This window comes from Diceros bicornis, chromosome 7 (genome assembly GCF_020826845.1).
Source record: "Diceros bicornis minor isolate mBicDic1 chromosome 7, mDicBic1.mat.cur, whole genome shotgun sequence".
Taxonomy (NCBI): domain Eukaryota; kingdom Metazoa; phylum Chordata; class Mammalia; order Perissodactyla; family Rhinocerotidae; genus Diceros; species Diceros bicornis.
The window spans coordinates 12,063,849-12,135,937 of NC_080746.1; the positions used below are offsets into that span (position 1 = coordinate 12,063,849).

A 72,089-nucleotide genomic window follows, 5' to 3' on the forward strand; every position below is an offset into this window, starting at 1 on the left:
CCCAGATTTGGGAAGTTCTCAGCTATTATCTCCTTGAATAGGCTCTCTGTTCCTCTTTCCCTTTCTTCTCCCTCAGGAATACCTATAATTCTTATGTTACATTTCCTAATGGAGTCAGATATTTCTTGCAGACTTTCTTCATTTCTTTTTAGTCTTAGTTCTCTCTCCTCTTCCATCTGCAGCATATCTGTATTCCTAACCTCTATAATCCCAATTCTTTCCTCTATATTGTCAGCTCTGTTCTTTAAAGATTCTGGATTCTCCTTTATCTCCTCCATTATGTTCTTCATCTCCATCAGTATTGATTGGTTTTTCTTTATGATTTCAATCTCTTTTGTGAAGAAACTCTTTATCTCATTGAATTGTTTGTCTGTGTTATCTTGTATTTCGTTGAGTTTTTTTATGATAGCTATTTTGAAACCTCTGTCATTTAGGTTATGGATTTCTGTGCCTTCAGGGTTGGTTTCTGGGTCCTTGTCATTTTCCTTCTGGTCTGGTGATTTCATGTACCTTTGCATTGCGGTTCCTGTATTCACTTTGTTTTTCTTCATCCTGGAAATATCTGGTTGCAATTTCCACCCACCACCACCATGTGGGGGATAAGGGCTGTGTAACCTGAGGCCCCTTTGCTCTGCCCTGACTGCTGGCTGTGATCGGCCAGCCGCTTGGTCTGGTCTGGTTGGGTGAGCTTCCATGTTGGGCATGTGGGGAGAGGGGGGGCTCTCTCTTTTGCCCGCTGCGTCCCTGGCATGGGGGCTTCTCACTTGCCCCTCATTATCTGCTCTTCTGGGGTGCTCAGATGTTGATGACACGCCTGCAGCAGTTCTGAGTCCTTTATGTGGGAGTTTCCCACTGTCTGAGAGAGCCCGAAGAGCTATGGTTTCCCCACAGAGGGCCGCCCCTCCCTCCTCTCTGGGAGCTGTGTGGACCAGGATCCCTGATCTGATGGGGAGGGAGAGGATTTCTCCTTACCTCTCCCCACTTCCTCCGGGGCTCCCAGCACGTCCACTCTCAGATGTGCATCAGTGTGGATCTTTCTGATCTTCCTTTTTGCTGTCTAGGAGTCCGTTGTTGGTCTGTGACTGTTCCTTTTGTTGTATCTTATCCGGGGAAGAGTTGACGGGAAAGCTCACTCCACTATGAGGCTGCCATCCTCTTTTTGTTTGATTTTTAAATGTTCTGTATTGCTAAATCCTTGACTTATGGTTTTAAATGGCAACTCATATCTCATCTCTTGACTCCAATATTAATATGCTTGCTTTTCACTTAACTAGTTCTGTTCATACGAAATATTTAATCTTGGTTGGATTTTTCACTTAGCTTTTCTTTTAGTAACTGTGTGTTTTGATGAAATTTTTTTCCATATTGAAAGAAAAGCATTTGTCAATAAGTAAATAATATCTGTGCTATTTGGGAAACTTTGTGGACATTGCAGAGGTTCGTTCATTCTGTTATCTATTTTATTACTATTTGAGGTGGCCCAAAGAGTAGGTTAAAACTGGTCATTAATCTTTCATTTGATGAGACTCAAAATACAAATGAAACTTTTCAATTTCAGAAAAAAAATATTCTTTCTTAAACATTAGGTTCCATTCTTTCAGATTATTTCGGAAAAGTTTCATCAGAAAAACACATATAAAGATAGACTCTAAAAGTTAAGGGTGGCAAACTTTTAATAGAGGCAATTTGGTTCTTTATTAAGTGCATTTAAGTACTATAAGGCTATTTGGACTTATTTCAAACAAGAGGAATATGTCAGAGGAAACAGGTCAGGTGTTTTACATGCACAGCATAGAGTTATTATTTGTAGGTTTTTTTTGTTCTATTTGTCATATGAAATGCGATAAAAGGAGTTTTGAGGGAAAGTAATTCTGTTGAAGTTGTCACAGCTGAGAATCAAACAGGTAAGCCATGGGATTCATCTGTGCCTGTGTACTAGGAAGGGCATTTTTCTAACTCAGTGTGAAAACTTGGTCTTTCTGGACAAAAACAGAAAACGGTCCCCTTAGTTAAACCATAAAGAAAATTTCCTGGTTACATGTTGAATTTATTTAATGTAAACTTTCTCTGAGCGAGTTGCTATTGTTGCTCAGGATCAGATTTGGAAGGAGCATGATCGAGGTGCACTGTGGTTAAGAGCTGAGGAAAACCAGAAGTAAAAGGGGTTTTGAGTTCTATATCCTTTAATTCCTGAACCCCTCAACTTTATTGAACCCCATCCTCCTCTCCTCTTTATGCTGCCTCCCTACATGCACACACACACACACATACACACACACATACACGTACAGTGTCTTCATGTCTTGTATCTTATGAGATCACTGCCTAACATTGACTGCATGGCATGTGACCCACCTTTAATCTTCACAAGCACATTCAGGTAGATAATTCCAACATCCAGCCCCAGAGAGGCAGGGTTGAGCGGGAAATACTTGCTGAATCCAGCAAAAGGAAATGGTTATTGATTCAATTATCCATTTAATTATGTAAAAACAACAAACAAAACACATATTTTATAGCTGCTAAGTGTTTGGCAATGTGTATAAACATTGTATGTCACAAAAGTAAATAAGGCGCACTAAGAGAAAGAAAGAAAGGCCGATTTTCATATTACAACATAGTAGACTTACATGCTACACTTGCATATCATCTAAAGTCAGTTTTTTATACTCAAAACTATTACTGAAAATTGATTATGGTGAGTTGATGTCCATGTTGGGAATAGACATGGTATTTTTTCATGAGCCCAGCACAGTTGGTTTTTCTTTCTCACATTGGGGCATTTCACTAGATAATCAGCTGAGCATCAGATGAAGTAGTTGGTTTATGTGCAGAAGTTTCTTGTAAAAAATATGCAGCTTTAAACATTAAAATCTTATGTAGTGTCAGGAAGTTTCATTCTGAGACAGAGACTCCCGTCTTCCTCAGATGTTTTAAAATCTCTCTCTGGCATAACGTTGAATAGAACCACTTCAAATACTAATATAGAGAATGTACAGGGTGTTATGGTGGTTCTTATAAGTAGTATTGCAGTTTTCTTTGCACTGTCACCTCTGTCCCTCTATGCGCTTCTCTGGGAAGAACTGTGAGATACAAGGGAAAGGGTATCCTTGTTCTCATTTCATAGATGATGAAACTAATGCACAGAGATGTTCATAGTTTGTTCCAAATCACAATTTATATGTGGTAGACCTGAGACTGGGACTTAGGTGTGTTGATTGTAAAGCTATCAGGTTTTCAAAAATTAAACAAAATTCATCGTATTTTTAAAAATCAGTGAAACATGAACAATGGTTTCAGTGAATAAAAATGCCTCTGAACACAAATAAAAGCAAAATACTCAAATAAGAAAAATGTCTATAAAATATCTTTCACATTTTATTGATGTACATTGCCTAATTTAGAAGAGACGGATGTATTAGTGGATATATTCTTATTTTGTACTGCCCTATGCAATGAATGGAAACGCATAAGTGTAGTCTGTAGTAATTATTATTGTTAATAGGTGGTTGCTAAGTGTTGGAGTCAGCAGCAAGTTCTTATATTCAAGATCCTATTGAATCTTCACATTAGTGATATTGGTAGGCACCAATGTGACTAGCCCATTCTGGCAGAGATTGCTAGCTGTTCACCTCTTCTTCCAGAGCACACATTTCCCAATCATTCTTGCAGTAAGATGTAGCAAGTGACTGAGATCTATGGACACCATTCCAAGGCCATAGTGTGCCCTTTCCACATTCTCTTTGTGCTAGATACAGATGACCATGAGGCCCCGCTTGGGTGTAAACCTATAAAGAAAAGCCAGAGGTTGAATGCAACAGAGTTAAGATGGCGAGTGGAAGAATGGATGCAGCTACCATCAATTAGGGGCACATAGAGGGCTCTGGGATGCTGGTAGTAATCTATTTAAATATCTGCATGATGATTATAAGCTGTTCATTTTATAATAGATATTTGAAGTGTATTTTATAGACCTTTATATGTGTATTTATGGTAAATTTAAAAATAAATTGAGATTACAAAACTTTGATTATTCTTCTACTTAACTGAACATTAAACATCCATAAGCAAAGATTGAGAATAACAATCCAAGTATATGGGAAGAGCCCTTCTAGTACAGATTGGCTCACAGAAGAAACCAGTAAAGATTGAGTAACCTATACAAAGTATTCCAGACCAGTCCAGGACAGAGATAATCCCTTTACCACACTCAATTGAGAATTTCCACGTGTCTGTGGAGGAGAAAAGTCAATGTACAAGCTCACTTTATAGGTTTGTAGTAGGTAAATAACATATTTAGTTTAATGACCTAGTAAAGAGGATATAGTTCTAATTCCATACATTATAATTTAATTTTCTCAGCACGGTCTACTGTCTTCATATGAAGTGTCTTTCATTGAAGAACTTCTGCAGGTGCTATTTTGAATAGCTCTGTGATGAAAAGAATTTGGGGAGATAGAAATATAGAAATATTTAGGCATGGAGAAAAGACAGTGCTTCAATCACCAGAGTGTTATAAAATATAATGACTGAATCAGAATGAAGCATCACGATTATAATTCAAGTTTTGGTCCAAGTCCCGGAATACCGCGTTAGAGCAATTTATATTTCACCTGTCTGGATAAGCGTTGTTCATGGATACCAAGATGGGCCTCAATCTGAAGATGGAAGTCAGGTGGTCTCTGTCCAGTCAAGTGGAGAGTGAATAAGTAGTTGGCGCTTGGTCTTTGCATGTTTGTTCTCATAATGCAATCATCATGGTTATTAACCTTCTATAAACTCGTCACTACATGGAACTTGCCATGGAATCAGAATAAGTTATTTAATTTATAAAAGTAATGGCAAAATATGATGGTGATAAAGTGGTGAAAATAAACACTTTGGTAGTTATTGCTAGAATTATAAGGATGAAGGAAACAACAAAGATTAAAACTAGAAAGGGACAATTATGTAAATAAGGGCTAAGTAAAAAAGTTCACTTATCACTGACTGCGGGAATAGGAAATGTGAAATGATTAACATTAACAGAATTCTGACTTGAATCTTTGGATTGGACTTCTCAAACTAGTACAGTCTCCTGAGGTAGAGATTTGATGGTATTTTTAATTTCGTTTTGCATTTCGCAGACAAGAATCTTCTGATACCCTTTCACTGAAAAAAAATTTTTTAAAGTCTTTTAATTGTTTCTTAAATGTCTTTTATTTTTTAAACCACTTTATTGAGGTATGCTTGACGTAAAAAGTTGTACATATTTAATATTATCAATATGATGAATTTGAGAATAAGTATTTACCTGTGAAACTATCATCACTATCAAGGCTATAGACATATACATCACCTCCCAAAATTTCCTCCCACCCCTTAATTAGTATTTTTTTTGTTATAAGAACACTGAAACTCTACTCTCTTAGCAAATTTTAGCTTGCAATATAATATTGTTAGCTGTAGGCATTATGTTGTATCGTAGATTGCCAGAACTTATTTTTGTATAACTAAACATTGCACCCCTTGTCCATCAGTTCTCTGCTTTCCTCTCCCCAAAGCCCCTGGCAACCACTATTCTACTCCCTACATCAAAGAATTTGACTGTTTTAGATTCTTCACATAAGTGAGATCATACAGTATTTGTCTTTCTGTGTGTGGTTTATTTCACTCAGCATAATATCCTCCAGTTCTATCCATGTTATCACAAATCACAGAATTTCTTTCTTTTTTAAGGCTGAAAAATATTCCACTGAATGTGTATACCCCATTTTATTTATCCATTTACCTGTCAAAGAACATTTATGTTGTTTCCATATCTTAGGTATTGTGAATAATGCTTCAGTGTACATGGGAATGCAGACATCTCTTCAAGATAAAATTTTCATTTTCTTTGACTATATGCCAAGCAGTGGGATTGCTGTTTAATTTTTAACTTTGAGGAATCTCAACTATCTTCTATAATGGCTATATCAATTTTACATTCCCATCAACTCTGTATAAGGGTTCCCTTTTCTCCATATCCTCACCAGTACTTACTATCTCTTGTCCTTTTGATGATAATCATTCTAACACGCATGAGGTGATATCCTATTGTGGTTTTAATTTACATTTCCCTGATGATTAGCGATGTTGAGCAATTTTTCATGTACCTGTTGGCCGTTTGTATGTCCTTTTGGAAAAATGTCTATTTAATTCATCTTTCCATTTTTTAATTGAGCCATTTCTTTTTTTGTTATTGAGTTGTATGTGTTCTTTACATATTTTGAATATTAACCCATTATCAGATATATTGTTTGCAAATATTTTTCCAGTTTCATAAGTTACCTTTTCATTTTGTTGATTGTTTCTTTTGCTGTGCAAAGGCTTTTTATTTTATGTAGTCCCACTTGTTGATTTTTGCTTTTTGTTGCTTGTTCTTTCGGTATCATTTCCAAAAAAATCATTGCCAAGACCAATACCAAGGAGCTTATTTTTTATGTTTTCTTCTAGGAGTTTTCCAGTTTCAGGTTTTATGTTTAAATCTTTAATCCATTTTGAGTTGATTTTTGTGTGTGGTGTAATATATGAGTCCAATTTCATTCCTTTGCATGTCAATGCCCAGTTTTCCCAGCACCATTTATTGAAGAGTTTATCGTTTCCTCACTTTGTGTTCTAGGTGACTTTGTTGATTAGTTGACCATATACGCATGGGTATATTTATAGGCTTTTTATTCCATTCCATTGCTCTGTGTGTCTGTTGTTAAGTATCATAACGTTTTGATTAATCTAACTTTTTGTAATATAGTTTGAAATCTGGAAATATGGTGTCTTCAGCTTGGTCTTCTTTCTCAAATTGCTTTGGCTATTTTAGGTCTTTCATGGAGCAATATTAATTATAGGATTTTTTTTTTAATCTCTGTGAAATACCATTAGAATTTTGATAGTGATTGCCAATGATCTGTAGATTGCTTTGGGTAGTGTGGAGATTTTAACAATTTAATTCTTTCTATCCATTTATTTATGTCTTCTTCCAATTCTTTCATCATTGTTTTATAGTTGTCAGTATACAAATATTTCACTTTCTTGGTTAAAACTATTCCTAAGTATTTTATTTTATTTTTTTTTTTATTTTTTTTTTTTTTTTTTGTGAGGAGGACCAGCCCTGAGCTAACATCCAATGCCAATCCTTCTCTTTTTTGCTGAGGAAGACTGGCCCTGGGCTAACATCCATGCCCATCTTCCTCTACTTTATATGGGACGCCGCCACAGCATGGCTTAACAAGCGGTGCATCGGTGCGCACCCGGGATCCGAACCGGCGAACCCCGGGCCGCCGCAGCGGAACGTGCGCACTTAACCACTTGCGCCACCGGGCCGGCCCCAGTATTTTATTTTTTTGATGTGATTTCAAATGGGATAGTATTACAAAAGTTTTCCTAATTTTTTTCAGATAATTTGTTGTTAGTGCAGAGAAATGCAATGAATTTTTGTTTGTTGATTTTGTATCTTGTCACATTACTGAATTCTTTTATTAGTTCTAACATTTTGGGTGGATTTGTTGGGATTTTTTTATATATACAATCACGTCGTCTATAAAAAGAAACAATTTTATTTCTTTATTTATATCTTTATCTTTCCTAATTGCTCTGGCTAGGACTTCCAGTACTGTGTTGAATAGAAGTGGCTAGAACATTTTGTACCAGATGTTAGAGGAAAAGCTTACAATTTTTCATCATAGACTATGATGATAGCTTTGTACTTGTCATATATGGCCTTTATTATGTTGAGGTACCTTCCTTCCATACATAGTTTGTTGCAAGTTTTTATCATAAATGGATATTGAATTTTGTCAAATGCTTTTTCTGCATCTGTTGAGGTGCTCCAGTGATTTTTTTGCACTTTTCAGCTCCAGAATTTGTTTTGGTTTCTTTTAAGATTTTCCATCTCTTTATTGCTATTTCCATTTTGTTCATATATTGTTTTCTAGACTTTTTTCCCATTTCTTCCTTTAGCTTGTTCAACTTCTTTAAGGCAGACATTTTAAAGTCTTTGTCCAGTAGATTTGCCGCCATGTCTTTTTCTGGGACAGTTTCTCTTTATTTACTTTTTATTCTTTGAATGTGCCATACTGTCCTGTTTCTTTGTATGCCTTCTTATTTTTTGTTGAAAACTGGATATTTGAATCTAATTATGTGGTAAATCTGGAAATCAGATTCTCCTCCTTTACCAGAGTTTGCTGGCATGTTGCAGCCAGGTGGTCATAGTGAGTCACAAGAATTTGGTATGTGATGTGAGTTCACAAGAGTGTAAATATGGTGACTTCATGATTTAGTCCTTTCAGATTATCTTTTCTTTGCACATGATAGTTATTTGGAAGTATTAATTGTGGATATTCATCAGATTTAAAACAGCTGTCATCCCCTAAAAACCAGAATATATTAATTGTTCAAATATAAGCATTAGTAAAATCTTTAGAAGCTATGAAATGAAAAGATAAAAAAAATAGGCTTTTGAATTTACTTTTACTTAAACACTAATAAATTTAGCTATATCTATTTTTACCAATTACCTGAGTTTCTACATCTAAGTCATTTTGTAATTTCACCCTTTCACCTTCCACTCAAATTTGACTTTGTCCTCTTGGTAATACTTTAACAGACTGCTGTAAGGCTAGATATGTATGCACATTTAGAATATATATTTTTTAAAATTAACTTCCTGAGTTATACAAGGTTACAAGCAACCTTTATCAAAATGAAGAAGAAATTGAACAGGACATTTCAAGAAAATCAACCATGTTTGTCTTCCTTCTTTTCTCTCTTTCTGCATTAGAGTCTCATGTAAGAGAATATTGAAGTGTCAGATACCAGGAGATGTGTTTTGTTCCTCCATGAAACCAATCAGCTTTATGCCAAATACATTTTCTGTCATTTTAAAATAAAAATACAATATTTATTTATTTAGTAGCTCTTAAGCAAATTGTTCAAATAGGATATTTTAGGGTTAATCTAATTAAATTTGCATTTTTAAGAGACAGCCTCATAGTAGCCACACCTCAGCTTCATGGCAACTAAGAAGGGGAAACTATCCAAAGTTAGGACAAGCTCTGTGTCAAGAAATATGTTAAATACTAGTGATGCAAAGATAAATTGGACATGGATCCTAATTCATTGAGACAGTGACATTTTAAGTAGATATCTGGGAAAATATGCTTTTAGGGAGGAGTAATGGTCACTGCAAAATCCCTAAGGTGACATTTTTGTTATATTTGAAAAATATTAAGGGCTATTATACTGAATGAAAGGAGTGAGGGAGAGAATGAAATGGAGCACAGAAAATTAAAACACAATGACCTATGTTTTAAACAGATGATCTTGTCTGCTGTGTTGGGAAAAGACACTATGAGGCAATGGATGAAGAATGAAATCTAGTTAAGGAGCCTTTTAGTATTGCTAGTATGAGATAATTCTTTCTCAAATCAAGGTGGTAGTATCATAGCTGTGATATATAGGGTAATTATGCATATCTTATATATGTAAATGTAGAAATATTTAACTTTATAAAAATTTTAAACTTTTCTTTTGTAATAGATTCTTAAGCAAATCAGTGGACTGATAGAAGATTAGGAAAAATATAGTTTAAATTCAAGTGACAGATATAGGATTAATATACATTATGTTTATACAATTGGACAAGAAGAGAGATATAACTCTCCAGGAAATGGTGAAAAGATATAAATATGCAACTCACAGGAGAGAAAATTACAAAGGTGTATAGATTTATAAAGAGATGCTCAAGATGATTAATCTTTAGGGGAATACAATTTAGAAATGCTGAGAGAAGGAAAGATTGTTTTATAAATAACCTATGGGAATACTAATTATAATAGCCTTTGGGAAATCCGTCTGAAAATATATATTAAACTGAAAGACAACATTCTGTAAACATTTCACTGAAATAAAAGAAATGTCATATAAAGATGTATGCAGAATGGTTATTATTTTAGCAATACTAAAATTGCTATTGCTTTTGTTGGTAAAAAAGCTGGAGTTCCCTACAACACAATACCAAAATCAACAACAACCACAGCAACAAACTAATAACTCACATAAAAAATGGGCAAAGGACCTGAATAGACATTTCTCCAAAGAAAAAAGGTACTCAACATCACTAATCATCAGGCAAATGACATGAAAACTGCAATGAACTATCACCTCACACCTGTTAGAAGAGTTTTTATTCATAAAGCCAAAAGATAACAAGCATTGGTGAGGATGTGGAGAAAAGTGAACTCTTGTACAGTGTTAGTGGGAATGTAAAATTGGTACATGCCGTATGGAAAAAAGTATAGAGGTTCCCCCCAAAATTAAAAATAGAACTACCTTATGATCCAGCAATCCCACTTCTGGGTATATATCAAAAAGGAAATAAAATCTGTTTCTCAAAGAGATTCTGCACTCTCATGTTCACTGAAAATTTATTTACAATAGCCAAGATATAGAAACAAACTAAATGTCTGTTGATGGATGAATGAAGAAGAAAATGTGGTCATATATACAAAATGGAATATTATTCAGCCTTAAAATTAAAAAGGATATCTTGCCAATGTTGGCAACGTGGATGAAGATGGAGGTCATGATGCTAAGTGAAATAAGCCAGTCACAGGAAGACAAATAATGTATGACCTAAGTTACATGAGTAATCTAAAATCCGCAAACAAATAGAAGCAGAGAGTAGAATGGTGATTGCCAGAGTCTGGAGGGAGGGGGAAAAGATTGGTCAAGTGGTACAAAACTTCATTTATTCAAGATGAATAATTTCTGGAGATGTGATGTACACCAATGTGACTATAGTGAACAATACTCTATTGTATACTTGAAATTTGCTAAGAGGGTGGATCTTAAATGTTTCTACTAAAAAAGAAAAAAGAAGAAGAAAATGGTAACTATGTGAGGTGATGGATATTTTTACTAGTTTGATTGTTGCAATTATTTCACAATGTTTACGAATACCAAAAAATCAAGTCATATACCTTAAATATATACAATTGTTATTTGTCAATTGTAACTTATAAAGTTGTGAATAAAAAGAAAAATAACTTGGACTCAATTTTTTCTTTTGTTTTTACTGAGGCTGAGTTATAGTTTTGATACTCATGCTTTTATTACAAACTTTCAATTGTCCAATGGGTAATGGAGAACCATTGAATGTTTTGAACTAACAAGTGACAGATATGTGTCTTCTGAGCTTATTCTAGAAGTAATGTAGATGGGTAAATAAGAGGAAGTATGTGGTGAAACTAGAAAAATAGGAGTCACTACAATACAGTAGTAGAGTTAAGTTAAAACTTAGATAGTGCCTGGACTTGTTGGTGGGTTAGGCAAAGGGATTGAGATCATTGTGGTTGTAGACTCTACTGCTTAGCATGTGAGAAATGTGGAAAATATTCTGAAGGTTTTCAACCAAAGAGCAATATAATTTTCAGAAATATTGAGTTCCTACTATGTACTCTGTACTGTACTTAGAAAGTAAACAAGACAGAAATGTTTGTTCTTATAGAACTTATAATTTATTAGTAAATAAAGGAATTAAGGGGAAAAAGGTCTAATGAGTATTATGGAGGATCTGTCAGAATTTATGAGAACATAAATAATGACAGCTGACGTTAATTGATTATTTACCATGTGCCAGGCACTGTCCTACCCATTTTACTTATATTTTTTTCATTAAATCATCATAACAACCCAATGAAAGAGATGTCATTTTTACCATATCTATTTTACAAAGATGAACCAGAGGAAGAAAGATTAAGTAATTTGATCAGGGTATTCTAGTTAGTAAGAGTGGAGATAGGACTCATATACACACTCTCTAATTCCACAGCCCCTATTCTTTTTCACAATGAGAAGAAATGAAGACCTCAGTCACTGAAATGTTACTATAACATCCAGGCAGAAGAGTCAGGTAGAAATTTCCAGTAGATATTGAAAAGCTCAATTTTAGAAGGGATATAAGACATTTCAAATTATTTCAGAGATAGCTTAGGAGAGAGAACAATTGAAGTGATGTATTGTAATTCTTGAAAAATTTCAGATAAAGAAATAAAGAATCCTGGAGGTAGAACCCTTACAGAGAATTTTCTATTTAGGACATGAGAAGAAAGAGGAAAAGAAACAGTTCAATAGCTTTTCCTTTAGAGATGAAGTTGACAGGGAGACAGGAATTTACTTTTAGATCTGTTTTGGGAGATGTATAATCCCTAGAGTGACAGGAAAACTTCAGTAAACTATTGAGTCCCTGAGGAACTAAAGAGAGATCATGGTTTAGGGTATAAATACAAATTTCCCTTTTACACAGAGAATCTATTCCCTGGGGAAGAGACTGAGCAAGCTCTACCCTATTCATAACCAACTGCACTATATCATTAAACTCACATTCATTCATCTGCATTTTAACAAGTGGCAAATGCGATACTGTTAAAGACTTATTTTTTTCTCTGTAACTTCAGAGGTCTCAAAGTCATATTCAGAAATTATGCCTTGTAGTTCAGAAATATTTACAGGGCATATTTGAAATCAAGCCTATTGCAGCATCCTCTTAGAATCAAAGTAACCAAATTCTCAGAGCCTGAAACTGCCCTTCCAGGACAGCAGGTGTAAATAAGGATGATAACGAAGCACTGAGATTTTCTGGCCTAAGGATGGTGAGTTTCTGAATTCCATTTATACGAATGCCCCTTTTGTTGTGAGATGGAATTCCATAGATCTAAGATTTGACACTTTCTTTCCCATTTTGTGCAATTCTGAGCCTCAAGTGAAACTGGAGGAAGAATTGTTCCAGGGAAGTGTGGGGAATGTTCAGAGACATTAAGGGGCTCAAAGGGTTCAGTTTCTCAGTTAGTAAGTTCCCTCTCCATGGGTGGAACTCTCACTCTTCTAATTGATGGTTTTACTCCGTGACATGGGGCAGTAACTTAACCTCTCCTAGACTGTGGTCTCTTAGACTTGGATTAGAAACAGTCTTTTGGTTTTCACTCCACCAAGTCTCATCCCCATTAGAAGCCAGCACCAGGTTGCTGGGGTTGCTACCTCCAATTTTATTTGATGAGGAGAGGGTTCAAGTGAATGAAGAAATGGTGAGATGAGATGAAGACAGTTCTGCCCTGATAATTCCTTCTTCTCACTGATCTTGTTTTTTTCTGCAGTCATGTTTGCATATGGCAGCATTGGCCTTCTCTCTGTAGAATAAATTAATGATGGCTTTTGCTTTGTTTAGCTGATAAAGAATCTAAAAAAAGGAAAATTTGTGTTGGTCAGTATCATGATAATGATAAAGAAAACTTTACTGGTCTAGATTGGGCTAGTCTCAGATATTCCCAGCATATGTCCTCTTTTGTAGTATAAGTGGGAAGAGCTGGGTTTTCCTCTAATGTAACAATTTTTTCCTGTGCTCACAGATTCCTTTGAAAAGAATGGCTCTTGGAAATGGCTCTTTGGTGACTGAATTCATTCTGTTGGGATTAACAGACCAACCAGAGCTCCGATTCCCCCTGTTCTTCCTGTTTCTAATAATTTATATGGTCACTGTGTTGGGAAATATGAGTTTGATATTTCTAATTGGGCTGAACTCACACCTACACACGCCCATGTACTTTTTTCTGTTTAATTTGTCTTTAATAGACTTCTGTTATTCTTCTGTGATTGCACCCAAAATGCTGATTAACTTCATATCAAAGAATATTATCTCCTATATGGGGTGCATGACTCAGCTCTACTTTTTCTGTTTTTTTGGTATTTCTGAATGCTATGTGCTGACATCAATGGCCTATGATCGTTATGTGGCCATCTGTAAACCACTTTTGTATAATGTTGCCATGTCCCCTAACGTGTGGTCCAGCCTTATGCTTGGTTCATACTTGATGGCATTTTCTGGTGCCATGGCCCACACCGGATGTATGCTGAGACTGACCTTCTGTGATGCAAACACCATCAACCGTTATATGTGCGACGTCTTCCCTCTGCTCAAGCTCTCCTGCACGAGCACCTACATCAATGAGCTGGAAGTTTTCATTGTGGTGGGCATCAACATCATTGTGCCCAGTCTCACCGTCTTTACGTCTTATGGTTTCATCATCTCCAGCATCCTCCGCATCCCCTCCACAGAGGGCAGGTCCAAAGCCTTCGGCACTTGCAGTTCCCACATAATTGCTGTTTCTCTCTTCTTTGGATCAGGTGTATTTGTGTATCTCAAACCATCTTCTGGTGGGTCTATGGATCAGGGAAAAATCTCCTCTGTCTTTTATACCAATGTCATTCCCACAATGAACCCTTTAGTCTACAGTTTGAGGAACAAAGATGTCAAAATTGCTCTGAGAAAAACTCTGAGTAGGAGAAAGCTCTGATCAGCTACAGTGTCATTATAGGACTTGTAGATTCTGTTTGTTTTATTACAATAGTTTAGGTGGCATCCTCCTTATCCTACGTCTTTGTTACCATGGTGAAGGAGGTTGGAGGCTTTTCTCAATTTGTTTCTAATTTTTTATACTAGATCTTCCTTCCTCACCAGTTTACTATTTATTTTCCTTGTCACCATTTTACCTGTGTAAGAATAATGTTAAAGAAAAAAATTATCTCCGTGTTTTTTTCTGTTGTCATTATGGAGTTTCTTTTCCTTTCCTGGAAAAAGATAAATGGTTCTGCAAATGACCAAGTAAAGTGACAGTCGTGTGATGTTGTGCCATAGGAGATTTTCTATCCACCACTTATAATGTGCTATTGGAATCAGGATCAGATGCTTTGGTTTTTTTTTTTAATTTTTTGTTTATTGCAGTAACATTTGTTTATAGTTTGTACTCCTGTCTTTACATCCTCCACTGGCCAGGAATTTGCCCCCTTTAAATGTCAGTGTTTCACAGAAACAGCAGGTTCCGTCAAGTCTATAAAATGTAGTACACTTTCTGGCTGTAAATGTGATGCATTAAGCTTCTTTTGTCAGAGATTTCATATTTACCTTTGTAAATTTGAAACTGACACATGATAGCACTTCACTGTATATTTATTGCATAGACATGGTACCAAAGCTCAGGGAAGTCAAGTATTGAAGTCATATAGCTTCTTAATGTAAAACCTGGATACTGTGAGGCTCCTGATTTCCAGTCCACCGCTCTTTCAAGTATACTTTTCATCTACTTCATCTTATTATTTTTATTTCAGTAATCGTGAAATGTGAGATAACTATTTTGAAACTTGACTGTGCTTTGTTGGATTACACACAATTGTCTCTCGTCATAGTGGCTTTCGTTTTCTGACTTAGGAAAATAATTTGATGGTTCTTTCTCTTCTAAAAGAAAAGTTCTTTGAGCTAAGATAGTTGAGAGATGATTGGCTCAAATAGAGAGCTAACTTTTCCTGAAAAATGAAAAAAAAATTACAATTTTTGCAATTATTTAATTCAGAGAATAGGCCCTGGGAGAGGAAGGAGCCCAGCAACAGACCATTAATCCTGGACTCAAAAAACACATGGCCAGTAAACAAGAAGTCCCTCTGCAGAGAAAGGACCGTGACGTTTAAAACTGCATTTCAATCGAATTTGTATCCTATTCTTTAGATACTGTAATTATCCTCCACTCTCTGTAAAGCTTTGACAAAGCTTATAATGCACAATGACCTACATTAATAGTGTTTTGGGGATTGAAGCCAAAATTGGTGGCCACATTTGGAGGGAACCAGGAAGAGAGAGGACAGCAACTTCAGGAGGTAAAATAGTATGTGGTAATCAAAACTCAAGTTAGGATGGAGGAAGTTAAAAAATAAATGAGTAGAAAAAGAAAACCACTTCTATGACTCTCATCTCCTTTCTGAAAGGCTTTAAAAATATTATGGAGATAGCTGGATTAATCGCCTAGGATAAAAGCTTAAGTTATTTGATATTAAAAAATTTAAACCCATAGGGTTGGAGGACCTGGCAACAACTAAATCGCTTCTGTTTTTGCTGTCTTCCATATGCAACTTCCTTATGGATTTTTTTTTTTTTTTGGTGAGGAAGATCAGCCCTGAGCTAACATCCATGCTAATCCTCCTCTTTTTGCTGAGGAAGACCGGCTCTGAGCCAACATCTATTGCCAATTCTCCTCCCTTTTTTCCCCAAAGCCCCAGCAGATAGTTGTATGTCATAGTTGCACATCCTTCTAGTTGCTGTATGTGGGACACGGCCTCAGCATGGCCGGAGAAGCGGTGCATTGGTGCGCACCCAGGATCCGAACCCGGGCAGCCAGTAGCGGAGCGCGCACACTCAACCGCTAAGCCACCAGGCCGGCCCCTTCCTTATGGATTTTAAGATACAAAAAAGTCAAATTGCAGCTGGGAGAACAATAACAACTGAAAGGAACATTTGGTGAATAAACTGAATTGTGACGATTTCTTTTCTGTAATAGGGTATTGGATTATTTTTCTTTTAAGAAAGATAAAAAGACAACTACTCTAAAACTCCTTAATCCTTAATCAAGTGATATTTTAAATATTTCTAAGATAACTTTCATAATATTTACTATTTCTCCAGTTTTCTAATTTCTCCAAGACTCAGGTATTGTGAAATTTAACATAACTGGTTTGTTGGCTTGTTTGTTTTTTACATGTTCAGCATTGCTAAATTTTTGACTTATGGTTTTAAATGACCACTCATACCACATCACTTGACCTCAATATCAGTATGCTTGATTTTCACTTAACAAATTCTATTCATATAGGATAGTTGATCTTGGTTGGAGTTTTCCTTTAGCTTGTCTTTTACTTCCTGCCTGATAAATAATAATAATTTTGATAAAATTATTTTCCGTATTGATAAAAAGTGTATGTTAATGAGTACATAATATCTGTGCTATTTGGCAACTTTTGTAGACATTGTAGAGTTGCATCCATTCTGTTATACATTTTATCACTATTTGAGGTGAACAAAAGCATGTGTTAAATTTGCTCCATAATCTTTCACACACACAAGTATTTTGTACCCATAAGTGCCTAGCAATGTGTAGCATTGGGCTATATTTCACAAACATAAGCCATGGTAAAAGAAAGATGCAAATGTAGCTTTTCATTACACAAGAGAGTAGAGGTACATGCTACATATAGATAGATTCTAAAATCAGTCTCTATAGTTAAAATTACTTCTTAAAATTTATTTTATTGAATTAATGTCCACGTAGGGAAGATGTGGGATTTTTCCCTAAGTATAGCATACTCATTTTTTCTCTCGAGCATTGGGACATTTCACTGTATTATCAGTTGAGCACTGGATGAAGTAGTTGGTTTACCTGCAGGGCTTTGTTGTACAAAATATGCCCCTTTAAACAGTAAAATCACACTCAAGTGTGGGGAAGTTTTACATTCTGAGACAGAGACTCTCATCCTCCTCAGTGAGTGGGAGGGCTGGGAGAACCACCTGGGCTGTTTCAAATCTGTCTCTAGCATAGAGTTCAATTAAACCATTTTAAATATTAATATAGAGATTAATATAAATATTAATATAGCATCTATATTATATTATAAGACTATTATAATTGTTCTTATGTATTTCAGTTTTTTCTGCAATGTCACATCTGTCAGTGTATATATTCTCCAGGAAAGTAGTGTGAGAAACTCAGGAGATAGAATCTTAGTTCTCATTTAATAGATGATGAAACGGATGCTCAGATGCATTCATGGTTGTTCCAAATCACAACATTTAAGTGGTAAAGCAGAGACTAGGACTTGGCTGTTTTGATTTTAAATCTCTCAGGATATTGTCATTATTATACAAAATTTACCATAATTCTAAATATCAGTGAAGTGTGAACAATGGTTTCAGTGAATAAAAAAGAAAGTGAAGACAAAAGCAAATGTTAAAATAAGAAAAATGTCAAGAAAGTATTTTCCACATTTTATATTTGACAGCTCTATTCTCTAATTTAGAGTGTGTGAATATGTTCTTACTTTATACTGGCCTATACAGTAAATGGAAACACATAAGGGTAGAGTATAATGGTCATTTCCACATTCTCTTCATCCTTCTGCTGGCTGGATGCAGATGACCATGATGCCCTACTTCAGCGATGAAGCTGTAAAGAAAGGCCAGACAGTGACTGCAGCAGAGTCAATATGGAGAATGGAAGGATAGATGGATCTACTATCAAGTAGGGGAACATAGAGGGCTCTGGGGTGCTGGCAATATTCTATTTTAGATCTGCGTGGTTGTTACAAGCAGTTCCTTTTATATAATGGTTGAAGTATATTTTATAGACTTTTATATGTATTTATGCTAAATTTCAAAATAAATTAAGATTACAAAACTTTGCTTATAAGTCTACTTAAATTAAATATTAAGCTATCTATAAGCAAAGACTGAGAAAAAAAACCAAGTATACAGTCTTCCCAGTACAAAATGGCTCACAGAAGAAACCAGAAGAGGTGAAGTAATGTATGCAGTAATACAGACAGACACGTTGAGGGCAGAAATCATTCTTTTACTACATTCAATGAAGAATTTCCACCAGCGTCTGTGGGAGGAGGAAGGTCAATGTGCAATCCCAGTGTATAGGTTTGTAGTTGGTTATACATCATTATTATTACTTAGGTGAATGTAAAGATGGTGTAGTTCTCATTCCACATTATATAATTACATTTTCTTCACCCTTTCTACTTTCTTCACAATGTCTTTCTTTGAAGAACTTCTCGAGACATCATTTTTGGTATCTGTGATGAAAAGAATTTGAAATATAGGAATATGAAAATATTTAGGCAGAGAGAAAGGACTGTGTGTCAGTCATCAGAGAAATAATGATTGAATAAGAACCAGGTATCACAATTGTAATTCAAGTTTAGAGATGACTCAGCAATAAGTAAATTTCTGCTGAGTCCTAGAATATTCAGTTAGAGTATTTATATCTCACCTTCCCAGATAAGCATTGGTCCTGCAAATCAGAATCATTTATTGAATGATCCGGAGTTTGAAAATGGAAGTTAGGCTGGCTCAATGAAATACAGTAGAGAGTGAAGGAGCCCTTGAACCTCGGTCTTCATATGTACGTATTCATAGTGCAATTATTGTGAGATTTATCTTTCTATAAATAGGTCACAATAATGGGAAGTTGCCATTATTTGGGAATTTTTCAGCTATTTTTTCTTTTAATAAGCTTTCTGATTTTTTTCTCACTCTCTTTTACTGCTGAGGTTTCTGTAATGCGTATATTGATATAGTATCAAATAATTCCCTTAAAATTTCTTCACTATTTTTCGTTCTTTTTTTTTGTTTTGCCCCTCTAACTGAATAATTTTCAATGAGCTTTTATCAAATTCAGTGATCATTTCTTCTGTTAGATCCAGTTTGTTGTTGAACTCTCCTAGTAAATTTTTAAGTTCAATTATTGTATTCTTCAGCGCCATGGTCTCTGTTTAGTATTTTTAAGTTTTCTGTCTCTTTGTTGACATTTTTACCTGGATCTTGTATTGTTCTCTAACTACAGTGAGCATCAATATGATACTTATTTTGAATTCTCTGTCAGGTAAATCACTTTCCACTGAATTATGGTCACTTTGTGGAGATTTGTCTTGTTCCTTTTTGGAAGATATCTTGACGTGTCTTCATTTTCATGGACTCTCTGCACTGGTGTCTGCACATAAGACAAAATGCCACCTGTCCTTATCTTCATGGACTGTCCTTGTGCTGGATCAGGCCCACACCAACAAGCCTGGCTAGAGCCTCTGGAGGCCTCTCAACCTTTGTGTCAGTCCAACCAACTTTCTTTGCTCTTAATGGCCCCTCAGGCATCCAGAGTGTGCCAGGTCCCATCAGTACTCTAAAACAAGTAAGACTGAAACGAATTCCTCCGGCCACACTTATAGAAACTGGTCGTTCATGCATGGTACAACTTTCTCCTTCACTAGAGAAAAGCTGGAAGAAAGCGATTTTCAATTGCTAGCTCTGTGCTGAGTCACGGGGAGGGGCTATGACAACTTCCAGCCCAAACCACCATCTTGGTTCTTTTTCACCCGGGGCAGCTGAAGTATGCTGTGTCCTGTGTCTCTCAGCTTTCTGAGACAGGCTGTGCAGAAGCTGGTATTCTGGACAGCCTCCCACAATGTTGGTGCCTTGGATGCCTAGTGCACCTCTTCCCCTCCCCAGGGAGAAGCTGGGAGATGAAGGATTTTGTCCCAATCACAAGATGCTGAGCAGGGATAGGTATTAAGACAAGAGGATATCTTGAGTTTCTCTAACAGTTTCAATATGACTGGTTCATGCTTGAACTGGGTGCAGGACCCTTTAACTAGTATCTGGGTTTCTTACAAAGGGAATCTGTACATGAATCATTCTTGTGTCAGTGTGTTCATAAGGGTAGGAAGGTCTGGGGCTTCCTCTTGTCCCATCCTGCTGAATGGGAAAAAGGAATTCAGCTTTGGCTCCTCCTTGGGGGATATACAGTCCCTACGGTGAAGGGAAAACTTAAGTAAAATTTTAGGTCCCTAAGGAACTAAAGATAGGTTATGGTCCTGCGTGTAATCACAGTCCCTTAGTACACTTAGAAACTGATCCCTGGGGAAGAGACTGAGCAAACCTTTGCCCTGTTTATAACTGAATGCATTATATCGTTACACTCACATTAATTTTTAGTGTCTTTTCAAGTAGTAAAAATGGTAATAAGAAAGATTATTTATATTTGTCTGCTGCTTGAGAGGACTGAAAGTCACAATCAGAAATTGTGATCTATAGTTCTGAAAGATTTCCATGGCAAATCAGAAATTAAGCAGGGACCGCATCCTCTTAGAACCAAAGGAACCAAACTTCAGAGCCTGAAGTTGTCCTTCCAGGACCATGGGGGTAATAACAATGATAAGGAAGCACCCAAGTTTACTGGCCTAAGAAGGGTAAATTTTTGAATTCCAAATTTATTAATGTTCCTGCCTTTGAGATGGAAGTCCAAGCATCTAAGGTATGGTACTTTCCTTCCTGTTTTTGCAGTCCTGAGCCTCAAGTGAAATTGGTAAATGTATCTCTTAAAAGGGGCCACAAGAATTATCCAGAGGGATTAGGGGTCTGAAAGGATGCATTATATCAGTCAGTAAGTTCCCTCTCCATGGATGGAACTCTCACCCTTCTAGATTTATGGCTTTTACTCTGTGGCATGGGGTAGTAACTTAACCTCTCCTAGACTCTGGTCCCTTATTTTTGGATTAGAAACATTGCTTTCATTTCCACCCCACCAAGTCTAATCCGCGTTAGAGACCAGCACCAGGCAGCTAGGGTCACTGCCTCCAATTTTACTGGTAAGAGGAAGGTTGAAGTGAATAAAGAAATGTTGAGACCAGAGAAGGATGATTCTGACCAAGTACAAACTTCTTTTCCCTCTTCCTTTGGTTTTGCCAACAATATTATTGTATGGGAGCAGTAGCCTTCATGCTGCAGGCAAAATTTTTGTGCTCTTTGCTTTATTCGGCTTATGAAGACTATACTAAGGGAAAGTTCTTGTCACTCAGTCTCATGATAATGGTAAAGCAATTTCTATGGGTTGAAGTTAAACTAGTCTCAGGCTTTCCCAGCACATAAGCCACCCTTATGATACAAGATATTGTGAGAAGAGTTGATTTGTTCTCTGTGTAACTTTTTCCTCCTGTGTCCACAGATTCCCTTAGAGAAGAATGGCTTCTGGAAATGGTTCTTTTGTGACAGATTTCATTTTGGTGGGATTAACAGACCAGCCAGTTCTTCAACTCCCCTTGTTCTTCCTGTTTCTAGCAATGTATATAGTCACTGTGTTAGGGAATTTGGGTTTCATAATTTTAATTGGGCTGAATTCACATTTACACACCCCCATGTACTTTTTCCTCTTTAATTTGTCCTTCATAGATTTCTTTTATTCTTCTGTTTTCACACCCAAAATGTTGATTGACTTCATATCTGAGAAAAATATTATTTCCTACATGGGGTGCCTGACTCAATTTTACTTTTTGAGCTTTTTTGGTATTTCTGAATGCTACGTGCTGTCATCAATGGCCTATGATCGCTATGTGGCCATCTGTAAACCACTTTTGTATAATGTTGCCATGTCCCCTAAAATGTGTTCGAGCCTCATGCTTGGTTCATACTTGATGGCATTTTCTGGTGCCATGGCCCACACTGGATGCATGCTGAGACTGACCTTCTGTGATGCAAACACCATCAACCATTATTTATGTGACATTCTCCCTCTGCTCCAGCTCTCCTGCACAAGCACCTACGTCAATGAGCTGGTTGTTTTCATTGTGGTGGGCATCCATGTCATTGTGCCCAGTATCACCATCTTTGTCTCTTATGGTTTCATCCTCTCCAGCATCCTCCACATCAGCTCCACAGAGGGCAGGTCCAAAGCCTTTGGCACCTGCGGTTCCCACATAATTGCTGTTTGTCTGTTCTTTGGATCAAGTGCATTTACATATCTCAAACCAACTTCTTCTATGTCTACGGATGAGGGAAAAATCTCTTCTGTCTTTTACACCAATACGGTTCCCTTGATGAACCCCCTAATTTATAGCTTGAGGAATAAAGATGTTAAACTTGCTCTGAGAAAAACCCTGAGTAGGTGAAAGTTTTGATCAGAAACTCTGTCTCTGCATGTAGTTACAGATAGAGAGATTCTGTGTGTCTAATTAAAATATTTTTCATAGCAGCTTTTTTATCCTTTTTTACCCATAACTTGGGAAAGGAAATTTGAGTCTTCTCTCACAATTTATTTCCAGTCTTCGTAAAATAGGTCCTCTTTTTTTCCTGTTTAGTAATAACATTAAATAAGAAATCTCTCTTTTTTTTCAGTCATTTTGAATTTCATTTTTCCTGTAGAAAAATGTGAGTGATCTGCAAATAATCTAATTAGGTAACACTAGAGTGACGCTGTATCATTGGGTTTGTGCTTACTGCTACTCGGTATTGGAAGCATGAATCAGATACTCTGTTTCTATTCCCTTCTTTCCGTTGTCCTATTGGAAAGAATATGTCTATATGTCTTCTTCTTTTTTTTTTTGTGAGGAAGGTCAGCCCTGAGCTAACATCCATGCTAATCCTCCTCTTTTTGCTGAGGAAGACCGGCTCTGAGCTAACATCTATTGCCAATCCTCCTCCTTTTTTTTTTCCCCAAAGCCCCAGTAGATAGTTGTATGTCATAGCTGCACATCCTTCTAGTTGCTGTATGTGGGACGTGGCCTCAGCATGGCCAGAGAAGCGGTGCGTTGGTGTGTGCCCGGGATCCAAACCCAGGCTGCCAGTAGTGGAGTGCGAGCACTTAACTGCTAAGCCATGGGGCCGGCCCAGAATATGTCTTCCTTAAATCCCAGGGATGATAGTTTCCATAAAGACTATAAAGCCTAATCCATTTTGTATATGTAAACATTATGTCTTACCTTCTTTTGGTGAAGAGTTTTCTTTCATATCATTGTACAATCAAACCAGTACATAACTGATTGTCAAAATATATTTATTGTGTGGATGGGAATGTGAAACTCAGAGTGGTTAATGATTTACTGAAAGTCACACAGCTTCATAAAGAAAAAGTCTACACTCTTAGACTTCATTTTAGAAGACTTCATTTAGAAAGTAAACTATTCTTTGTAGTTTGTGTCAATTCTATTATTTTTGTTTCAGTAAGCATGAAATATTAGAAAACATTGTTAATTTGAAAGTTGACTGTGCTTTTTTCCAGGATGATACATGAGTTTCTCACGGGCTGAGTATTATTGTTTTTGTTTTGTGTTTAGGAAAACAGTTTGATGGTTCTTTTTGATGGCAAAGAGGAGAATTTTTGGGCTACTATTTTGGGGAGATGATTTGCTCAGAGAGGTTTCTTTTTCTGAAAATTAAAAAACTGTATTTGGAAGATCTGCAAATATTCGTTATCCAGAGAATAGGGCATAGGAGAGAAGGGAGCCCCAAAATATGCCATTCATTAGAACTCAACAGACACATGGCTAGTAAACGAAAGGTCTCTGTGTGGGGAGTGGTCGTCAGGGTTAGAAATCGCATTTCAATCTGAATTTGTATCCTGTTCGGTAGAGTATTGTAAATACATCCCACTGTCCATAAAACTTTGAAACACTACAATGCACAGTGTCTGTACGTTAGTAATGTTTTGGGGAATGAAGGTGGGGCACGTGCAGCCATATTTGGGGAGCCAGGCAGAGAGGGGGCAGCAGCTACAGGAGAGGAAATAGTGAGGAGTAATTGAAACTCAAGTTAGGAAGAAGGAATTGAGAAAGGAAAATGATTGATAATGAAAGCCTTTACCTATGAATCTCTCCTTTCTGGAAGGACCTAGAAATCTGGAGATCAAAGCATTTTTCTAGATAATGAAATCGTAAGTTATTTGATATTAAAAAATTTAAACAACAGGGCTGGAGGACCTAGGAATAAAAAAATCACACCTGTTTTTGTTGGCTTCCGTATACTACTCCCATATGGATTTTAGATACAAAAATCTCAAATTACAAGGGCTGGCCCAGTGGTGTAGTGGTTAAGTTCGTGTGCTCTGCTTTGGTTGCCCAGGGCTCACAGGCTCAGATCCCAGGCTTGGACCTATGCACCACTTATCAAGCCATGCTGTGGCAGGTGTCCCACAGATAAAGTAGAAGATGATGGGCACAGATGTTAGCCCAGGGCCAATGTTCCTCAACAAAACGAGGAAGATTGGAAACAGATGTTAGTTCAGGGATAATCTTCCTCACCAAAAAAAAATAAAAAAAATAAAAAAAATCTCAAATTACAGCTGGTAGAGCAATGACAACTAAAACAAACATTTGGTGAATAAACCAAATTGTGACAATATCTTTTCTGGAAAGGATGTCGATTATTATGCTTTTTGATAAAAAAGACAAAAAAAGTTACTGTAAAAAATCTCGTTTTGATATATCAAATGACAAATGTTTTCTAAGATGCCTTGAATAGTATTAACTATTTACGATTTTCCTAAACTTCAGTCAATGCTTATTTATGTTAAAATTTAGTACAACTACTTCGTCGATTTGTTTGTTTGTTTCTTACATGGTTGGCAATCCTAAATCCATGTCTTATGATTCAAATTGAGCACCCATACTCCATATCCTGACCCCAATGTCAACATGCTTCATTTTAACTTTACCAGTTCCATTTATAGAAAATAGCTAATCTTGGTTGGAATATATTTATATTTTTTTTCTTTTACTTACTCTTCCCTTGAAGAACTTGTTTTCCTTATTGAAAGAAAAGTGTACCTAAATGAATAAATAATATCAATGCTATTTGGAAACCTTTGTATACATTACAGAGGTGCGTGCACTCTGTTATGTATTTTATCACAATTTGAGGTGGCCCAAAAAATGGCTTAAATCTGGTCACTAATCTTTCATTTCATGAGCGTCAAAATTCCAATGAAATCTCTTTCATTTACAGAAAAGATAAACTTTCTTAAAAAATAATTTCTGTCTTCAACTAATTAAAAAAATTCATAAAAATAGTTTAAATACAGTTTGTAAGGATTAAGGATGGTAACAGTGTGAAAGAGGCCACCTAGCTGATAGTTCAGCAACTTAAGCACTTTTTGGCTAGCCAAAGCACTGTGTGTCCATCTAATTGGACTTTTTTCAAAAGGTAGCTGATTGAGTCAATGTATTTTACATGCACAGCATAGTTACCTTTAGTAGTTTTTGTTCTTCTGTGTTATGTGAATCGTACTCGCAAGTTATGAGGAAAGCTATGACTCCATTAAAATTGTTCACAGCTGAGAGTGAAGCAGTGAGGTGTTGGTATTGCCTGTGCCTGTGTACCAGGACAGAGCTATTTCTAAGTCAGTGTGAGAGCTTCGAATTGCTAGGCTTAACAGAAAAGGATCCTCCTCAGAGAGCAGCTATTCTTCCTCAGGATCAGGTTTGGAATGAGCACGATCAAGGTGCACTAGAGTTAAGGGCTAATGAAAACTAGAAGTAAAAGGGGTCTTGATTTCTATATCGCTTTACTTCCTGGACTCCTAACTTTATTGAACCCCATTCTCCACTCCTCTTTACACTGCCTCCCTACACAGACACAGAACACACACTCACACACACACACACACACACACAGTATCTTCAAGTTTTATATTTTATGACATCCTTGTGTAAATCGATTGCATGATATTCAACCCACTTTTTTCTTTTCTTTTCTTTTTTTTTTCTTCAGGGAGGGAGATTGGCCCTGAGCTAACATCTGTGCCAATCTTCCTCTATTTTCTGTACGTGGAATACCACCACAGCATGGCTTTATGGAGGTGAAACCCACAAGTATAGACAATGCTAAAAGCTATGATTTAATATTTTATGATATTCCTGGCTGGGGAATAGAGTGCCATGGGTAATGTCAAGATTCTTTGTTTTCCTAATCATGTAACAAGGGCCCCCCTTCCAACAGATTATGTGTTTATTGCTTTCAAAAAATACACAAAAATATATGGCAGAAACCTTGTCATATTAGGATTTGTTGTTTCAATATGTAAATTGGACTCCTCCTTTTTGACTATAAAAGAAAAATTAAATCTGTAGTCCATACTGTGTGCCACAATTTACCAATCCTATTAAAAGATAAGTCTCCTTATACTGTTCTTTAGAAGAGGAAGCAGTTATGTAACTTGCTCAAGGTCGCACAGCTAATGATGCAGAGCCCAGATTTTGAACCCCCTGTTCATCCCACAAGAAATGGGGGGAAAGAAAGAATTGTGTAGGAACAGAAAAATTCTGAAGATTTGTTTCAGAATGAGCTTGAAAGTGGGAGATTTTGTGGGAATGATGTCCTCAGGCAAGATGCCTCTTGCAGAGAGATGGTCTACAAGGTTTGATGCCCAACTAGAAAAATGCACCTGCCCCTGAGAAGATTGGTTTTAAAGTGAGGTAAACAGTGTGAGTTACAAAGAAATGTTTTATCACGATCTTTTTAAACAGTGAACATTTCCTGGGATAGTGAGGGTGAGGAGTTTGGGGACAAGCCTCCCTGGTGAGGTGTGTCACAATTTTCATGGTGGTAGTGTACCTTAGAAGCCTATTAGATATTATGCTAGCAGTTGGAAACAAACAAACAAGTTCTTTATAAAAAATAGAAAAGAAGAATCTCCAAATTTATTTTATTTGGTGTGTTGCACAGAAGATAAACTGTCCACTGTCCATTACTATTTTCAGTGACTTTAGGGCAAGGTGTTCCTCAAAGGATATATCTTGGGGGATGTAGTCAATTACCTCTGTAATTTTTCTGTGTCTACAAAGATATCACGAGTTGTAAAGTTCTAAAACATCAGTTTATAAGAATAACTTTATGAGATAACCATTCCAGTTAAGAACTTTACTTAAATCTGACTAAAATTATTGCTTAGAGAGCAGATAATCAGGTAATTCTATTTATTATAATAATCATCTCACTGTCATAATTTTGTTTAAAACTTTTATTCCTCAAGTAGAATCTGAATGCCTAGTATCTGCTTCTATCCTTCATTTGTCTACACCCATTAAAGTCCCTGGTTAAACAGATAGCTTAAAACTCTTTGGTTCGAATTTTACTCTGAAGGACATGTTTTTAGAAGTTCACATGCTTTAATAAAGACGTAGAATAAGATGTACAATATCAATGTCTATAAATCCTTGGTACTTAACAAAAAAGTAAAATGTGAATCACAAGCCGAGCACATAACTTGTGGGCTGAGTACTGTATGTGGGCACCAGCACTCCCTGGTGGAGCATGAATCAGCAAACAGCCTGGCTCAGTACTGTGAAGTCTATAGTCTTATTTTACAGGTTGAATTTCTTGTGCTGTCCTGGCAAATCTAATTTATTTAACTCTTTAATTAAAACACATTATATAATAATTATAAGTAAAATTGTTTAAATTCAACCCTAATGATTTTTTAATTAATATAATAGGAAAATTCAGTATATTAATAACTTCAGAATACGTAATCTTACTTTAAAACTATTGAGTGTTGGAAATTTTGTATGTGTAATTTGGTGAATTTCTTAAAGACATTGATATTGTCATGTACAGTTTACTTCGTTTAACAATGGGGATATGTTCTGAGAAATGCATCGTTAGGCAATTTCATCATTGTGCGACCACAATAGAATGTACTTACACACACCTATATGTTATAGGCTACCACACACCTAGACTATGTGGTACTAACCCAAGGTACTACATTGTATATGGGGTCCATCACTGACCGAACTGTCATTATGCAGCGCAAGTCTATGTGTTTTTCTTATCTTCCTGTTATATCATAGTCACTCCATAAGCACTTTAAATTGGAAAAATTTTGTTTTACTTATATTCAACCCATATTAACATATGTTAAAGGCATGTGAAGTCTGTTTTACATAAAAGCTTAATTACATTAATTATAATTTGCTTTAAGAGGGTTAAATAACATTAACTTAAAATGGCAATGTCCCATGGTTTAACTCTGAGGGAAAACACGACATTAGAAATTTTGGAAATGTGTTATTTTGTTGCTCATGGAATAGTGCCTGTTTATCAACTAAATTCATTCCATCATCAGTGTTATTAGATCCTCGATTTGCCATAGCACCAACCAAGGCTGACTCATTAATGGAAAAATTTTTAATAATTTTATTTAAAGTTTTCATTCTTTCTCCTCCATGAATGAAAATTAGGACAGAGCTTTCTAACCACCGCATAGCAGACAGCATGGCAAATGGGTTACAGGTTAAGGTATTGAAGCTAGGCCAGTGAAATCTGGCCTTGTCCAGCTGGGGGTTCAGTCTGATTGCTCTGGCAGATTGTAGCTAGAAAGGGGCTCCTGGGAGGTCAAGTGTAGAGGAGGTTTGATGTGATCACACTCCCACGTCTTTGTCAAGCAGCAAGAACAATGAGACAAAATGTCACTCTCTGCTCCATTTAAGAAGCCCAACCAAAGAGGCGCTCCACCACCTGGTCACTGCTACAGCAGCCACGTGCAGAGGAACAGTGCCCACCGTGGACAAGAGGCACATGGGCCACTGGAGGAGTTTGTGATTCAGATGCCCAAGGGGCACAGTGATCACCCATAGGTGCTGCAGCCTGTGGTGATGGGGGCCAGAGAGGAATCCTGAATCTATTCCAGGAAGAAGCCTGATCTCTGTCTCCTCATTTCAGATACTCTGTCCATTTCCAGCTGTGTATCCTCTTAGCACCATCTAAGTTAGTATGAGTGCTCTAAGAATTCACAAGCTTCTATAAATTAGGGCTTCTTTATTGTTCTGAAGTATTTGAAATGAAAAAAATGCCATTGGTTCTAAATATGTTTAACATTAAATTTGTCAATGAAAGAAAAATGCTCTAACAGTATTTGAATGATTTCAGTTGTAAATTTTGGGATGGTTTTAAAAATAATTTAAATCTCTGTGTTACTTTTACACTCAGTATTTTTTGTTGTGGTGATTGTAAAAAAAATTATGCTTATAATTTTTAAAAATTCTTGGTTGGCAATTGCTTGTAAATTCACACAACCTGATTGAAAAACATATGTTCTAGAAGCAAGCACACATTTTCAGTAAGGATTATGAAAATATTTTATTGGAAATATTATGTGATAAATAAAATACTTATAATTCTATTTTAATTGTAATTGTATTTTGAGTTTTAAGTAATTTACATTAATATGGTATATATTGAAAGTACAAATTTTTCTTATTTTACCATCAAACATATCACACATAATGAGAAGTTCACAGAACATTCATTTATAGTTTAATAAATAATTAAAAAAATCAATGTAATCTCTATCCAGATCATACAATGTTGCCAGAATAGTTTATACAGTATTTGTAGAAGTATTTTTCTCTAAATGAGTGTTTAGCTCCCCAAAACTTAGCCCAACAGTAAAGACATAGGTAAGTTCTTAAATAGCTTAGTTAGTCAAATTAGGATAAATGGAGTGTGTGAATTCATTACATAGTTGTATTTTTGGTTAATGTCTTCATAGTTGGAGAAATATTTGTATAAACAGACATATTTAGTGTTAAAAATGTGAAGTGTCTTATATGGGTGTGGTTCATGGGGCACCAAAACAATTACATTAGTAACATCAAAGATCACTGATCACTGATCACCATAGCAAATATAAAACAACAGCGAAAAGGTTTGAAATATTTTGAGAATTACCAAAATGTGACATAGAGACAGAAAATGAGCAAATGTTGGAAAAATGACACCAATAGAATTGCTTGATGCAAGGTTGCCGGAAACCTTTAATTTGTAAAAAATGCAATATGGAGGAAGCATAGTAAAGTGAAGCACAATAAAATGAGCTATGCCTGTGCATGGATCTATTTCTGGACTATATGTTCTGTTCTGAGCTATTTGTGTATCCTTTTGCCAATACTACATCATCTTGCTTATTGTAGCATTATAGTAACAATTGAAATCAGGTAGTATGAGTCCTCCAACTTTGTTCCTTTAAAATATTGTTTTGACCTTTCTTGTTTCTTTGGCTTTCTATATATCTTTGAGAATCAGCTTTCTATAAATCATCTTACTTGGAATTTAATGTAATTACATAAAATATATACATCAGTATAGACAAGATGGACATCTTAATAGTGAATTTTCCAAGTCCTAGATACAGTTTACCTTCCATTTTTATAGGTCTACTTTCATTTCTTTCCTCAGTGTTTTATAGTTCAGAGTGTACAGATCTTGCATATATTTTATTAAATTTATACTTAAGTTTTCATTATTTTTGGTGCTATTGTAAATGGTACTCCTTTTTAAAAATGTCAATTTCCAATTGTTCAATGCTAATAAATAGAAATAACACTGGTCTTATAGCCTGTGACTTTACTAAAATCCTTTATGAATCCTGGTTAGGAATATTCTATATTTGTTTGGATTTTTTTTTTATAGCATCATGTCCTTTGCTATTAGAAGTAATCTTATGTTTTCCTTTGCAATATATCTTCCATTTATTTATTTTTCTTGCATTATTGAATTATCTATGACCTCCAGTACAAAGTCAAACAGCAGCAGCAAGAGTGGATATTGTATTGTTCCCACACTTTGTGGTAAAGGATTCACTCTTCACCTTTAAGCATGAAGTTAGCTGTAGGTTTTTTTTGTAGATGACCTTCATTAGGTTGAGGAAGTTCCCGCCCCTTCTATTTACAGTTTTTATGCTTTTTCTTCATCTGTTTAGATGATCATTTGGTTTTACTTCTTTACTCTTTTAATACAGTGAATTACATTGATTGATATTCAGTTATTAAACCAACCTTGCATTTCTAAGATTAAACTTTATTTTTCATGATGCATTTTTGTTTTTACATAGTTTGATTTAATTTGCTAAAACTTAAAAAAAAATTCATCTATGCTTATGAAGGCTATTGGTCTTCAGTTTTCTTTAGGTTTAAATTACCTAAAAACATTTTCTTAAAGTCTTATAAATTGCCTTGTAAGCACTATATTTATATCACATGTATTTTGATATGTTATGTTTATATTTTCATTCACTTCAAAATGTTTTCTGATTTCTCTTTTATTTCATCTTCTTTTTTTAGAGTTTTACCATTATTTTTCTGGTAACTTTCTCATTATTATCTATATACTATACAATTCACACATTTAAAGTGTAAAATTCAATGTTTTTACTTTATTCACAGAGCTATACAACCATAATCACAATCAATTTTAGAACATTTTTATCATTCCCCAAAGAATCTCATACCTTTTGTCCATCACCCCTCAACTGCCTCAGCCTCAGCCCTATATACTCAACCTCAACCTCAGCCTCAACCACCAATATACTTCATGTCTCTATAGATTTGAATGTTCTGGATATTTCATATAATGTAATAAGATAATATGTGGTCTCTTGTGATTCACCTAAAGTGGCTTTTCTCACTTTACATAATGTTTTCAAGTGCATCCGTGTTGTAACTTGTAAAGGTAGGTCATTCTTTTTTCCTTGTTGAATAATATTCCATTATATGGCTATATACATTTGTTTACCCATTCATCAGTTGATGAACATTTAGATTTTTCTACTTTTTTGCTTTAGGAATAATGGTGCTATGAACAGTCATATACAAGTTCTTGTGTGGATGTATGTTTTCTTATGCATATATCTATGAAATATTGCTAGGTCATATGACGATTCTGTTTTTACTTTCTAGGGGAGCTGCCAGGTTGATTTCCCAAATGCTCCACCACTTGACATTCTAGCCAGCAGTGTACAAGATTCTGATTTCTTCACATCCTCATCAACACCTAATACTATGTGTCTTTTTTATTGTAGTCATCCTAGTGTGTGTGAGGTAATATTTTGCTGTGGTTTTTAAATGCATTTCCCTGCTTACTAATGATATTTAACATCTTTTAATGTGATTATGGGCCATTTGTATGTATTATTTGCAGAAATGTCTATTTGAACAACTTGCCCATTTAAAATTGGATTATTTATCTTTTCATTATTGAACTGAAGAGTGGTTTATGCATTATAGATACTTGATCCTTATCAAATATATGATTTGTACATATCTCTTTCATTCTTTGGGTTGTTTTATTACTTTCTCAATGATATCCTTTGAAGGCACTTGTTATTTTTTTATTTTTATTTTTTGTGAGAAAGATTGGCCTTGAGCTAACATCTGTTGCCAATCTTCCTTTTTGCTCGAGGAAGATTGTCCCTGAGCTAAATCTGTGCCAATCTTCTTCGATTTTTTGTATAAGAGTTGCCGCCACAGCATGGCTTGCTGAGTGGCATAGGTCTGCATCTGGGATCTGAACCCACGAACCCAAGGATGCCAAAGCGGAGTGTGTGAACTTCACCACCACACCACCAGGGCATCCCTGGCACTCGTTATTTTGAACAGTTTTAACATTTGGAGAGTCTGATACTTTTTGACTAGTGAAGGAACCCTCTCTATTAGGTATAGCATGATGTCCTTTTCTCTCCACTTCATATAAGCAGTGTGCATGTAAATATTTACTTATATATGTATTTATTCATATACATATATTTTATGTTTCAAATGTGGTAAAGCAATTGAGTTGCTTTAAAGCTTAAGAGAGTAAATTCACTTGAAAATAAGAAATATATCTATGCCTAAATTGAACAATTTCTTACTAAAAACATTTTTCACAAGCTTTTTGATTGTAGCAAGCAGTGTTGGTGTCTTACACAGCAAATGTTCCTCTCCTTCCTTCTAATTCCAAGAACTTCCTTCCATAATGGTGCCTGAAGATGGAAGATGGCTGTCAGTCAGTACTCCTGGCAGCTTGACTGGCCAGGAGGCAAAGTCCAGACTAAAGGGAAGTCATCTATTGGCTTTCAGACAAGATTTACTTCATGATATAAAGAGAGAGAGATTTGAGGGGAGTTTTTTTGCCTTGTTCTCTTGCTTTCTTCTTTGGATATAGCTGTCCTTAGATGTAATTCCTGGAGCTGTGGCAGTCTGTTTGTGACCATGATGTGAACAGCTTGAGGAGTAAGGACAAGTATCTGAGGACAATGAAATGAAAGTATCTGGGTCTTGGAGTGTTTAGTTGCTGACCCAACCTTAGGACACTGTACCTCCAGATTTATTATTACATGAGAAAAATAAGTGCCTATTTTGTATGAGTTTTTAACTGAGAATTCTGTAACTTAAAGCAAGAAACTTTCTAATTGATAACTTGGGTTAAAAGTTACATTCCTGAAACATTAAATACAAAATATGTTATTTTAACAGATTTTGAGAGATAGTCTTGCAACCTTTCAGCAAACATTGAAAAGAAAACAGGTAATGTGATGATAGAAGGGAGAGTATGTCCAGATTTAAACTTAAATTTTAAATATATTCTTTGTTTCACTTGGCTAGTGCCTTTTGTTCGTGATACTCTCATGATCTCTGAAATGTAAACATTCTCCTACATTCTCTTTTTTATATTTGTTGAGCAGGGTAAGAGTTTGCATAATACTTAATACACTCAAAAAGCTTAAATCAATCATATTTGTACTCTCACAGTTTTTTAACAAACTTAACTCTCGCTTGATTTCTTCTTTAAATTTTTCCAAAACTTAATCATTATTTTGATACTTATACTTTTGTTACAACGTTTCAATTGTCTCGTGGGTTATTGAGAACCACTGAAAGTGCTTGAAAGAGGAAGGAACAGATCTGTGCTTTCAGAACTTATTCTAGCAAGCAGTGTATATGACCAAATAAAAGGGAATATGTGGGGAAAAGCCAGAATAATAGTTGTAGCTACTAAATTCAGCAGTACAGTTCAATTAAAATCTAAAAAGTATCTGAACGTGAGTGGTGGCTGAGGGAAATGAATGGGAGTCAGTGTGGTTGTAGATTCTAATGCTTAGCATGTGAGAAATGTGGAAAACAGTCTGAAGGTTTTCACCAGAGAACAAAGTAATGTAGAGAATTATTTATGGAGTGCCTACTATGTACTCTGCACCATACATGGCACCACGAGAAAAGTAGTAAACAAGACAGAAGGGATGTTTGTCCTTTTAGAACTTATAGTTTATGGGGAAACAGGAAATAAAGGGAAAAAAATGTCTGATGAGTGTTATGACAAAGGATCTACTGAAAGTTTTGAGAACAGAAATAATCTCAGCTGGCATTGATTGACTATTTACCAGGTGCCAGGAACTGTTCCAATCATTTTACATACATCTTTTTCATTTAATCTTCAAAATAACTCAGTGAAAGAGATGCTATTATTATCATCACTATTTCAAAAATTATGATCCTGAGGTTTAGAGAGTTTAAGTAACATGTCCAAATTAGTAAACATGGGAGTAGGAGTCAATACGTGCCCTGTAACTCCATAGCCTCAACTTTTTTCTAGGATGAGAAGGAATTAATGACCTTAGTTAATGAAATATTACATTTAAAGACCCAGCAGGCTCCTTAGGTAGAAATTACCAGTAGATGGTAAGAAGTGAAAACTTGAGAAGAGAAAAAGGTAGTAATATATTTTTTGAGATAACACAGGAGAGATAACAATTGAATTGAGTTACTACAACTTTTGAAAAATTTCATGTAAAGAAATGAAGAAGGCTGTAGGCAGACTCTGTGGAAAATTTCCATTTAGGACATGGGAAGAAACAGTAAAAGAACCTATGCATACATCTTCTTTAAGAGATGAAGATGATAGGAAGATGAGAGTTTATTTTTGCCTCTGCCTTAGGGGATGTAAATCCCTAGAGTGAAGTGTAAACTTGATTAATATATGGAGTCCCTAAAGAACTAAAGAGAGATCATGGTCCAGAGTGAAAATATAATTCCCTTATTTCTCTTTTACACATAGACTCTATTCCCTGGTGAAGAGAATGAGCAAGCTTCTCCCCTATTTATGATCAAGTGCACTATATTAATAAACTCAAATTCAATGTTCAGTGTCTTATCAAGTGGAAAATGTGATAATAGTAAAGACTGTTTATCTTTCTCTGTGGCTCGAGATGGCTTAAAGTCATAATCAGAAATTTTGATTTGTAGTTCAGAAAGATTTCCAAGGTATATCTGAGAGTAAGTCTGGGCTGGCTCCTTTTAGAATTAAGGAAACAAAGCCTCAGAACCTGAATTTGCCTTTCCAGGACAACGGGAGAAAATACCAAGGATACCAGAGCCTTAAGGTTTTCTGCTCTAAGGAGGGTGAGTTTCTGAATTCCGATTATATTAATGTCCTTCTTGTTTTGAGATGGAAGTTCAGGGATATAAGATCTGCCACTTTCTTTCCCATTTTGTGTAGTCCTGAGATTTAAGTGAAGCTGCCCAGAGAATGTGGTCAATGGAGATCAGAGAATATTTATAGATTAGGAGGCTCAGAAAGTGCAGTATCTCAGTCAGTACCTTCCCTCTCCGTGGATGGAGCTCTCACTCTTCTAGATTTATAACTTTTACTCTGTGACATGGGCAGTCACCCTCTCCTAGAATTTGGTCCCTTAGTTTTTGATTAGAAACCATCTTCTTGATTCCCAGTCCACCAAGTTGAACCTGCATTAAAGGCCATCACCACGTTGCTAGAGTGGCTGCTTCCAATTTTACTGGTGAGGGGAGTGCTTAAGTGAGTGAGATGGGAGAAGGATGGTTCTGCCCTGGAACACCCTTCTTCTCTCTTTGTTTTCCCAGCAGTTATGATTGCATATGGCAGCAGTGGCCTTCTTTTTGTAGGCTGTTTGGGATGCTCTTTGTTATGTTTAGCTTATTAATACTCTAGTAAGGGAAAGTTCACATATATCAGTATCATGATAATGGTAAAGGCAGGTTCCACGGGTCCAGGTTGGGCTAGTCTCAGGCATTCCCAGTGTATACACTTTTTTATAGGAGGAGATATTGCAGGAAGAGCTGAATTGTTCTCTAACGTAGCCCTTTTTTCCTGTGTTCACAGCTTCCCTTAGAGAAGAATGACTCCTGGAAATGGTTCCTTGGTGACTGAATTCATTCTGGTGGGGTTAACAGACCGACCAGATCTCCAACTCCCCCTATTCTTCCTGTTTCTAGTAATGTATATGGTCACTGTGTTGGGAAATTTGGGCTTGATTACTCTAATTGGGCTGAATTCACACCTACACACCCCCATGTACATTTTCCTCTTTAATTTGTCTTTCATAGACCTCTGCTATTCTTCAGTATTTACACCAAAAATGCTGACAAATTTCTTATCAAAAAAGAATATTATCTCTTACGTGGGATGCATGACTCAGCTCTACTTTTTCTGTTTTTTTGTCATTTCTGAATGCTATGTGCTGACATCAATGGCCTATGATCGCTATGTGGCCATCTGTAACCCACTTTTGTATAATGTTGCCATGTCCCCTAAAGTATGCTCTGGCCTTATGCTTGGTTCATACTTGATGGCATTTTCTGGTGCCATGGCCCACGCCGGATGCATGCTGAGACTGACCTTCTGTGATGCAAACACCATCAACCACTACTTGTGTGACATCCTCCCTGTGCTCCAGCTCTCCTGCACGAGCACCTACATCAATGAGCTGGTAGTATTCATTGTGGGGGGCATCAACATCATTGTGCCCAGTCTCACCATCTTTGTCTCTTATGGTTTCATCCTTTCCGGCATCCTCCACATCAGCTCCATTGAGGGCAGGTCCAAAGCCTTCAGCACCTGTAGATCCCACATAATTGCTGTTTCTCTGTTCTTTGGATCAGGGGCAATTATGTATCTCAAACCATCTTCTGCTGTGTCTATGGAGGAGGGAAAAATCACTTCTGTCTTTTATACTAATGTGGTTCCTATGATGAACCGCTTAGTCTACAGTTTGAGAAACAAAGATGTTAAAATTACTCTGAGAAAAACCCTGAGGAGCAGAAAATTTTGATTAGAATCAGTGTCTCTCTGTGCAGGTAGTCAGAGGACAGGGAGATTCCTTGATGTGACTCAAAATACAAATGAAATGTTTCTCTTCAGAAAAAAATATTCCTTCTTTAAAATTGTTACATTCTTGGGCCGGCCCCGTGGCTTAGCGGTTAAGTGCGCGCTCTCTGCTGCTGGCGGCCTCGGTTCGGATCCCGGGCGCGCACTGACGCACCGCTTCTCCGGCCATGCTGAGGCCGCGTCCCACATGCGGCAACTAGAGGGCTGTGCAACTATGACATACAACTATCTACTGGGGCTTTGGGGGGAAAATAAATAAATAAATCTTTAAAAAAAAAAATTGTTACGTTCTTTTAGCATAATTTGGAAAATGTTAATCAGAAAAACAGATGTCTAGGCAGATTGTAAAAGTTAAGGGTGGTGAAGTTTTAATAGAGGCTATTTAGTTTTTTGTTTAGTGCATTTAATGTCTGTGTAGTTATTTAGACTTCTTTCAAACAAGAGGGATATGTCAGAGGAAATAAGTCTGGTGTTTTACATGCACAACATAGAGTTGTTGTTTGTAGTTTTTTGTTCTATTTCTTATATGAAATGCGATAAAAGGAGTTACGAGGGAAAGTGTAATTCTGTTGAAGTTGTCACAGCTGAGAGTCAAACAGGTAAGCCATTGAATATGTCTGTGCCTGTGTACTAGGAAGGGCATTTTTGTAGTTCAGTGTGAAAACTTAGATATTCTGGACAGTAACAGAAAACGGTCCCCTTAGTTAAAGCATAAAGAAAATTTCCTGACTACATGCTTAATTTCTTTAATGCAAACTTTCTCTGAGCAAGCTGCTGTTTTGCTCAGGATCAGGTTTGGAATGAGCATGATCAGGGTGCACTGTGGTTAAGAGCTGAAGAAGACTAGAAGTAAAAGAAATTTTGAGTTCTATATCCTTTTAATTCCCGAACACCTCACCTTTATTGAACCCCATCCTCCAGTCCTCTTTGCACTCCATCCCTGCGCGTGCACACGCACACACACACACACACACAAACGTATACACACACTGTGACTTCAAGTCTTGTATTTTATGAGATCACTGCCTAACACTGACTGCATGGCACGGGACTGACTTTTAATCTTTGCAAGCACATTCAGGTACATGGTTCCAAGTTCCAGCTCCAGAGAGGCAGGGCTGAGCAGGAAGTACTTGTTGAGTCCAGTAAGAAGAAATGGTTATTGATTCATTTATCTATTTAATTACGTAAAAACAACAAACAAAACACACATTTGATAGCTGCTAAGTGTCTGGCAATGTGTACAATGTGCTGCATGTCACAAACATAAATAAGGCACACTAAGAGAAAGATATAAAGGTATATTTTAACATTACAACACAGTAGAATTACATGCTACACATGTATAGAATCTAAAACAGTCTTATATACTCAAAACTATTACTGAAAATTGATTATGGCGAGTTAATGTCCATATTGGGGATAGACATGGTATTTTTCCATAAGTCTGGCACAGTCGGTTTTTCTTTCTAGCATTGGGACATTTCACTATATTTTCAGCTGAGCATCAGATGAAGTACTTGGTTTATAAGCAGGGCTTTTTTTTGTTAAAAATATGCACCTTTAAACACTAAAATCTCACTAAGTGTCGGAAGATTTAAATTCGGAGATAGAGATTCCCGTATTCTTCAGTGAGCAGGAGGGCTGGAGAAAGCATCTGGACTGTGTAAAGTCTCTCTCTGGCATAAAGTTGAATAGACCCACTTCAAATATTAATATAGAGAATGTACAGGGTGTTATGATGGCTCTTAGAAGTCGTGTTGTAGTTTTCTCTGCACTGTCACCTCGGTCCGTCTATGCTCTCCTCAGGGAAGAACTGCAAAGTAAATGGGGAAGGGGATCCTAGTTCCCATTTCATAGATGATGAAACTAATGCACAGAGATGTTTATGGCTTGTTCTAAATCACAATTTATACGTGGTAGAGCTGAGACTAGGACTAGGGCGTTTTGATTCTAAATCTATGAGGTTTTTAAAAATTAAACAAAATTTACCATAATTTTAAAAATTAGTGAAACATGAACAATTGTTTCAGTGAATAAAAATTCTTCTGACACAAATAAAGCAAAATACTCAAAGAAGAAGAATGGCTATAAAGTACCTTTCACATTTTATTGACAGCCATTGCCTAATTTAGAATAGCTAGATATATTAGTGGTTATATTCTTACTTCATACTGCCCTAACAGTCAATGGAAACACATAAGTGTAGTCTATAGTAATCATTATTGTTAGTAGTGTTTTCTAAGTGTCAGAGTCAGCAGTAAGCTCTTATATTCAAGATCCTATTGAATCTTCACACCAATGATCTTGGTAGGCACCAATGTGATTAGCCGATTCAGGCAGAGATTGCTAGCTGTTCACCTCCTCTTCCAGAGCCCACATTTCCCAGTCATTCTTGCAGTAAGATGTAACATGTGACTGAGATCTGTGGCCACCATTCCCAGGCCATGGTGTGTCCTTTCCACATTCTCTTTGTGCTGGATACAGATGACCATGAGGCCCTGCTTGGGTGTAACGCTATAAAGAAAAGCCAGAGATGGAACGCAATAGAGTTAAGACGGAGAATGGAAGAATGGAAAGAGCTACCATCAAGTAGGGGCACATAGAGGGCTCTGAAGTGCTGGCAGTAATTGTTTTATAGATGCGAATGGTGATTATAAGCTGTTCATTTTATAATAAACATTTGAAATATATATTTTATAGACCTTTATATATGTATTGATGATAAATTTCACAGTAAACTGTCACAAAACTTTGATTATACTTCTACTTAACTGAACATTAAACCAATTCATAAGCAAAAATTGAGAATAACAATCCGAGTATATGGGAACAGCCTTCCTAGTACACATTGGCTCACACAGAAGATGCCATCAGGGATTGAGTAACACGTAAAAAGCATTCCAGACCAGTCCAGGGCAGAGATAATCCCTTTACCACAGTCAATGAAGAATTTCCACCAGTGTCTGTGGGAGGAAGAGAGTCAATGTACAATCGCGTTTTATAGATTTGTAATAGGTATATAACATTAAATTTGGTTGAATGGCATCGTAAAGAGGGTATAGTTCTCATTCCATTCTATATAATTTAATTTTCTCAAACCTTTCTACTTTCTTCATAAAGTCTTTCCTTAGAGAACTTCTCCAGGGATTATTTTTAACAGCTCTATGATTAAAAGAATTTGAAGACAGGTAAATATAAAGATATTTTGACATAAAAAAAACACTGTGCTTCAATCTCCAGAGTGTTATAAAACATAATGATTGAATCAGAATGAGGTATCACAATTGTAATTCAAGTTTAGAAATGATTCAGCAGTATCTTAGTGCTCTAACCCAGAACATCGGTTATATACCTAACCTTATATTCTGGGTTAGAGCACTTTACATTTCACCTGTCTGGATAAGCATTGTTCCTGGATACCAGGATGGGCTTGAATCTGAATATGGAAGTCAGGTGGTCTCTGTCCAGTAAAGTACAGAGTGAATAAGTAGTTGGACCTTGGTCTTTGCATGTTTGTTCTCATAATGCAATCATCACGGTTATTAATTTTCTATGAATTGGTCACATGGAACTTGTCGTGGAATCAGAATAAATGATTTAATCTATAATAAAAGTGATGGTAAAATATGATGGTGATAAAGTGGTGAAAATAAACATTTTGTTAGTTATTGTTAGGAATTACGAAGATGAAAGAAACAACAAAGATTAAAACTAGAAATGTACAATTACATAAAATAAGGCCTGAGGAAAAGAGTTCCTTATCACTGACCATGGAAACAGGAAATGTGAAAAGACAGAATTCTAACTTGAATCTTTGGATTGGAGTTATCAAACTGGTATAGTCTGCTGAGGCAGAGCTTCAAGGAGATTTTTAATTCGGACTTGCATTTTGTAGGCAAGAACCTTCTGATACCCTCTGATTGAAAACAAGAGGGAAAAAGGCTTTTAATTATTTCCTAAGTTTCTTTTATTTTTTAAACCACTTTATTGAGGTATGATTGATGTGTAAAAAGCTGTACATATTTAAGTTATCAACCTGATGAGTTTGGGGATAAGTATTTACCTGTGAAACTATTATCACTATCAAGGTCATAGACACATACATCACCTCCCAAAATTTCTCCCCACCCTTTAATTATTATTTCTTTGTGATAAGAACACTTAAGTTCTACTCGCTTAGCAAATTTTTTGTATGCAACACAGTGCTGTTAGCTGTAGGCATTATGTTGTACGGTAGACCACCAGAATTTATTTTTGTATAACTGAAACATTGCACCCTTTGACCATCACCACTCCACTTTCTCTCCCAAATAAAAATCAACGAGCGTGACTATTTTAGAATCTTCATGTAAATGAGATCATACATTATTTGTCTTTCTGTGTGTGGCTTATCTCACTCGGCCTAATGTCCTCCAGTTCCATCCATGTTGTTGCCAATCACAGAATATTTTTCCTTTTTAAGGCTGAAAAATATTCCATTGTATTTGTATACTACATTTTCTTTGTCCATTTATTTGTAAGCGAACATTTATATTGTTTCCATACCTTACCTATTGTGAATAATGCTTCAATAAACATAGGAGTGCAGATATCTCTTTGAGATATAGATTTAATTTCCTTTGGATATATACCTAGAAGTGGGATTATTGTTTAATTTTTAATTTTTTGAGGAATCTCAATACAATCTTCCATAATGGCTATATCAATTTTACATTCTCACCAACTCTGTACAAGGGTTCCCTTCTCTTTATATCCTCACCCCAACACTTACTATCTCTTGTCATTGTGATGATAGCCATTCTAACAGGTATGGGGTGCTATCTCTCTGTGGTTTTGATTCTCATTTTCCTGATGATTAGTGATGTTTAGCATTTTCTCATGTACCTGTATGTCTTTTTGGAAAAATGTCTGTTCTGTTCCTCCGTCCATTTTTTAATTGAGTTGTTGCTTTTTTAGTATTGAGTTGTATGAGTTCTTTATGTGTTATGAATATTAATCCATTTTCAGATATATGGTTTGCAAATATTTTTTCTCATATTGTAGGTTGCCTTTTCCTTTTGTTGATTGTTTCCTTTATTGTGTAGAAACTTATTAGTTTGATGTAGTCCCACTTATTGATTTTTGTTTTTGTTACTTGTTCTTTTGGTGCCGTTTCCAAAAAATCATTGCCAAGATCAATGCCAAGATGCTTGGCAGTTTCAGGTTTATGTTGAAATCTTTAATCCATCACTTCTTAATTATTTTATTGAGGTCACATTGGTTTATAATATTGTGTAAATTTCAGGTGTACATTATTATATTTCACCTTCTGTATAGACTGCATCATGTTCACCACTGAGAGTCTGGTTTCAATCCACCACCATACATATGTGCCCCTTTACCACTTTTGCCCTACCCCCACCCCCTTCCCCTCTGGTAACCACCAATCTGTTCTCCTTATCTATGTGTTTGTTTGTTTATCTTCCAATATGAGTGAAACCATATGGTATTTGTCTTCCTATATCTGTCTTATTTTCCTTAGCAGAATACCCTCAAGGTCCATCCATGTTGTCATAAATGGCACAATTTTGTCTTTTTATGGCTGAGTAGTATTCTTTCATATATGTATATATACCACATCTTCTTTATCCATTCATCCACTGATGAGCACTTGGGTAGCTTCCATGTCCTGGCTATTGTGAATAATCCTGTGATGAACACAAGGATGCCTGTATCTTTTCTAATTAACGTTTTCATGTTATTTGGATAAATGCCTACAAGTGGAATAGCTGGATCATATGGTATTTCTATTTTTAATTTTTGAGAAATCTTTATACTGCTTTTGATATTGGCTGCACCAGTTTGCATTCCACCAGCAGTGTATGAGGGTTCCCTTTTCTCCACATCCTCTCCAACACTTGTTATTTCTTGTCTTTTTAATAACAGTCATTGTGAGATGATCTCTCATTGTAGTTTTGATTTGAATTTCCCTAATAATTAGTGGTGTTGAACATCTTTTCGGGTGCTTATTGGACATCTGTATTTCTTCTTTGTAAAAATGTCTGTTCAAATCCTCTGCCTATTTTTTGATTGGCTTTTTTAGTTGTCATTGTTGAGTTGTATGAGTTCTTTGTATATTTTGGAAATTAACTCTTTGTCAGATACATGATTTGCAAATATCTTCTTCCATTTTGTGAGTTGTCTTTCCATTTTGTTGATGGTCTCCTTTGCCATGCAGAAGCTTTCTAGTCTGATATAGTCCCATTTGTTTATTTTTTCTTTTGTTTTTCTTGCCTGAGGAGATATGTTCAAACTGATGCTGCTAAGACAAATGTCAAAGAACGTACTGCCTATGTTTTCTTCTAGGAGTTTCATGGTTTCAGGTCTTCCATTCAAATCTTTAATCCATGTTGACTTAATCTTTGTGTGTGGTGTAAGATAATGGTCTACTTTCATATTTCACACGTGGCTGTCCAGTTTCCCCAACACAATTTATTGAAGAGTCTTTTCTTTCTCCGTTGCACATTCTTGGCTCCTTTGTCAAAGATTAGTGGCCCATAGATTTATAGTTTTATTTATGGGCTCTCAATTCTGCTCCACTGAACTGTGTTTCAGTTTTTGTGTCGGTACCAAGCTGTTTGGATTACTGTAGCTTTGTAGTATATTTTGAATTAAGAGAATACGATACCTCCAGCTTTGTTGTTTTTTCTCAGGATTGCTCTGGCTATTCAGGGTCTTTTTTTCTTCCACATAAATTTTAGGATTCTTTGTTCTATTTCTGTGAATAACGTCATTGGGACTGCATTGAATCTAAAGGCATCCAAATTGGAAAGGAAGTAATATTGTCACTATTTGCAGATGACATGATTCTATATATAAAAAAACATACAGAAGCCACCAAAAAAACCAGCAGAAGTAATTAATAAATACAGTCAATTTGCAGGGTACAAAACCAACATGCAAAAATCAGTTGCATTTCTACACACTAATAAAAAACTAGCAGAAAGAGAAATCAAGAATACAATCCCATTAACATTTGCAACAAAAAGAATAAAACACCTAGGCATAAGTTTAATCAAGGAGATGAAAGACCTATACACTGAGAGTTATAAGATATTATCAAAAGAAATTGAAGAAAACATAAAGAAATGGAAAGATATTCCATGCTCATGCATTGGAAGAATAAACATAGTTAAAATGTCCATATTATCTAAAGCAAGACATTTTGAGATGATTTTTTTGAGTGGTATAATATATGGGTCCAATTTCATTCTTTTGTATGTCAATATCCAGTTTTCCTAACATCATTTATTGAGGAGTCTATTCTTTCCTTATTTTGTATTATTAGTGACTTTGTTGATTAGATAACTGTATTGCATGGGTTTATTTTTAATCTCTTTATTCTGTTCCATTGGCCTATGTGTCTGTTGTTAAACCAGTATCATACTGTTTTGATTACTCTAGCTTTGTGATATAGTTTGAAATCAGGAAGTGTGATGCCTCCAGCTTTGTTCTTCTTTCTCAAATAGCTTTGGCTATTTTAGATCTTTTGTGGTACAGTATGAATTCTAGGATTTTATTTCCTATCTCTGTGAAAAATGCCATTGGAGTTTTGAAGTGATTGCAAAGTATCTGTACATCACTTTCAGTAGTTTGAAGATTTTTCACAATTTAATTATTCCTATCCATTTATTTCTGTCTTTTATTCTTTCATCAATGTTTTATAGTATTCAGTGTACAGATCTTTCACCTCATTGGTTAAAATTATTCCTATGTATTTTACATTTTTTGATGCTATTACTAATAGGATGCTATTACAAATGTTTTCTTATTTTTTTTTTTAAATTGTTTGCTGTGAGTGCAAAGAAATGGAACTAATTTTTGTGTGTTGATTTTTCATCCTGCTACTTTACTTAGTTCTTTTATTAGTTCTAACGTTCTGGGTGGGTTTTTTAGGATTTTCTATATATAAGATCATGTCGTCTCTAAACAGAGGCAACTTTACTTCTTCCTTTCTCATTTGGATTCCATTTATATCTTTATCCTTCCTAACTGGTCTGGCTAGGGCTTCCAGTACTATGCTGAATAGAAGTGGAAAGAATGTTTTGTACAAGATCTTAGAGGCAAAGCTTTCAGTTTTTCATCATAGAATATAACGATAGCTTTCTACTTGTCAGGTATGGGCTTTATTATGTTGAGGTACGTTCTTTCCATACACAATTTGTTGAGAGTTTTTATCACAAATGGGTGTTGAATTTTGTCAAATGCTTTTTCTGCATCTGTCCAGATGCTCATGTGACTTTTTTTTTTTTGCAATTTTCAGCTCTAGATTTTTCTTTTTGTTTCTTTTAAAGTTTTCCATCTCTTTATTGACATTTCCATTTTGTTCATATACTGTTTTCTAGACTTTCTCCAAATCTTCCTTTAGTCTTTCAGCCTCTCTAAGACAGATGTTTTAAAGTCTTTATCTAGTAGATATGCTACCATGTCTTTTCCTGGGACAGTTTCTATTGATTAATTGTTTTCCTTTAAATGGGCCATACTTTCCTGTTTCTTTGTATGCCTTCTGATTTTTTGTTGAAAACTGGACATTTGAATCTAATAATGTGGTAACTCTGGAGATCATATTCCCCTGTGTCACTAGGATTTTCTAGCATGGAGAAGTCAGGTGGTCATAATGAGTCACAAGAATTTGGTGTGTGATGTGAGTTCATTAGATTTTAAATATGGTGACTTCATGATTTAGTGCTTTCAGATTATATTTTCTTTGCACATAAGAATTATTTGGAAGCCTTGAATGTTGATATTTATCAGATTTAAAACAGTTGTTGTCCCCCCAAAATCAGAATGTATTAATTATTCAAGTACAAGCATTAGTAAAATCCTTAGAAGCTATGAAGTAAAAAGGCAAAAAATTAGGCTTTGGAATTGACTTTTACTTAAACATCACTAAATTTAGCTATATCTATTTTTACTGTTCAGCTGAGTTTCCACATCTAGGCCACTTCGTAATTTCACCCTGTCCCCTTCCATGCAAATTTGACTTAGTCCTCTTGGTAATATTTTAAGAGACAACTATAAGGCCAGATATGTATCCACATCTAGAATCTTTATTTTTAAAAATTGACTTCCTGAGTTGCACAAGATTACAAGCAATTTTATCAAAATAAAGAAGAAATTGAACAGGAAATTTAATGAAATTCAACCATATTTGTCATCTTTCTTTCTCTTTTTTCTGCATTAAAGTCATATAAAATAATATTGGAGTGTCAGATACCAGGAGATGTGTTTTCTTCCTCCATGAAACCATCAGCTTTATGACAAAAACATTTTCTGTCATTTTAAAATAAAAACACAATATTTATTTAAATAGTAGCTCTGAAGCAAGCTGTTCAAATAGAATATTTTAGAGTTAACCAAATTAAATTTATTTTAAGAGACAGCCTCATAGTAGCTCCACCCATGCTCCATCACATCTAAGAAGCAGACACTATCTAAAAGAGAGGACAAATTGTGTGTCAAGATATACGTTAAATATTGATGATGAAAAGATAAATTGGACACAGATCCTAATTCATTGAGAGGGTGACATTTTAAGTAGATATCTAGGAAAATATGCTTTTAAGGAGGAGCAATGGCCACTGCAAAACCTTTAAGGTGATATTTTTGATATATGTGAAAAACAGTAAAGGCTATTATACTGAATGAAAGGAGTGAGGGAGGAAGTTGAAGACAATGACAGAGATATAACAGGGGACAAAATCATGTTGGCTCTTGTAGACCATTGTGAAACTTGGCTTTTTCTCTGAGTGAAATGAAGTACAGGAAATTTAAAACACAATGAATTATGTTTTAAAAAGATGATCCTGCCTTCTGTGTTGGAAATAGACTACATGAGCCAATGTATAAAGCAGAGAATCTAGTTAAGGAACCTTTTAGTAATGCTAGTATGAGACAATTCTTTCTCAAATGAAGGTTGTAGTATCATAGCTGTGATATATGATGTAATTATGTATATATTATGTATGTAAATGTAGAAGTAGTTGACTTTATAAAAATTTTAAACTTTTCTTTTGTAATAGACTCTTAAGCAAATCGTTGGACTGATAGAAGATTAAGAAAAAAATAATTTAAATGCAGGTGACAGATACAGGATTAATATGCATTATGTTTATACAATTGGACAAGAAGGGAGGTACAATCCTGCAGAAAATGAAGAAAAGATATAAATACGCCCAGTACCAGAAAAGCAAATTACAAAAGTTTACAAAGTTATGAAAAGATGCTCAAGCTGATTAATATTTAGGGGAAAGCAATTTAAAATTGCTTAGAGAAGGAAACATTGTTTCATACATAATTATGGGAATATGAATTATAATAGCCTTTGGGAAACTCATCTGAACATATACATTAAACTGAATGACAACATTCTGTGAATTAATCTCATTGAATTAAAAGTACTATCATATAAAGATGTATGCAAAATGGGTATTATTTTAGCATTGCTTTTGATGGTAAACACCTGGAAAAACAGTAAATTTCCATCTGTATGGAGTGGATGGATATTTTTTGATATATCTATAACATAGAACATTGGAGAGACTTCAATGAAGTGTTTTTAAGTGACAAAGACATGAGGTAAAAAAATGTTTATTTATAGATCAAGGACATAGCCCCTTTAAATTCATTTGAGAGTACGACCAAAAGAATAAGACAATATGGGAATGTGTGTGCTAGGTTTAGACATGAATCTACCAGCAGTGATGAGTTGGAGGAGGGCTGTGAAAGAAAAGGCTGTGCTGATAAAAAGAAAAACATGAGGAATCTGGGAAAACAGCAGAGGACAAAGCACCAGGAATCATTCTCCTCACCTGGACAACAATTGCACTTGCAGAATTTGTCTCATGTAACTATTTTGAAATTCTGGAGTCTATTTAAAGTTGCAATTGCCAGGGAAGTGTTGGCCAATAAATTCTAACTAATTTTGATCAATTTCAGCTCTTAGCAAAGTAGCAACTACCCATATCCTACTCTCCAGCTCTGTGGCAGACAGTTATTCATGTGTTCTGGGAGAAGCTTGCATACACTTGTGGGAGACAGGATGGGCAATAAGACCCTGTCCTCCAAATATCCCAAGTCTGTGCTCTGATTGACGATGCTGCTTTTGGTCTTAGAGGTGCAGATAAGAAAGCATGTGGTATTTGTTGTTGCATCTCCCCCCATTATTGCAAGCCCCTCTTCCTTTTGCTGAATTAACTTCCAGTTGATTTAAATGCCAATGCCCTTTCTTTCCCCTTTAATTTTTCTTTTTCTGCTTTTGGGAGCCAGATATTAAAAATTAGGAATTTCAAAAGCAATTGTATAAACAGGGGAAGTTTGAATGTCATTATACATGTACAGAGCATGGTGAAGGCTCACAAAAACCTGAGATGATCTTAAGTTTACATCTCAGGATGGTCCTTCATACAGATAGAACCTATAACAACAAAAGAAAACAAACAGCAACAAAAATCCTAGTAAACTCTGGTGAAGGGGGAGAATCTGATTTCCAGAGTTACCATATTATTAGGTTCATATGTTCAGTTTTCAAGAAAAAATCAAAAGAGGTACAATGAAACAGGACAGCAGGGGCCATACAAAGGACAAAGAAATATCAATAGAAACTGTCCCTGAAAAAGACATGATGGCAGATCTACTGGACAAAGACTTTAAAACAACTGTTTAAAAAGGCTGAAAGAATACTGCTCAGCCATAAGAAACGATGAAATCCAGTCATTTGTGACAACATGGATGGACATTGAGGGTATTATGCAAAGTGAGATAAGTCAGAGGGAAAAGGTCAAATACCATATGATCTCCCTCATTACGTAGTAGATAATAACAAACAAACACATAGAGACAGATATTGGATTGGTGGCTACCAGAGGGGAAGGGAGGGGAGGAGGGTGAAAGGGATAATTCCACACATATCTGTGGTGAGAGGTTGTAATTAGTATTTGGGTGGTGAACATGATGTAATCTAGGCAGAAAAATAAGTATAATGATGTACACCTGAAATTTATACAATGTTATAAACCAATGTTACTGCAATAAACAAAAAATTTAAAAAAAAAGGCTGAAAGAAATAAGGAATAGTTGGAGAAAGGAAAAAAATAAATTTTGAACAAAATGGAAATATCAATAATGAAATAGAAAACCTAAAAAGAAGCCAAAAGGAAATTCTGCAGCTGAAAAGTTCAGAATTGAAATAAAAAATTCACTAGAAGAATTCAAAGGTAGATTTCAGCAGTCAAAAGAAAAAAACAATGAACTTGAAAATAGCACAATGGAAATTATCAAGTCCAAGAAATAGAAAGAAAAAAGATTGAAGAAAAGTAAAGTGAGCCTAAGCAATCCATGGCATACCATCAAGCTGACTGACATACACATTCTGAGAGTCTAAGGAGATGAGAAAGAGAAAGAATCAGAAAGACTACAGAAAGAAATACTGGCTGAAAGTGTCTCAAATTTAATGAAAGTCATGAATATAAATATCCAATAAGCCCAATGAATTTGAAGAAAGTTGAGCTGAAAGAGAGTCACACCTAAACACATTATAATTAAACTTTCAGAAGGCAAAGACAAAGAGAGACCCTAGAAAATAGCAAGAGAAAAATGACACATCACATACAAGGATCATCAATAAAATTACCAGCAGATTTCTTAACAGTTAGATTCTAGGTCAGAAAGCAGTGGACTGATATATTCAAAGCGCTAAATAGAATCCCCCAAACTGTCAGCCAAGAATCTATATTTGACAAAACTATCCTTCAAAAGTAAGAGAGAAATTAAGACATTCCCAAGAAAACAAAAGGCAAAGGAGTTTGTTACCATTAGACCTAACCTGTAAGAAATGCTAAAGGGAACCTCTCTTGTCTAATGGACACTAGACAGTAACTTTAAGCTGTATGAAAAATAAAGTTCTCAGTAAACATAAATGCAGAGGCAATTTTAAAAGCTGGTGTTATTGTAACAAAGGTTGGTAACTCCACTTTTTGTTTTCTACATGATTTATGAGACTAGTACATTAAAAAATAATTATAAGTCTAAAAGCTAGTATTATTGTAACTTTGGTTTGTAACTCCACATTTTGTTTTCTACATAATTTAATGTATGTAAATAAATTATTAGTTTATGTCTTAGGCACATAATGTATAAGGATGTAATTTTGTGACATCAACCACTAAAAAGTGTGTAGATGGAGTGTAGGAGAGCACTTTTTTGTATATTGTTAAAGTTAAACTGATATGAATTCAAATTAGAATGTTATAGTATTAGGATGCTAAATATTATCCCATTGGTAACCACAAAGAAAATATCTATAGAATACCCAAAAGGAAATGAAAGAGAAATTTAAAATTTTCACTACAGAAAAATCAACTAAACACAAACGACAACAGTAATGCTGAAAATGAAGGAAAAAAATTGTTATAAAACATGTGGACAACAAATTGAAAAATGATAGAAATAAATCCCTGCTTATCAGTAATTACTTTAAATGTAAATGAATTAATTTCTCCAAACAAAAATGGGGACTGGCAGAATGGATTAAAAAAAAAAAAAGATCCAAGTATATGCTGTTTACAAAGGACACAATGTAGATCCAAGGACACAAATTTGTTGAAAGTGAAAAGTTGGAAATAACTATCCCATGCAAATAACCAAAATAGAGCAGGCATGGATATACAAATATAAGACAAAATAGAGCTTAAATTAGAAACCTTAAACAAGAGAGCAACAACAGCATCATGGCAGAGTCTGAGGTTCCATTTGCCTCTCCCCTCTAAATTACAACCAAACAGACATCCATTGACCAACAGATGATTCCCTACACAACACAAAAGGATGCCTAAGAGATCCAGGCAGCTGTACATCTGGAGGTGTGTGGACTAGACATCCAGGAAGCAGTGGAACTAGGGGAGCAGCCTCCTCCTCCACCCCAGTGGCAATGATCCAGGATGCTGATCACCACACAGCAGCCAGTGGGACTGTGAGTGGATGTGAGGGGGGCCCAGCCCTAATTACCTGCATGCCTGTGGGATGGCAACAGCCCTTGTGTACATGAACACCCAGTAGGTGGTGGTGGGGGGTGAAGGTGGGCCTGTGCACATGTGAATGCCCAAGAGGCAGTGGTAGCAGTGCGTGGTAGTGGACCCATGCACACATAAATGCCCCTGTGGCCATGGCTGGTGGTGGACACACACATGTGCATGTGCTCTAATGCCTGAGGGGCAGAAGCATTCTAGTTTCAAAAAACAATTGAACGCCCAATTAAAGACTCAGGAAAAAGGCTAGTATTGGATTACACATTACTTGGAAACAATGAACTCCAAGATGTGATATATACAGTGTACAGTTAATAGATGATGCTGTGTTATTAATAGCTAAAACACACATTCTAGGAAATGCAGCATGGTGGTGGCCCTGCCCTGTGACAGTCAGTGGAGTGGTGGCAGAGGCAGTGGCCCAACCCACGCAACTGCAAGCAGACAGGGCAGGAGCACCCCGCTCCCAGTGGCAGCAACCCCAGCACCAACTTCATCAGTAGTGGGGGCTGCATACAAATCCCCAGTTCCCTGGGCCCCCACCAGCAACAGTAACACTCATGAACTCAGCACCCTTGGCAGTGGTGCAACCAGAACCCCCAGACACCTGGAGAATGGCAACACAGATGGGGCACGGGACAACAGCATCTGAGCCTGGGAAAAGACAGTTGAGGAACACAAGTCCCAGGCAACCAGAAACAAAGTAACCAAAGCCATACCCAAATGAGAGAAGGAGATTACTATCACAAATGCACCAGCAAAAGATCAATTCATCAAACACCATGAAGAACTACAGTAACACAGGAGAACAGAAGGAAAATGACAACTCTCCGGAAAACAAATCTGAAGTCACAGAAGTTTATAATCTAACTGACAGAGAATTCAAAATAGTGGTCATAAGGAAACTCAGCGAGTTACAAGAAAACTCAGAAAGACAGCTCCATGAGGTCACGAATAAAATTAGTGAACTGAAGGAATATTTCACCAAAGAGATAGAAGCCCTTAAAAAAAAGGCAAATAAAAATTCTGGATATGAAGAACATAATTAATGAGATAAAAAATAATGTAGAAAGCATAAAAAATAGAGTAAATCTTATGGAGGAGAGAATTACTGAGCTCAAATATAGAAACATAGAAATGATTCAGGTAAAGGAGGAGAGAGAACCAAGCTTTTAAAAAAATGAAGAAATTCTTCAAAAAATATCCAACTCAATTAGGAAAAGTAACAAAAGGATTATAGGTATCCCAGAGGGAAAAAGGAGGGAGGAAGAATCAAAGAGCTTATTCAAACAAATAATATCTGAGAACTTCCCACACCTGCGGAAGGAACTGGACATGAAAGTACGTGAAGCTAATAGAACTCCTAATTATGTCAGTCCAAAAAGACCTTCTCCAAGGCATATAATATTAAAACTGTCAAAAGTCAATGACAAAAAAAAAGACTAAGGGCAGCAAGACATTCCCAGAAAAACAAAAGTTGAAAGAAGAAGACAAACTATGGAAGAAGAAGAAAATAAACTACAAAGGAACCTCCATCAGGCTTTCAGTGGATTTCTCAGCAGAAACCTTATAGGCTAGGAGAGAATGGAGGGATATATTCAAAATATTGAAAGACAAAAACTATCAGCCAAGAATACTCTATCTAGTGAAATTATCCTTCAGGTATGACAGAGAAATGAAAGCTTTCCCAGACAAACAAAAGCTGAGGGAGTTCATTACCACTAGCATTGCTCTAAAAGAAATGTTGAAGGGAGCCTTCCTACCTGAAACAAAAAGGCAAAGGCTTACAAAGCTTTGAGTAAGGAGATAAACAGACAGACAAAATCAGAAAATTACAGCTGTATATCAGAATATTTTAGCAAACACTTAATTATGACATAAAGGATAAAAGGAAAGAAAGCATCAAAAATAACTATAAACACTTCAATTTGGTCACAACTTGCAATATAAACAAGAACAATTTGTGACAAGAAAAACACAGAGAGAAAGAGGAAAGAGATGGAACCTGCATAGGCTAATGGAGATAAGAGGCTATCATAAAAATGACTATCTCATCTATAAGAACTTTTTATACAAACCTCATGATAAACACTAAACAAAAAATCAGAGCAGAGTTGTAAATCACAAGTAAAGAGAAAACTGAGAAAACCACCACAGAAAACCAATAACTGGAAATGGCAGACAGAAATACAAGGAAGAAGAAACAATGGAAATACAACCAGAAAACAAGAGATAAAATGGCAGCACTAAGCCCTCATATATCGATAGTCACTTTAAATGTAAATGGATTGAACTCACCAATAAAAAGACACAGAATAGCTGAATGGATTATAAAACAAGACCCAACAATATGCTGCCTCCAGGAAACACATCTCAGCTCTAAAGACAAATATAGGATCAGAGTGAAGGGATGGAAGATGATACTCCAAGCAATGGTAAGCAAAAGAAAGTAGGTGTAGCCATACTTGTATCAGACAAAGAAGACTTCAAAATAAAAAAGATAATGACAGGCAAAGATGGGCACTATATAATGATAAAAGGGTAAATGAAATAGAGACTAGAAAAACAACAGAGAACATCAATAACACCAAAAGTTAGTTCTTTGGAAAAATCAACAAAATTGACAAACTTTAGCTAGATGGACTAAGAAAAAAAATAGAAGATTCAAATTACTAAAGTCAGAAATAAAAGTGAGGACATTACCACAGATGCTGCAGGAATAAAAAGGATTATATAAGAGTACTATGAACAATTTTATGCCACTACATTGAATAATTTAGATAAAATGAACAAATTCCTGGAAATGCAAAACCAATCATGACTAAATCATGAAGAAATAGAAAATCTTAATAGGCCTAAAACTAGTAAGGCAATTGAAGCAGTAGTCAAAAGTCTCCAAACAAAGAAAAGCCCTGGAGCTGGTGGCATCACTGGTGAATTCTACCAAACATTTAAAGAAGAGTAACACCAATCCTTCTCAAAAGTTTCCAAAATATTGAAGGGTACAGAAACTTCCTAACTCAATCTTTAAGACAACCATTACCCATTACAAAGCCAGACAGAGATACCACAAAAAATAAATGTATAGACCAATATCCCTAATGAACATTGATGCAAATATCCTCTACAAAATACTAGAAAATCAAATTCAGCAGTATATTTAAATGTGTATACACCATGACTAAGTGGGATTTATTCCTGGAACGCAAGGTTGGTTTAATATATGAAAATCAATCAATGCCACAAACTACATTAATAAAATGAAGAAAAAAGAAACACATGATCTTGTTAATAGATTCAGGAAAACCATTGAATCAAACTCAACATCCTTTCATGATAAAAATTCTCAACAAACTAGGGATAGAAGGAAACTACTTTAACACAATAAAAGACATTTGAAAAACTCACATAAACATTATACTCAATGGTGAAAGAGTGAAAGCTTTTCCTCTAAGATCAAGGACAAGGCAAGCATGCTCACTCACACTTTTATTCAACACAGCGCTGGAATTTCCAGCCAGAGCATCTGGCAAGAAAAAGAAATAAAAGGCATTTAAATCAGAAAAGAACTAAAGTTATTCCTATTCACAAGTCATATAATCTTACATGTAGAAAATTCTAAAGATTCCACAAAAAAATATTAGAACAAACGAACTCAGTAAAGTAGCACAATACAAAGTCAACACACACACAAAAGCTTCATTTCTATACACGAACAATGAACAATGCTAAAAGGAAATTAAGACAACTCCATTTACAATAACAGCAAATAGATCAAATCCTTAGGAATTAATTTAAACGAGGAGGTGAAAGACTCATAAAGCAAAAACTAAAAAGCATTGCTGAAAGAAAATACAGAAGACAAATAAATAGAAATGCATTTCATGTTCATGGATTGGAAAATTTAATATTTTTCGGATGTCAATACTACCCAAAGTCATCTACAGGTTCAACGCAATCTGAATCCAAATTCCAATGACTTTTTTTTTTTTCAGAAATAGAAAAACTTATCCTAAACTTAATACGGAAACTTAAGGGATCTTGAACAGCCAAAATAATCTTAAAAAGCAAGATCAAATTTGGAGGTCTCACTCTTTCTGATTTCAAACTTGCTACAAATCTACTATAATAAAAAGAATGTGGTACTGGCATAAAGACAGACATAGAGACTAATAAAATAAAATAGAGATCCCAGATAGAAACTCTTGCATATATGGTCAAATGATCTTTGACAGAGGTGCCAAGATCATTCAATGGGAAAAAGACAGTCTTTTCAAAAAATGGTGCTGGGAAAATTGGATATCCACATGCAAAAGACTATAAAGTTCGACTATTACCTAATGCCATACAGAGAAAATTACCTTAAAATGGATCAAAGACCTAAATGTAAGACCTAAAACTATAAAAGTCTTAGAAGAAAACATCGGGCAAAGATTCACAGTATTGGATTTGGTAATTTTTTTCTGATATGACCCCAAAGGCACGGGCATCAAAAGTATAAACAGATAAATTGGAATTTGTGAGAAGTGAAAATGTTTTGTGCATCAAAAGACACTATCAGAATATTATCAGAATAAAATGCAAACCAAAGAATGTGCAAAAATATTTTCAAATCATATATCTAATAAAAGATTTTATTTTATTTTATTTATTTATTTTTTTTGTGAGGAAGATCAGCCCTGAGCTAACATCCATGCTAATCCTCCTCTTTTTGCTGAGGAAGACCGGCTCTGAGCTAACATCTATTGCCAATCATCCTCCTTTTTGTTTTTCCCCAAAGCCCCAGCAGATAGTTGTATGTCATAGTTGCACATCCTTCTAGTTGCTGTATGTGGGACGCAGCCTCAGCATGGCCGGAGAAGCAGTGCGTCGGTGCACTTCCAGGATCCGAAACCAGGCCGCCAGTAGTGGAGCGGGCGCACTTAACCGCTAAGCCACGGGGCCGGCCCTCTAATAAAGGATTAATATCCAGAATACGTGGAAAACTTCTTAAGCTCAACAACAATAAGCAAACAGCCCAATTCAAAAATGGGCAATGGATTTGAATGGATATTTCTCCAAAGTAGATATACAGGTGGCTAATAAGCACATGAAAAGATGCTCAACACAACCAATCATTACAGAAATGGAAATTAAAACTACAACAAGGTACCATTGCACATCCATTAGGATGGCTGCTGTCAAAAAAACCCAAAAAATAACAATTATTGGCAAGAATGTGGGGAAATGGGAACTCTTGTGCACTGTTTGGTGTAAATATAAAATGGTACAGCTGCTGTGGAAAACAGTATGGTAGTTCCTCAAAATACTAAAAATAGAATTTTGATCCTGCAGTTCCACTTCTGGGTATAAATCCAAAAGAATTCAAAGTAGGATATCCAAGAGATGTTTGTACAACCATGTTTATAGCAGTATTATTCACAATAGTTGAAACGTGGAAACAACCCAAATGTCCATTGACGGATTAATGGAGAAGCAAAATGTGGTATATATGCACAATGGACTTTTGAGTAGGTTTAAAAAGGAAGCAAATTCTGACATATGCTAAAACATGGTGAACCTTTAAGACATTATGCTAAGTGATATAAGCCAGTTATAAAAAACAAAAGCTGTGTGTTTCCATTTATATGAGGTCCTTAGAGTGGTTAAAATCATAGACACAGAAAGTAGAATGGTGGTTACTATTCTTGGGGGGAAAGAGGATGGAGAGTTATTGTTTAATGAGTATAGAGTTTCACTTTTACAACATTAAATGAGTTAGAGATAGATGGTAGCACATTATAAATGTATTTAATACCACTGAACTGTACATATAAAAATGGATAATACGGTAAATTTTATGTTTGTGTATTTTACTATAATAAAAAATTGGAAAAAAAGGAAAGGAAGTGATTTGTTCTAAACGATTGTAAAGTATTATGTGTGATATAGTCAATTTTATTTCACTGAAATCTATGTGAGATATACATATATACATATACCGTGTATTTATAAGCAGTCCACTTGTCTCTATGTTTTAAATCTTTTGTTTTCTTTTGCAAGTCATTTGTCTGAGATCGTTACTACACTTTCATTACTTCTTTAAGAGTTTTTATTTTCATTGGTTAATAGTTAAAAAAAAGGTGGGTGGTATTAGAATGATTTCAAGCTACTATTTTCATTATTTGTGATCACCTAGAAAAAGAAGAGTGAAAATGGGCAGAAAAGAGAAAGAGCCTTTAAGCTTTTTCTCTCCTTGAACTGTTCTTTGAAACACGGCTTCCCTTAGCTCTTCACACCCCTCCTAAGAACTCAAATGCTTCTCATGGTAAGTTAAGGAGAAGTGAAAGAAGACTGCAAAATAATTAACAAATTTTTCTTCTACTGCACGATAATTTATAACTTGTTTTGCAGTTTCAAAAATTAGACTAATATATTTTAAGAATTTTAATTTTTAAATATTTTTCATGAGAGCCTACATTGGGATATTCTCTAGTTTGAATCTTGCCTAAGTCAAAAGTACCCAACAGAGAGCGCTGTTCACCTAGATGTTATTTGCCTGTCTCAGCCTATTGATAGTGATGGTATCAGCTAAAAATGCCTTAGGGCGCTCACCTGAGTCCCCACGGACATTTCTCCTTTCAGAACCAATGTTGTGGCTGGACTGGCACTTAAGGTTGTTATTATGATTGCTAGATGCAACTCAGCAATAACCATCAAGAAACTTAAAAGACAAAGTTTATTACTTACAAGGTCTGGAGGGTACACAGCAGGCCTGGGGCTACACAGTGAGCTCCTGGGTAGAGAGAGAGAGCATGGGCCTAGGGTTTTGCAGGTTCACTCTTTATTGATGATTTTAAAACATAAGAGTTGGAATTGAAATGCAGGAAGGGAAAAATAAGTAGTCTAACAGTCAGTTATCTAAGTCAACCAGATATGTCTATCTGAAGGAAACACCAGGGGTGGGGTGGCCTCTTTGTCTAGTTGTGTAGCTGGCAGTGTGTTTATTGTAGACAGCTGTCTTTATGGTGGATTCCGCAGCAATCAGAAGCTTAATGTCAGGCACCTGGATTACAATCAAAAACACCAACTGTCGTTTGCCCACACTACAGTAAATTATTACTAAAACATTAATTTCCAAATGAGAAACTTTCCATGTCTCATAGGGACCTACTTAGACTACATAACTATATTCTTTAATTTATAGGTCAATTTGAGACATACTTATTTTTCACACTGCAGTAGTTTCAATATAGAAGAAAATTCTTATTTTTAGGGGGGTTGAAAATTGTAAGATGGCTTTCCCCTGAAGACCCAGTGTTCCCTCTGTGCTTTGACACAAGTCAGCTCTTACACATCATCATTTGCATCTGAAGCATTATTGTCTAGAGTCAAACTTTCTTTGAGACAGGGCATGTAGGTTCCTACAAGGACACCCCTGAAGAGAGCCAAGTGTCTCTTTTTTTAATATCACAAGTGCTTGTGGTGTTTCCTAGGGGAATTTCTAACCTCAATTTATACAATTAATAATATTGTCTTAACTTTTGATACTTTTCTAAAATGCTGCTGAGAGAGGCTGCAAATGGGAGATACTCATTTTGCCAGTTCCCCTTGTAGCTTGGTCAGCCATGTGGCATAGACACATGATTGAAGATGCATAAAAGGAAGTCATCTATTGGCTTCTGGAGAAGAGTCACTTAACAATATAAGAAGAGAAATATGTGAGAGGAGTTCTTTTGCCTTGTTGTCTTGCTTTCTTCTTTGGATATAGTTGTGTTTAGATGTGATTCATGGAGCTACAATAGCCATTTTGTGACCATGAGGTAACAAGCCTGAGGACTAAGGTAAACAATCTCAGGAGAGTACAATAGAAGAGTCTGGGTCCTTGAGAATGTTTAGTTGCTAAAGACACTCTATCTCCAGATTTTTTGTTTTGTGAGGAAAATAGTCTATTTTAAATGTGTTTTTAATTGAACATTCTGTAACTTGAAGCTAGAAAGGTTCTGATAATACAGGTTGAAGTTTACATTGCTCAGATATTAAGAACAGAAGTATATTATTTTAACACATGAATATTTTGAAGGAGATTCTTGCTCCTTTTAGGTAAAAATTGAAGAAAGAAACTAATTTAGTATGATGATAGGGTAAATTTGTACAGATTGAAATTTGAATTTTATATATAGTCTTTGGTTCACCTGGCTAGTATTCTTTGTTCATTATGCCCTTGTGGTCCCTGAAATGTAAACATTTCCCACATTCTTTCTTATTTTTGCTGAGAAGGCTAAGAGAGTGCATAATACTTAATGTGTTCAAAATACTCAAATCAGATGAAATAGTTTTTTGTATGCCTTCTCATCAACTATAACTCTGAGTCCAGAGTAACACCAACAAGGTGATGGACTAGGAGGTTTCAGCCCTTGTCCCTCAACTAAAACAATGATTTAATAACTATGCATGCATGAAAATAGCTCTGAGAGACTCTGGTGTGCAATTATAAGCTTCCTAAGCTTGCAGAGCACAAAAACTGAGACAGTTACATAGGAAACAATAGGAAGCATTTTACCTGCCCCGATCCATCCCTCAGGCCAGCACAGATTGGTGTCAAGAGGGATCCGCACGGGAGATGAGAACAGGACCGCAGCAGCCTTCACCACTGAGGATCTCAGCAACCCACATGCTGCTGTGAACAACTGTAGCTTTTACGACTGAGAACTCACTTGGCATTCACAGACACTAGTACAGGTGATGGGTTGCTGGGAGTCCACACCACTGTGGAACCCTGAATCCAGACCCACCCCTATGACCCCCCAGGGTGTGAGATGCTAACCACCCCCTCCCCACCCTGGCAACACCACATGTGCCCCAGGCCCTGGAATGCCATCACTGCATGTGCCCCATCCCCTAAGTCCTGGTGCTGCCACCACATATACACTTACCCCAGAGCTGGTACCAAGAGGAATCCCCTCAACTGTGACTTCCTCCAGTCGGGAAAAGTAGGAGGACCCCAGCAGCCTTCACCACTGACGACCGTCTAGTCTTCACCAATGCTGACCTCGGCTGATGGAGCTGCTTACAGTCCATGCCACCGCGTCTCCATAGAGATTCACCTTATATTTAAGGACATACAGGAGCTGAACGTCATGGGATGGAAAAAGATATTCCATGCAAATGGTAACAAGAAGAAAGCAGAGGTCACTATACTTATATCAGAAAAAAAAATTTAAGACAAAAACTGTGAAAAAGAGATAAAAGGATCATTGTATAATGATAAAGGGGTTAATTCAACAGAAGATATAACAATTATAAACATATGCACACCCAACATGAGAGCACCTATGTATTTAAAGCACATATTGACCAATCTGAAAGGAGAAATTGACATCAATACAATAACAGCAGGAGACTTAAATACCCCACTTTCAACAATGGAGAGAAAATCCAGATAGAAAACCAACAAAGAACTACTGACTTAATCAATAGTAGAGACAAAATGAACATAACAGACACATGCTGAACTTTCCACTCAACAGCAAATGAGTATATATTCTTCTCAAGTATATGTGGAACATTCTCCAGAATAATCACAATTTGGGGATAAGACAAGTTCTAACCATTTTAATAAACTATAATCATTCCTACTGTATTTTCTGACCTAAATAGAATGACACTAGAAATCAATAATAGTAAGAAAATGGGAAAATTAAAAAATATGTGGAAAGTAAATAATATGCTCCTAAAGAATTAATGGGTCGAGGAAAGGAGTCAAGATGGCGGCGTAGGCAGACTCGGAACTCACCTCCTCCCATGGACATGGCCAATTTACAACTACTCGTGGAAAAATTACCCCTGAGACAGAACTGAAAACTGGATAAGAGGAACTCCTGCAACAACGGACAATCCTAACTGGGGTAGAAGAGGCAGAGACCCCCTTCCGGAGAGGAAAAACGCCGCCTTCACAAGCTGCCAGCTTCACGGCCACCGGGAGCAGCTCACAGGTACGCAGCCTCCCTGGAGACGCGGGGCCCTGAGCCGGGGAGCGCCCCCGCTGCGGGCATATTGTGGACCCAGCACAATCGAGATGAGTGGCATAATATCTGACTGTGCCTGCTATTAAAACACTGGGGAGCACCCCCAGAAAACCCGGTTCACAAAGAAACTAAAGACGGCTCTTAAAGGGCCCGCGCGCAAACTCACCCATTTCAGGAAGCATCCTAAAATCACCAGAAAGAAAGGTGTACAGTGTTTTGGTGACAAGAGACTCACCTAATAGGCCCTGAGTGCATCTCGGTGAGGGGTGAGACCTCTCCAGGGACTGGGACATTGGCGGTGGCCATTGTTGTGGCCTGGTGTGGGCGTGCTGACACAGACACCATTGGAGTTCTCCCTGAGGCCTGCTAGCCCAGGGTCTGCCCCACCCGCTAGAGCACCCATTTAATCCAGCTCAGCCAGGGCAGGCAGCCCACCCTAGAGACTGGCCCCACCCAACAACAAGCCCTCAGGCAACTTGTGGGTCTGCCTAGATTGGTGACTGGATTCTCTGCAGCCTGGCAACTGAGCCGACTTGAGCAGGGCAGGGTGTGCACAAGGAGCGGGTGGAGAGTGTGGGGCGGTGGCAGAGTGTGTGGGGCTCCCACCGTGGAGAGACTGGGTCCGCTTGGGGAGGTCGGGGTGCTTACACGGGGCAGGACTGTGTTGACTGTGTGTGTGGACCTGTGGGCGGCAGGGCTTCTCAGCCGCAGAAGACTTGTACTTCTCAAAGACCCACATAGGGGGTTTGCTCCACCTTCCAAAGCCTGAAACAATTGGGTGCTCCTGTGCCTGAGGCCAGTCCCACCCAGCTGCAATCCTCAGAGAGCTGACAAGAGACCTAATAGGCTAGAGGCTTACAGCAATTGTAAGGCCCTGAGCCTAACAACCTGCCACGCTGGGGACCTACTCACTTAAAAGAAATACTGCAACACAAATGTGGTATTAGAACTTGCAGCCAACTGTGCTGGGGCTCCCCACACCTGATAAAGAGACTGAAGGGCCCACAACAACTACAAGCAGCTGAGCATTACAACAGCTGGCCAGGAGCATAACTCAGCCTCCCTGGGCGCCTACAGGGAGAGCAAACAGGCCACAGCAGAAGGATACACGTAACCCACATAGGGGTAACCCCTGGAACATTGAGAACTGAGGGAAGCACACTGGAAGCCTCCTAAACCATCACTTACATAAGGTCACCTATCCAAGAGCAGGAGACGTAGCTGACCTACCTAATACGTAGACACAAGCACAGGGAAAGAGGCAAAATGAAGAGACAAGAGAATACATTCCAAGTAAGGGAATAGGACAAAACCCCAGAAAAGGAACTAAGTGAAACAGAAATGAGCAACCTACCTGACAGAGAGTTCAAACAAAGAGTATTAAGGATACTCACTGATCTGGGGAGAAGAATAGATGAACTCAGTGAGAATGTCAACAAAGAAATGGAAGATATAAAAAAGAACCAATCAGAAATGAAGAATACAATACTGGAAATGAAAAATTCTTTAGAGGGACTCAAAAGCAGAGTAGAGGATACAGAAGAACGGATCTGTGAGCTGGACGAAAGACTAGAAGAAATTACCCGAGTTGAACAGGTAAAAGAGAAAAGAATTAAAAAGAGTGAGGACAGTCTAAGGGACCTCTGGGACAACATCAAGCGCACTAACATCCGTGTTATAGGTGTCCCAGAAGGAGAAGAGCGAGACAAGGGGTCAGAGAATATATTTCAAGAAATAATAGATGAAAACTTCCCTAACCTAAGGAAGGAAACAGACATCCAGGTACAGGAAGCACAGAGAGCCCCAAACAAGATAAACCCAAAGAGGCCCACACCAAGACACATCATAATCAAAATGTCCAGAATTAAAGATAAAGAGAGAATACTAAAAGCCGCAAGAGAATGTCAAGTTACATACAAAGGAAACCCCATAAGGCTATCAGCTGACTTCTCTGCAGAAAACTTACAGGCTAGAAGAGAATGGCACGACATATTTAAAGTGCTAAAAGGAAAAAACTTACAGCCAAGAATACTCTACCCAGCAAGGTTATCATTCAAAATGGAAAGAGAGATCAAAATTTTGCCAGATAAGCAAAAATTAAAGGAGTTTGTCACCAAGAAACCAGTGCTACAAGAAATGTTAAAGGGACTGATTTAAGGGGAAAAGAAAAGACCACAAATGGGAAAAATTATCTATTTCCATGATTAGAACATAATGGATACAAATGCACAACAAAGAAGTTAGATATGATATCAAAAACATGAGGGAGGAGGGGAGTTAAAGAGTACAGCTTTCAGACAGAGGTCAAACTAAAGTGACTATCAATTCTGTATAGAAGAAGAAAGGAACAGAGAAGGACTACGAAAACACTGAGAGAAAAAAAGTTAAAAAATGGCAGTAAGTACATACTTATCAATAGCTACTTTAAACGTCAATGGACTAAATGCTCCAATTAAAAGTCATAGGGTGGCTGACTGGATAAAAAAACAAGACCCATATATATGCTGCATACAAGAGACACACTTCAGACCTAAAGACACTCACAAACTGAAAGTGAAGGGATGGAAAAAGATACTCCACGCAAATGGCAATGAAAAGAAAGCTGGGGTAGCAGTACTCATATGAGACAAAATAGACTTTAAAACAAAAACTGTAAAAATAGACAAAGAAGGACATTACATAATGATCAAGGGAACAATCCAACAAGAGGATATAACACTTGTAAATATCTACGCACCCACCGTAGGTGCACCTAAATATATAAAGCAATTATTAACAGACATAAAAACAGAAATAGACAGTAACACAATAATAGTAGGGGACTTTAACACTCCACTTACACCAACGGATACATCATCCAAACAGAAGATCAATAAGGAAACATTGGCCTTAAATGACACACTAGAACAGATGGACCTAGTAGATATATACAGAGCATTCCATCCAAAAACCGAAGAATACACGTTCTTTTCAAAGGCACATGGAACATTCTCCAGGATTGATCACACATTAGGCCACAAAACAAGTCTCTATAAATTTAAGAAGATTGAAATAATACCAAGCATCTTTTCTGACCACAACGGTATGAAACTAGAAATCAACTATAGAAAGAAAATCAGGAAAGTCACAAATACGTGGAGATTAAACAAAATGCTACTGAACAACGACTGGGTTAACAAAGAAATCAAAGAAGAAATCAAAAAATACCTGGAGACAAATGAAAATGAAAATACGACATGCCAGAATTTATGGGATACAGTAAAAGCAGTTCTAAGAGGGAAGTTTATAGCGATACAGGCCTATCTCAACAAACAAGAAAAATCTCAAATAAACAATCTAACAATGCACCTGAAGGAACTGGAAAAAGAAGAACAAACAAAGCCCAAAATCAGTAGAAGAAGGGAAATAATAAAAATCAGAGCAGAAATAAATGAAATAGAGACCAAAAAAACAATAGAAAAAATTAATAAAACCAAGAGCTGGTTCTTTGAAAAGATCAACAAAATTGACAAACCTTTAGCTAGACTCACCAAGAAAAAAAGAGAGAAGCCACAAATAAGTAAAATCAGAAATGAAAGAGGAGAGGTTACAACAGACACCTCAGAAATACAAAAGATTATCAGAGAATACTATGAAAAGCTATATACCAACCAATTCGACAATCTGGAAGAAATGGATAAATTCTTAGAATCATGCAACCTTCCAAAACTGGATCAAGAAGAAGTAGAGAATTTGAATAGACCAATCACCAGTAAGGAGATCAAAACAGTAATCACAAACCTCCCCAAAAATGAAAGTCCAGGACCAGACGGCTTCCCTGGTGAATTCTACCAAACATTCAAAGAAGACTTAATACCTATCCTTCTCAAACACTTCCAAAAAATTGAGGAGGGGGGGAAGCTCCTTAACTCATTCTACGAAGCTGACATTACCCTGATACCAAAACCAGACAAGGACAACACAAAAAAAAAGAAAATTACAGGCCAATATCACTGATGAACATCGATGCAAAAATCCTCAACAAAATACTAGCAAATTGCATACAGCAATACGTTAAAAAGATTATACACCGATCAAGTGGGATTTATTCCAGGTATGCAGGGATGGTTTAACATTCGCAAATCAATCAACGTAATACACCACATTAATAAAATGAAGAATAAAAATCACATGATCATCTCAATAGATGCAGAGAAAGCATTTGACAAGATCCAGCATCCATTTATGATAAAAACTCTGAATAAAATGGGTATAGAAGGAAAGTACCTCAACATAATAAAGACCATATATGAGAAACCCACAGCTAATATCATCCTCAATGGTGAAAAACTGAAAGCCATCCCTCTAAGAACAGGAACCAGGCAAGGATGCCCACTGTCACCACTCCTATTTAACATAGTACTGGAAGTCCTAGTCAGAGCAATCAGGCAAGAGAAAGAAATAAAAGGGATCCAAATTGGAAAGGAAGAATTGAAACTGTCACTATTTGAAGATGACATGATTTTATATATAGAAAACCCTAAAGAATCCACCAGAAAACTTTTAGAAGTAATAAACGAATATGGTAAAGTTGCAGGATACAAAATCAACATACAAAAATCAGTTGCATTTCTGTACACTAACAACGAAGTAGCAGAAAGAGAAATTAAGAATACCATCCCATTTACAATTGCAACAAAAAGAATAAAATATCTAGGAATAAACTTAACCAAAGAGGTGAAAGATCTGTACACCGAAAACTATAAAACATTTCTGGAAGAAACTGAAGAAGACACAAAGAAATGGAAAGATATTCTGTGCTCTTGGATTGGAAGAATTAACATAGTTAAGATGTCCATACTTCCTAAAGCCATCTATAGATTCAATGCAATCCCTATCAAAGTTCCAACAACATTTTTCACAGAAATAGAATAAAGAATCCTAAAATTTATATGGAACAACAAAAAACCCCGAATAGCTAAAGGAATCCTGAGAAAACAGAACAAAGCTGGAGGTATCACACTCCCTGATTTCAAAATATACTACAAAGCTGTAGTAACCAAAACAGCATGGTACTGGCACAAAAACAGACACACAAATCAATGGAATAGAATCAAAAGCCCAGAAATAAACCCACACATCTATAGACAGCTAATCTTTGACAAAGGAGCCCAGAACATACAATGGGGAAAAGAAAGTCTCTTCAACAAATGGTGTTGGGAAAACTGGATAGCCATATGCAAAAAAATGAAAGTAGACCCTTACCTTACACCATACACAAAAATTAACTCCAAATGGATTAAAGACTTGAATGTAAGACCTGAAACTGTGAAACTTCTAGAAGAAAACATAGGCAGTACGCTCTTCAACATCAGTCTTAGCAACATCTTCTCAAACACCACGTCTGACCGGGCAAGAGAAACAATAGAAAAAATAAACAAGTGGGTCTACATCAAACTGAAAAGCTTCTGCACAGCAAAGGAAACCATCAGCAAAACGAAAAGACAACCTAACAATTGGGAGAAGATATTTGCAAACCATACTTCTGATAAGGGCTTAATCTCCAAAATATATAAATAACTCATGCATCTTACCAACAAAAAAACTACCAACCCAATTAAAAAATGGGCAAAGGACCTGAACAGACATTTCTCCAAAGAAGATATACAGATGGCCAACAGACGCATGAAAAGATGTTCAAAATCATTAACTATCAGGGAAATGCAAATCAAAACTACAATGAGATATCACCTCACGCCCGTCAGAATGGCTATAATTAACAAGACAGGAAACAACATGTGTTGGAGAGGATGTGGAGAGAAGGGAACTCTCATACACTGCTGGTGGGAGTGCAAACTGGTGCAGCCACTATGGAAAACAGTATGGAGATTCCTCAAAAAATCAAGGATAGAACTATCATATGATCCAGCCATCCCACTGCTGGGTATTTATCCAAAGAACTTGAAAACACCAATTTGTAAAGGTACATGCACCCATGTGTTCATTGCAGCATTATTCACAATAGCCAAGACTTGGAAGCAACCTAAGTGCCCATCAAGGGACGAATGGATAAAGAAGCTGTGGTATATATACACAATGGAATACTACTCAGCCATAAGAAACGATGAAATCCAGCCATTTGTGACATCATGGATGGACATTGAGGGTATAATGCAAAGTGAAATAAGTCAGAGGGAGAAGGTCAAATACTGTATGATTTCCTTCATTAAGTAGTAGATAATAACAACAATAAACAAACACATAGGGACAGAGATTGGATTGGTGGTTACCAGAGGGGAAGGGGGGAGGGAGGAGGGTGAAAGGGATAATCTGGTACATGTGTGTGTTGATGAGTTGTAATTAGTTTTTGGTGGTGAACATGATGTAATCTATGCAGAAATAGAAGTACAATGATGTACACCTGAAAAAAAAAAAAGAAAAAAAAAGAATTAATGGGTCAAAAAAGAAATCAAAAGGAAATTTAAGTATCTTGAGACAAATGAAAATGAAAATACAACATACCAAAACTTAAGAGATGCAGCAAAGCAGTTCTAAGACAGAAGTTTATAGTAATAAATGCCTACATTAATAAAAAAGAAAGATCTCAAATAAAACACCTAACTTTACACCTTAAGGAAGTAAAGAACAAACTATGCTGAAAGGTAACATAAGGAAGGAAATAATAAAGATTAGAGCAGAAAAAAAAGCAAATAGGGACTAGAAAAAGCAGTAAAACAATTTTTTTTAAAAATGGACAAATGCTTAGCTAGACTAAGGGAAAAAAGGGAGAAGACTCTAATAAATAAAATAAGCAATGAAAGAGGGAGTATTACAACAGATGACTCAGAAACAAAGAGGATCATATGAGACTGTTATGAACATTCTATGACAACAAATTGGGTAACCTAGAACAAATGAATCAGTTCCTATAAACATACAATCTACTGAAACTGAATCAAGAATAAATAGAAACCTGAAAAGACAAATAACAAGTAAAGAGACTGAATCTATAATCCAAAATCTCCCAACAAAGAAAAACCCAGAACTGGATGGTTTTATGGGTGAATACTACCAAACATTCAAAGAAGAATTAATAGCAATTCTTCCTGAATTCTTCCAAAAAATAGAAAAGAAGGGAACATGTCTAACCACGTTTTATGAGGTCAGCATCATCCTGATACAAAAACTAGACACAGACACCACAAAAAAAGAAAACTGCAGGCCAATATCCTGATGAATATAGAGGTAAAAATTCTCAACAAAGTGCTAGCACACTGAATCCAACAGCACATGAAAAGTATCATACACCATGATCAAATTGGATTTATCCCTGGGATGCAAGGATGGTTCAATATAAGCCAATCAATAAATGTGATACATCACATTAATAGAAAGAAAGATAAAATCATATGATCATGCAATAGATGCAGAAAAACAATTTAATAAATTTCAACACATTTTCATGATAAAAACAGTCAACAAACTGAGTATAGCAGGAATATACCTCAACATCATAAAGTCCATGTAGGAAAAGCTCACAGCTAACATCATACCCAATGGTGAAAAACTGAAAGCTTTTTTCTAAGATCAGGAACATGGCAAGGATGCTCATTTTCATCAGTTCTACTCAGCATAATACTGGAAGTCCTAGCCAGAGAAATTAGGAAAGAAAAATATATAGGTTATCCAAATAGGATAGGAAGAAGTAAAATTATCTGTGTTTGCACTTGACATGATCTGAAAACCCTAAAGACTCCGCAAAAAACTGTTAGAACCAGGGCCGGCCCAGTGGTGTAGTGGTTAAGTTTGGCCCCCTCTGCTCAGTGGCCTGGGTTCGCGGGTTTGGATCCTGGGCACAGATGTACATCACTCGTGAAGCCATGCTGTGGCCGCAACCCATATATAAAACAGAGGAAGATGGGCACAGATGTTAGCTCGGGGCCGATCTTACTCAAACAAAAAAAAGAAGAATGTAATGGATGTTATAACGCTCAGGGTCAAACTTCTTCACCAAAAAGAAACTGACAAAAAAACAAAAAACTGTTAGAATAAACAAATTCGGTGAATGGCAGGATACAAAATCAACGCACAAACATCAGTCATGTGTATACACAGACAATGAAATATCTAAAAAGGAAATTAAAAAAATTTCATTTGCAATAGTAAAAAAAAGAATAAAATACTTAGGAATAAACCCAACCAAAGAGGTGAAAGACTTGAACATTGAAAATTATGAAACATAAGTGAAGGAAATGAAAGAAGACATAGGTAAAATGAAAGGCATCTTATATTCATGGATTGGAAAATTAATATTGTCAAAATGCCCACTCTATCCAAAGTGATCTGTGGATTCAACACAATTGCTATCAAAATCACAATGGCATTTTTACATAAATAGAAAATACTATGCTAAAATTCACATGGAACCACATAAGGTTGTGAATAGCCAAAGCAATCTTGAGCAATAAGAAGAAAGCTGGAGGCTTCACACTTTCTGTTTTCAAAGCATATCACAAACCTAGAATAGTCAAAGTAGTATGGAACTAGCATAAATAGAGACACATAAACCACCAGAATAGAGCAGAGAGCCCAGAAATAGACCCATTCATCTATGATCAAGTGATATTCCACATGGGTGCCAAGAACAGACAATGGGGAAAGCATAGTCTCTGCCATAAATGGTGTTGGAAAAATGGGATATCCACATGCAGAAGAATGAATTTGGATTCTCACCTCATACCACATACAAATCAACTCAAAGTGGATTAAAAATTTAAACATAACACCTGAAGCTGTAACATACTGAGAAGAAAACATAGGGAAAATGTTTCCATGTTGTTCATTGGGGAGGCTATGCACTTGTGGCAGCGTTGGGTATATAGGAATCTCTGCACCTTCCTCTCCATTTTTGTGTGAAATTAAAACTTTAAAAATAAAATCTTAAAGAAAGCTTCTTGACTTTGTGCTGGGCCATGATTTTCTTGGATGTGACATCAAATCAAAGGCAAGAAAAGCAAAAATAGAAAAATGGGATTGCATCAACATAAAAAGCTTCTGTGTAGCAAAGGAAACAATCAGCAAGATGAAAAGTCCACTTACAGAATGGGAGAAAGTATGTACAAACTGTATATCTGATAAGAGGTTCTATCCAAAATAGGTAAGGAGCCTCTAAACTTCAATAGCAAAATAAACAGCAACCACAACACCAAACTAATAACTCATATATAAAATGAGCAAAGGAACTGAATAGACATTTCTCCAAAGAAAACATACAAGAGGCCAATAGGTATATGAAAAGGTACTCGACGTCACTAATCATCAGGGAAACGCAAATGAAAACTACAATGAGATATCACCTCACACCTGTTAGAATGGCTATTATCAAAAAGACAAAAGATAAGAAGTGTTGGTGTGGATGTGGAGAAAAGGAAACCCTTGTACAGTGTTAGTGGGAATGTACAATTGGTATAACCACTATGGAAAAAAGTATACAGATTCCTCAAAAAATTAAAAATAGAGCTACTTTATGATCCAGCAATTTCACTTCTAGGTATATATCCAAAGGAAATAAAATCTATTTCTCAGTGAGATTCTGCACTCCCACGTTCACTGAGGCATTATTCCCAGCAATGGAGATACGAAAACAAAGAAATGTCTGTTGATGATGAATGGAAAAGAAAATGTGTTATATATACAAGATGGAATATTAGTCAGACTTAAAAATGAACTGGATATCCTGCTATTTGAGAAAATATGGAGGATATTACGCTAAGTGAAATAAACCAGTCACAGGAAGACAAACACTGTATGATCTAAGTTATATGAGAAATCTAAAATAGTCAAACTCATAGGAGCAGAGAGTAGAATGGTGGTTGCCAGAGACTGGGGGGAGGGGGCAAAGATTGGTCAGGTGGTACAAAACTTCCTTTATTCAAGATGAATAAGTTCTGGAGATCTAATGTATGCCAATGTGACTATAATGAACAATACTGTATTGCATACTTGAAATTTGCTAGGAGGGTAGACCTTAAATGATCTTATTATATTAAAAAAAGGAGAAGGTGGTAACTATGTGAGGTGATGGATATTTTTATTAGCATGATTGTGGTAAATATTTCAAAATGTTTATGAATATCCACAAATCAAGTTATGTACCTTAAATGTATATAATTTTCATTTGTCAATTTTGCCTGGTAAGGATGTGAGAAAAGAAGAATAACTTGGACTCAATTTCTTTTTTAGTTTTTACTGAGGCTGAATTGTAGTTTTGATACTTAGACTTTTATTACAAACTTTCAAGTGTCCAATGGGTAACGGAGAACCATTGAAAGATTTGAAATCATGAATGACAAATCTATGCTTTCTGAGCTTATTCTAAAAGCAGTGTAGATGGGTAAATAAGAGGGAGTATGTGGAGAAGCTATAAAAAAGAGAGTCAGTACAGTTCAGTAGTAGAGTTAAGTTAAAAACTAAAAAGTGCCTAGACTTGTTGATGGCTGAGGCAAAGGGATGAAGGTTATTGTGGTTGTAGACTCTATTGCTTAGCATGTGAGAAATGTGGAAAATATTCTGAAGGTTTTCAACCAAAGAACAATATAATTTTCAGAAATATTGAGTTCCTACTATTCACTCTGTACTGTACTTAGCAGGTAAAGAAGACAGAATTGATGTTTGTTCTCATATAACTTATAGTTTATTGGGAGA

At 36.2% G+C, this 72,089-nt stretch overlaps 3 protein-coding genes across 3 annotated transcripts; all 3 read left to right on the forward strand.

Moving 5' to 3' along the window:
• The first annotated feature begins 13,424 nt into the window (after window positions 1-13,424).
• Window positions 13,425-14,363, forward strand: LOC131408321 (olfactory receptor 8B3-like). Its single transcript, XM_058544937.1, has one exon. The coding sequence runs from the start codon at window positions 13,434-13,436 to the stop codon at window positions 14,361-14,363; it is 930 nt and encodes a 309-aa protein (XP_058400920.1). The 5' UTR covers window positions 13,425-13,433.
• A 7,264-nt stretch (window positions 14,364-21,627) lies between these two features.
• LOC131408317 (olfactory receptor 8B3-like) lies at window positions 21,628-22,551 on the forward strand. The gene has a single exon (XM_058544936.1). It carries the CDS (start codon window positions 21,628-21,630, stop codon window positions 22,549-22,551), a length of 924 nt encoding a protein of 307 aa, XP_058400919.1.
• Window positions 22,552-36,333: 13,782 nt separating this feature from the next.
• Window positions 36,334-37,307, forward strand: LOC131408315 (olfactory receptor 8B3-like). The gene has a single exon (XM_058544935.1). It carries the CDS (start codon window positions 36,345-36,347, stop codon window positions 37,275-37,277), a length of 933 nt encoding a protein of 310 aa, XP_058400918.1. The 5' UTR covers window positions 36,334-36,344; the 3' UTR covers window positions 37,278-37,307.
• Window positions 37,308-72,089: the final 34,782 nt, after the last annotated feature.

Bases quoted from the DNA above. Each gene is read 5' to 3' on its own strand.
- LOC131408315 (XM_058544935.1), top strand. From the start codon at position 36,345: ATGACTCCTGGAAATGGTTCCTTGGTGACTGAATTCATTCTGGTGGGG.
- LOC131408321 (XM_058544937.1), top strand. From the start codon at position 13,434: ATGGCTCTTGGAAATGGCTCTTTGGTGACTGAATTCATTCTGTTGGGA.
- LOC131408317 (XM_058544936.1), top strand. From the start codon at position 21,628: ATGGCTTCTGGAAATGGTTCTTTTGTGACAGATTTCATTTTGGTGGGA.